This window comes from Camellia sinensis, chromosome 12 (assembly GCF_055761805.1).
Source record: "Camellia sinensis isolate YWXY chromosome 12, ASM5576180v1, whole genome shotgun sequence".
Lineage (NCBI taxonomy): Eukaryota > Viridiplantae > Streptophyta > Magnoliopsida > Ericales > Theaceae > Camellia > Camellia sinensis.
The window spans coordinates 118,328,800-118,400,888 of NC_138972.1; the positions used below are offsets into that span (position 1 = coordinate 118,328,800).

General features: G+C 36.0%; 3 protein-coding genes across 8 annotated transcripts; 1 reads left to right on the forward strand and 2 right to left on the reverse strand.

Annotated features, from left to right (window-relative positions):
* Positions 1-2,907: 2,907 nt before the first annotated feature.
* LOC114257763 (importin subunit alpha) lies at positions 2,908-9,602 on the reverse strand. 2 transcript variants are annotated; one of them, XM_028197554.2, is made up of 12 exons: positions 9,108-9,585; positions 8,303-8,399; positions 8,133-8,224; positions 7,903-8,034; positions 7,531-7,716; positions 7,260-7,423; positions 7,093-7,171; positions 5,188-5,316; positions 4,698-4,825; positions 4,199-4,573; positions 3,340-3,373; positions 2,908-3,260 (listed from the first exon to the last, which is right to left on the reverse strand). In XM_028197554.2, the coding sequence occupies exons 1-10, from the start codon at positions 9,315-9,317 to the stop codon at positions 4,201-4,203; spliced, it is 1,590 nt and encodes a 529-aa protein (XP_028053355.2). In that variant the 5' UTR covers positions 9,318-9,585; the 3' UTR covers positions 2,908-3,260; positions 3,340-3,373; positions 4,199-4,200. The 2 variants fall into 2 exon arrangements, with proteins under 2 accessions (XP_028053355.2, XP_028053354.2); XM_028197553.2 differs by having other exon boundaries at positions 2,908-3,373; positions 9,108-9,602.
* A 17,860-nt stretch (positions 9,603-27,462) lies between these two features.
* On the forward strand, positions 27,463-35,054 carry LOC114257764 (uncharacterized). 5 transcript variants are annotated; one of them, XM_028197557.2, is made up of 9 exons: positions 27,464-27,732; positions 29,113-29,263; positions 29,367-29,452; positions 29,601-29,695; positions 30,638-30,734; positions 32,151-32,265; positions 32,893-33,047; positions 33,167-33,292; positions 34,533-35,054. In XM_028197557.2, the coding sequence occupies exons 1-9, from the start codon at positions 27,502-27,504 to the stop codon at positions 34,782-34,784; spliced, it is 1,308 nt and encodes a 435-aa protein (XP_028053358.2). In that variant the 5' UTR covers positions 27,464-27,501; the 3' UTR covers positions 34,785-35,054. The 5 variants fall into 5 exon arrangements, with proteins under 5 accessions (XP_028053360.2, XP_028053358.2, XP_028053361.2 ...); XM_028197558.2 differs by having other exon boundaries at positions 27,468-27,732; positions 29,133-29,263; XM_028197560.2 differs by lacking the exon at positions 32,893-33,047 and having other exon boundaries at positions 32,209-32,265.
* Positions 35,055-37,653: 2,599 nt separating this feature from the next.
* On the reverse strand, positions 37,654-39,731 carry LOC114267180 (uncharacterized). The gene has a single exon (XM_028208190.2). The coding sequence runs from the start codon at positions 39,336-39,338 to the stop codon at positions 38,112-38,114; it is 1,227 nt and encodes a 408-aa protein (XP_028063991.2). The 5' UTR covers positions 39,339-39,731; the 3' UTR covers positions 37,654-38,111.
* Positions 39,732-72,089: the final 32,358 nt, after the last annotated feature.

Below are 72,089 nucleotides of genomic sequence, written 5' to 3' on the forward strand. Positions count from 1 at the left end.
CGGTTAGTTTCTACAAGGGTCCGACAAGACTCTGTAAACTGTCCCGACATAGATTCCGATTAGTTTCTACAAGGGTCCGACAAGACTCCGTAAACTGTCTTCTACAACGGTCCGACATGACCCCATAAACTGTCTTCTACAACGGTCCGACATGACCCCATAAACTGTCTTCTACAACGGTCCGACATGACCCCATAAACTGTCTTCTACAACGGTCCGACATGACCCCATAAACTGTCTTCTACAACGGTCCGACACCACCATCCAGTGTCCTCTACACCGTTATGACACCACCATCCAGTGTCTTCACCAATGGTCTGACACGACCATACAGTGTCTCCTATCCTTTATTATTTTTATGTATTTTCCTGTTTTGTTCCTCTCTCCAAACTCAAGTTGGTTAGTTTCTATCCTCCTTGAGTTTGCGGGGGGCTGTTAGAATTTCACTATCACCTACTTCACCCACTTAAACCTACTCCACTAAACCTAACCCACTACACCACTACCACCTAACCTACTCCACTAAACCTAACCCACTACACCACTACCACCTCCACTTCACCTACTCCTTACCTACTACACACTCACCCTCTTCTATATATAGGAATCATGAATCATTGTAATAAATAGAACATTATATCAATCAATAATACATAATTCATTCTCTCTATTTCTCTATACATCAAATTTTACAATAAGTTTTCCATAAGGGATCGGGGTCGGAGACGGGGAAAATTTTACCATTTGGAATCAAGGATGAGGGGTGTGATCCCTAGCCCTATCCCAACCTGTTGCCATCCCTACCCTCAATGACCCACCGTGCCCTTCTCTTGCCTTGCCCACTTTAATTACTACCGCTGCTACACACCACCTTAAGAGCATCTCCAACCCAATCCTCTCACCAAGAGGATGAAAATAATTTTTTTTATTCAAAAAGTAAATATAGAGTATGTTACTATTCATTCAAACTCCAACCACAAACCTTCAAAACTCTTCATCCTCCCTTCATCAAAAAGTAATTTTTGTTCATTAACAAATATTTAATTTTAAATTTTTTGTAAAATATATTTAATATTATACTCAGGTTAAAGGTATGATTTCACATTTTTTAATAATGTCAATTTTAAAAAAATTAAATTTACATATTAAAAGTTATTTGTAAAATAATAAAAAATATAGAATGAATAGTGTTTTAGAGGACATCCTCCATTTTTCATCCTCCCTTCATATTTAGAGGATCAACTCATCCTCCTCCCAAATAGAGATGGATTTGGAGGATGGGTTGAAGCAACAAATCCTCTATATCTTCGAATATAGAGGATGCACTGGAGATGTTCTAAATCCATAGATGAGAGAGGGAGAAAAAAAAAGGAAGAAAATGCAAAGTTAAGAATGGAGATGAGAGTTAGGGTAAAATAAAAACAAAAACAATCAGTGTGTTAAGTTTTAATTTTATGGATTTAATTTTTTATTTTTTGTATTTTTTTTATTTTTGGTAAATATTTTTTTAATTTTAAACATTTTTTTTACTTTTTTAGATGCACCTTACTTAGATGCATGTAAATAGTAAAATATTTGTGAAAAAAATATTTAAAAAAATTAATAAATACACAAAAATATAAAAAAAATGTACTGAATTTTCATAATTTTTTTTTTTTATATTTTTTGGTATTTAGTGAATTTTTTAATTTTTTTTTCCACAAATATTATACTTTTTAAGTTTATTTATATTAGGTGTATCTAAAAATTAAAAAAAATCCATTGAAAACATTAAAATACAGAAAATAATAAAAAAAATTGTAAAATTTTTTGAAAATTATTTTCTGAAAACTAAAACTAAACAAGCTAAATATTTTTATTTGTAAGTATAGGGGCAATTTGAAAAGTTAATAAAAAGTTAACTTATTTTGATTTACATCACTTTTCACAATTTTTTTTACACAAAAAGACAAAAAAATCAAAAAAATCTACTTTTAATTAACTTTTCAAATTACCCCAGAATGAGAAAGTGAATGTAATGAGTCCAATGTGTTGCATAAATTAAAGCTCCCCTAGAATAACGACGAGAGGACTTTCACGACACCATAATAATCTTTGAATTGGGTTTAATTAAAAGATTTGATAAGAGAGAAAAAAAAAAAAAGTAAGTGAAATTATATAAAATATAAATATAATTTTATTTATATTTTACCTCCGTTTTCTCTTTTCCTTTCAAAATCATTTTCTAAATGGGCATAACTTCCCTCTATATCCGACTGAAGGGCTGCTATTAGACTTGTGAAGACCCACCACAGGTTCTGTTTCGATATTCTAAACCATTCAATATACAAAACTTCTTCAGTTATAAAAAATTACATTGATCAGATATTGATAACTATTTCATCGAATCAATTTTTGTCAATCGTTTATTTTTTTCTGTTTATTTTATTTTTATAAAAAATTAATTTGATCACGTAACTATTGATATCCAATCAACGTAATTTTTTTATAAATTTATAATATTCGACGAGTTCTACATATTAAACGATTTAAATTATTAAAAGAAGACTCGTAATAAATCTCCACAGATCCAACAACACATTCCAATCTCAAAGCAGACTGGAGGAAACCAGTGCCTTTTTAAATCCCTAATCAAACACAAGTGTTATAGGTTAATGTCAAGACTGGACAGCCTTTCTCACAACACTCGCTCAGGTCGGCTACCAGCCTATACCTCTCACCAAAGAATAGTGTGTGCGTGCGTGTGTACGCACGCGCGTCAGAGAGAGTACAAGGCACACAACCAAAGTTAAGGTAGCAAATGGGATTTGCAAAACAACATACCAATATATACTTCATCCAGCCATGAAATTTTCTAATATCAATAACAAACATGTATTTCCCTTGCATCCTCCACACTGACAAGCCTTTCTAGTCATATATACCTTTCTTTTTATTTACTCTTTTTAACTACAAACCAAACAATATATATGTATATATATATATATAAACCATGATTCCATAGAGGTATGCTCCACCCCTGGCATTCAATTTACCATTTTTTTAACAGCTTGCATTCAAGCTCAGCAGGGATAAAAAAATAAAATAAAATAAAATAATATTAAGGACTCCATTCATGCAGTTCCCCCATGGGAAGGAGATCCCAAACGGTGCTCAACATCTACACTTCATGGTTATCAGGCAACTGTCTTCTTATTCAATCAACCACTGCAAAGGCGCAAACAATATTTGACCAGCATCTCTACAACCCATACCTAAATCTGCACCAGAGAGTACCATAAGACAATGAAACGACTCTCAACCCACAAGACCTCAAACAAATGTTCGACCAGCCCAAACCTGAACTTCTTACATTCCAACACCATCTGAATATCTGCAAAATGCCAATGCAGTGACAAGCACCATTAACAATGATATATGACACTAGACTACCATTAACAAATTAAAAGACGTTCCACAAATCCTATCAAGCCCAACAAAGACGAGAATGAAAATTGGACCAAGTTTGGATGGAATGGCCAAAAACAACCCCAAACAAACAATTGAAGTCTCAATTTCAACCAAATAGGGATGGAGCAAGTTGGCATTTGACTAAACATGTTGATTCACATGTTAATCATGTCCTTCATTACATATGCTACTACATACAATTCTTGATTAGAGGGGATTAAAAATTAGAAAAAAGTGCCCCAGCCCCAAGGCCAGCCTGGGAATGTTGTTAAGCTATAGAAATCACAGGTCTATCCCAGTAGGCAACCTCTTCACCACACCTCAGGTGAAGACCATAAACGAATAAATGGTTGTGCAAGCCATCAAGAACAAAAGAATCACAAGACTACACAATCAAGGTAAATGTTACATGGAATTCTTCAAATTTGAGAAATACCCGTGTCAAAGGCTTGGCACTAAGGTAAGGATATGGGAAATGTGTCTGATATTTTTTTTTTACCAATGGAAATGTGTCTGATATGCCTAGTTGGACATGCACCCAACAAGTATGTATAATCAAGTATACTATATAATTTATGCATAAGACTTCTATTTTGTACATACAATAATAATCTATTTTAATTTGTAAACATCATTTTTATCCTTAAAAAAAATAGCACTTAAAAAATATGAATACATCACATACATACTTGCACCAGCCACCTGTCTTGTGTCATGTAACTGAGATCAAGGTAAAAGAAATGCATACCTTCAACTGAAGTTGAATCCACCAGATGGAACTGGAGGTTCATTCCCACCAAACTGGAATCCGGATTGAGAAGCATCAGCTGGTGGCAACTGCTCATCCTCATCTTCCAACCAATATGTCTCAAGAATCTTCACTGCCTTCTCATATATTTCATTGTTGTCATGACTCTGCAGATTTTCTATCTTTTCTAATCCTTCAGCTTCATCAATGAACTGGGCATATAAATTTACATTGCTTGAATTACCTAAATTCTTTTCAACTTCCCCAACCTTCAGGATATTCTCAAGCCCTTCCAAGCAAACCGTGACTATTCTTGGGTCAGGACAAACTAGGAGATCACACAGTGGCTTTATACACCCCTGGTCCACCAAGAACCTACCAACAAATAAACAAAATCGTATCTCTAAATTCAGAATTTCAACCAAAAAAAACAAACAAACAAACAAAAACAGAAAAAAAACAGAAAGGTAAAGAAAAAATAATTGTTAAAAAATCGTACTTTATTTGCTCATGGGTACCACCAGATGTAGCATTTGAAATCGCCCAAGCAGCCTCCTTCTTTATCTCAAACTCAGCATTTTGAAGCAGTTGGGCAAGTGGTGCAACAATACCAGCCTCAATTACAGCCTAAATGATTTTAAATGTCAGGTATTACCCCTTTTGAATACGCAGACAATGGCGACATGACCATTTCAACAAAACTAAAGGTGAAGACCTTTTTTCATAAGATTTTCCATGTCAAATCTCATTGTCAAGATAGGTAACATAATGATTAAGAATCTAACTCGACCATTTTTTAAGTAAGGGGTTCCTTGCCACAGGAACACAGCTGTATATGTACCCTAACTCTATCTGCGATATTCAAGATATTGATTAAAACAAAGGGATTCAGGATACAGACTATCAAGAGATGCAACATACTGGCAACTGAAGTAAAGGTATCTAATTGGACATTTTAAAGCATGGGTCTTTTTTCACAGATATCCCACCTGTATCTGATCCCTATTTCCAGCTGTGATGTTTGAGATGGTCCAGCAAGCTTCCTTCTTGACGCTCTTCTTGTAATTTTGTGTCAGAAGGTTCAGCAGACAAGGAAGAGCTTGATGATCTAAAATAACCTGAAAGGAGGACGAGAAGAAAGCATCAGATAGCCATCCCAGGAGGAAACTATAGCATGTGGAGCTTTATGAAGATGGAAAACCAACTACAAATACCAATATCACATGAACAGATGAACCACTAAAATTCAACCAAAGGAAGTGTACGATTCCTTTTCCTTGCAAATAAATTAGAACACAGAAGTGGAATAATTGAGAAACAAACAAAAGTTGAATAATTTATACAGGAATAAAGTATTTGTTAATGTTTAAACTTTAGAAGTGGAGACAGTACAATACTCTGAAAAAGTAAAAACAAAGATTACTCTTTTGCTTTCCTGAGATTAAAATTTCTCTTTACTTATTTTATTTTATTTTTCTTCATATTGTAGCACATGTCCATGCATCTAATCTGACATTGTGTTAACACTTCTTTCATGGTGTATGTGACCTTAAGATCACCACATTACAAATTCTCTCCATGATAGGGGATGGTGTCAGGTTTTAATAGTAACTTACAATAAGTAAACTAGGAAAAGTTTTTAGCATTAATCTACTTGGCTAGGGTAGCACCAACAAAGGAAGGCAGGAAAATATAGGGAAAGTTGTCTACTATGGGTATTCCATGAGCAATCCCAAATGTCCACAGTAGTACAGAAGTAAAGTGAGATGAAGTCGCAGGAACAAAAAATAAGGAAATTACAAAAGCCAACACAATAAATGGAGACAGGATATTCAGTTTTTATTCACAAAGACTTGAACTGGATTGCTATATGATTCTGTCCAAAAACCAAAATATCTTGAACACACCTATACACTTGTTCATCCAGCACATTTTGTTATGAAATCACAACTCAAGAATTAATCATGTTTTAGTTTGTGAAACTGTAGCTCAACTATTCTAAATCTTCCATTACATTACTAAACTTAGGAAAACATTACAGCAACTTGTAGAGGATTCCATCTTTTAGATAATTGACCAACAAAAAACCAAACTGAAGTATTCAAGGTGAGTTCATAGAACACCATAGCTAGAAATGACGGGCTCGTTTGGGAACTTAACTATTTTAGTTGGTTTTTTGGCTATTTTAGCCTAGATAAAAAAAAGTTGTGTTTGGGTTGATAAGTGCCTTTTTTTTGTGTGTAGTTGATTTGATGGATGTGAGAGAAAAAGTGAAATAATTATGGTTTGAATATAACATTTTGTCTCATTAGCTAATTTAGCCTATGTTGTCTTCATTAGCTGTTTTAGCCTTGTTGTTTTTATTGGCTATTTTATGGCCTATTCAAGACTTTATTGACAGCTCTGACCCTGATAAAATGTCCCCCCCCCCCCCCCCCCAAAAAAAAAAAAAAGAGCCCTGGTGATGATACCTTCAAGCTATCCCAAGAAAGCGCTGGTAAAATAAATTGTATATATGTTACTTAGTTGTATGTATATACACTATAAAGATATGCATAAATCTTCATAAATACTCTATGCCCTCCTCTTCAACATCAACATTGCTGTTAACAGCGGGCATAAACCCACCATTGCCTTCTCAATGACAACTCATGTGCGTCTATGTTGAAAAATGTAAGTGCTGCAGTAAGTATGCTAAGAATTTCCAATCATTAAAAGTAGAAAAATGAGAAACTGACACTGCAATTCAACTCACATAAACACATGACAAAATGCACCTGAAATATCATCAATTTGCAACCCATTGCCGGCACATCCAAAATTCAAAAACTGGAAAAGTAAATTATGGAAAGCATATTTTATCGTAACATACTAAAAAGTTGCGTGCAAGATACCTGAGTTTGGATATCATCCCCAGTAACAATGTTACCAACTGTCCGCAGGGCAGGAATAAGCACTGATGGCGATGGATGACTAGAAAGGAAAAAAAAAACATATGTCAATAAAAAACAACGAAGAAAGATTTCCACAATCATAGATCAAAATGAAAACCAGTGCTTACAGCAAAAGCTCAACAAGACGGGGGCAGACAACAGCCTCAATAACAGCTTGAATTTTGTCATTTGTACCATCAGAAAGATATGATAACGCCCAGCATGCATCAGTGAGGACTTCTTCATCATTTGAATGTATAAGACGTGCAAGAGCTGGTAGTGCAGGCTTTGTCTACTCAATGGATTTCAAAATCATTAGGATTTGAGAAACAAACACCAGGGAGAAAAATGACAAAAACAAATACACTACACCCCAATAGTATCTTTCAATAGTCTAACCTGCTCAAACTGAGGTTGCGGCTTGCCCCTACAAAAGTTTGACAATGTCCATGTTGCATTTCTCAACATAGAAAGTTTTGCATGCTCATTGAATTGTGCCAGTAACGGCATCAAGGCTCCATGGTTGAGAACAAGATCACGACATTTGGGTGAGTCACCGGCAATATTTCCCAATGCCCAAACAGCCTATACAATTCAAATAACAGGCTTACTTAATACAGCTAAGAATTCTTCATTATCAACTAAACCAAATGACAGGCAACTCACTGTATAAAAGTACAAGGTTCTAAAAGGCTTCTTAGGAGGTAGAAAATAGATCAAGTCGAAAATAAAGCATGAAGCACTTATGGGTTGTGGACTTCTGTAATATACCTGTTCACGAACATCATCGCTTGGAGAACCAAGAAGTCTCACAAAAATTGGAACAGCACCATGATCGATTACAACCTTTGTGTTCTCAGATGTTCCAGATGCAATGTTTGTGAGAGCCCAAGCCGCCTCAAACTATACAGAATTAAAACAATTAACAATGTAAACAGGTGACCATTCAACATTGAGAAAATCAACACAAAAACAATTAACTAAAAAGAACAAGTTCAAACCTGAAGTTGTGGATAGTCATCCCTGGCAAGAAACTCAACAAAGCGAGGAACAACACCAGATTGTATCACCTCCTCGATAGGAGGATTGCGCTCTGTTGAAAGAATCACAATGAGAAAAAATATTTAACTAATTATGCACAAAATAAAATAAGTGAAACAAAAATAAAAACCTATCGAAAGCAGTTTTCGAAATTGGGTGGTTGCTTCAAGCTGTAAGCTGCTATCTTCAGACCAAACCCCAGCAATCATGCCAGGAAGGCTTTCTAACTGCAGTCCAATATATGATAATACAGCCCACCATGAGAATCGATAATTATATCACAAGCTACCAAGAAATTGAGTGTTTGATTATGGGTCTGTTTGGTACAACTTATTGTAAGCAAAAAGTTGACAATCAAAATGCAAAATCAAAAGTACCCCTCCCCATCTTCCATATAGTCAACTTTTTAACTTATTTAAACTATTTTTGCCTAATAAACTCTTAAGCATAAGTATACCAAACAATCTTGTACAAATTCCCACATTTCAAAAATAAATCTATAAGCAGCTGAGATAACCTAAAAATGGGGAGATTTTGTATACTGAGGGATGTGGTGGTGTCCAAATAGAGAAAATCACCTCTTCTTTTTCAGCTCATTCAAGCTAATTTCTGACTAAAAAGATCAACCGGTCTAGCACAGACACCCAAAATAAAATAAGCCATTTGGAGTTTATTTAATCTGCACTACACACCCCCAATCTATAGTTTAATGACAAAATTGAAAAAACAAAATGGGCATAAAAAACTGAAATCAACGCTAATTTAATACGTTGGACAGTTCATTATCAGCAAAATTGGGAAAATACTTTGTTGAGTTGAGTTGAATTCATTCTCAAAAAACTAAATCCCCATCGTTAATTGCAACCCAGCAACACAACAACAACACAGGACTTGAAATCAGTAATCAACTAAAATAGAAAGCAAGGAAGAGAGACCTTCTTGTCGATTTGAGAGACGTTGATGGTAGATGGGAATTGGTGAGCTTGAAGGCCCTCACGACGCTTCTTAAGCAAACTCTCTTCTCTTTTGTTCTTTCGGATCTCAACCATGTTGTCTTCTCTCCTTCGCCGACCTTCCTCTGCATCGACGGCCACCTTGTACTTGCTCCGACGAACTTCGGTTCTAGCACTCGGTCTCAGAGACATGGTTGCTCGATCGATCGAACGAAACCCTAAGGTATTGTAGACAATCGATGTGTGTGAATTATATGAAAGTGTTTGTATTCATAACCACGAAGATATCGATGATGATGAAGATACTTGTAGAGAGAGAGAGAGAGAGAGAGACTGGAACAGGAGTGAGAGCAGGAGACGCAAGAAGGGGATTAGCTAAGCTGAATTGTGTATGGGCGGCGACCATTTATAGCGGTTTTCACTTTCAATCACCGGAGCTTCCCAAATACGAAAACACCCCTTTTTGAGGGATTGTTTAAGTTTTATTTTTTTTTTGATTTTTTTATAAAAATATATGTAAAAAATTAAAAAGATGATATAATATAAAAAAAATAAAAATGTGTGCCTATATATCACACCTTAAACAAACTCTAAATGCGAAGAGTTCTAGCCTCATTTTGGTAACAACATTTCCAACATTTTACTTGTACGGAAAAGAAATAAACATTCTCGTATAATCTCGTTGATCAAGTCTGCGCTCCTCTAAACGTCGTCGTTTTACTCCCTGAAAACACAAACGTGAGCTAGCCGGCGGGTGTGTGCCGGAAACCTCTCCAATGCCTAAGTCAGCAAAATAGACAAGTAGACAAAAACTCTGTGTATTCAGGAATCAAAGTTGTATTATCTCTCCATAGGTGATGTTGTAAGCTTTTATAGGTTCCGCATGGCACAATCCTAGTAGGACTTTTACTCCTCCATGTAGAGTCCTCTTAGGATTCATACTCCTGAAAAATAATGTTTATCCTTCAACACCCCTCACTGCATAAACCAAGCGAGATGGTTCTACCATGGTCAGACTTCAACATGACCGAGGTAAGCATGGCTATGCTAAGCCGCAGACTAGACCGAGATAACATTAGCTCGGCTCTTCCATTCACTGCTCTTACCTTGGCTTTTCTTAATGCTAACCACCGTATGTCTAGACCGGAATAACCAAATACTCCGATCCAAACCGGGATAACTTTGTGAGTGACGACCGAACTTACCGTAAGCTCTTTGAGACCGAAGTAACTTCAGATCTCTCGCAGACCGGAGTAATTTACACCTCTTTTGGGCCGAAGTAACTTCATGGCCTTTTTACTCAGCCCTTCGCACTGTGGCCCATAACGGCCCATTACCCAGCTCGGCCCAATTTTCATATAAATTACCCTCTCAACTGCCCCTTAATTCTATCTGCGTAGCATGATAGGGATTACCTTGTCTACCAGCCGAGCTAAAAAACTCTTTAGCCTTTCCAACCGAGCGAAAAGACTCTCTTAGCCTCTCCAGCCGAACTAAATTCACGCCGGCTCTACCTGTCCGATCAAAACGTCTCTTCAATCACAGCAATTGAATCGTTTCTCATTCCAAGGACACGTGGCCCCCTCTGATTGGCCCAATCCAACTGTCACGCCGTCTTCGTTCTTCGTGTATTTTGAACAGTTCCCGCATCTGGTCCTTGCATCAAAACAAAATTCTTTGTTTTTTTGAATCACTTACCACACTATTCATTTCCTCTTCTCACTCTTTCGTTCCTGAGCTTCTTTAACCCTAAACTTGCTGAGTTCGTGTTCTTCATTGTCGTTGCTTCCATCTCCGATTTCTTCCTCTTTGACCTGGTAAGTTTACTCAAATCTGCCTTGTTTTTGTTCTTTTCGCATTTGCTTTTACAATACATGTATTTTGTGTGTTTTTTCAAAACACATACCTTTCTTTCGTGTAATAGAACCTCTCGCTTTTCACGAATAAACTGAAAAACACTGATTTTGATCCAAAATCATAGTATAACCGAACTAAAAAGTCGTTTGTAGTTGATGTCATTCTAGCCCGACCATTCAACCGAACTAACACTTCACGTTATACCATTAGTTTTAACAAGTCAAACCACCTTTTGTTTTAACTCAGCTGAGCTAGCAATCCGCACTAAGTCTGCGCAATAGCGCGTCTGTTAGTCTTAACCACGGCCGAGCTATAACTTGGGGCTAACCCAGCCTTCGTAATTCAAACCGAACTAAGAGCGCTGCCCCTAGAGGTTCAATTGGGCTAACACTAACCTTTGCACAAAACGAAATAACAAACCCCTTGCACAAACCAAGATACCAAATTCTTTCTTCAAACTGAGCTAGGACTATATCTATCTTGCCCCTTTTTGTTCTTTTAGCACGGTCCCACGAGCTGTGCTTAACACCTCTTTTTTTCACTTTGCAGACTTTAGGTTGCCCAGGCACTCCTTTGAGCGCTTAACCGAACTACTCAGCACCTTTCTCCGACCGAGCTAACACAAGCTTAATTTATTTGTAACTTAAAAGAGAATGGGTAAATATAGGTTCTTAGTAGACACACCTGGGGGTTTGGCCGAATTCCGAAAGGATTATAACATCCCTGATGATGTTCACCTAACTTTAGCCGATCTAGATACCATACCATGGGGAAACCCTGGTTTTGTTCCCTTTACACTTTTGTCCATTATAGAAACTGGACTAAGATTCCCTGTACAGCCTTTACTTTGTGAATTCCTCAAGCAAACTAGGATATGTCCCACACAGCTTTCCAAAAATTCATACCGCATAATAAATGGCATAGCCGAGCTAAACCGCCGAGCTGGTATTAACCTTGGCCTAGCCGAACTCTTTCATCAGTACTCCATAGGCTCAAAAGAAGACGGGTGGGTTTATTATTTAAGAATACGATGCTGGCGTGAGAAAATAATAAAGAACACACCGGACAAAGACTTAAATGATGACGATTTTTTCTGGGTATCTGGCAATTTCGAAGACCACCAAGCCCAGATCCCAGGGCGCAGTATAAACTGGGATAAAGGAACTCCCGGTATAGTTACTTCGATTTCTTTGCATGCTTCTATTTTATTTCGGTATTCTATTCCTTAACCGAACTGACAGATGTCTTCTTTATGCAGATTCGGCCCACCTTAAATCACTATACAATTAACCCAATCTAAACACACTTCGCGCCGCACTACGATACCCTGAAAGAAGTTGGGCCAAGTTACTGAATTTTGAGTCGACGTATAGATATAGCAGCCGATGAAAAGCCAGAGTAACAGATTTTTTGCTAGAGGCCTCTCCTGAACCGGACCCGACCTTGCCACAAATCATCCTAGTCCGTACTACTGCTGAAGAAGAAATGGCGAAGAGGAACAGAGTGAGGGCCCTCATAACCGAAACACATCCAGCCGAAGTACCACCAACCACCCAGACTCAAGAGACCGTGGTGGCTCTTCCATCTCAACAACCCTCCTCATCTCGCCCCAGCAAGCGTGCCCGAACTACCCAAACCGAGCAACGCCTTGTTGATGAAGATGAAACTACTCTTCCACCAAGCCCTCCACCGAGCCCTCAGCCGAAGCGTTTTGACAGGGCTAGCTCCTCCAAGTGGGCTCCAAAAATGTCTTTCCAAAACCGTGCTATCCGTGATACTGACTCAGTAGTGGCTGACAAAGACCATATGCTAGCCTTCAATCTGGCTAAGAGTGTATGTCTGCCCCCTGATATGGAGCATCACAATAATTTGACCGAGATCAAGGCCATCCGGTCTGCAACGAAATCAATGATCCTGGTAAGAAGCCCCTCTGGTCTCTCTAATTTTTCCAATTTTTTGCTCGGTTTTGTCATTAGTTTCTTTGCATTCTTCTTCAGGCCATGCAAAAGAGTCAAATTGCCCCACAAGTGTGTGTTGGAGCTCCGAAAAACAGCAAGGCAAGCCATGGCCGAAGTAACTGAAAAAGCTACCGAGCTAGAAGAGGCTAGGAAGCAGCTAGCCGAGCTAAAATCCGAGAACGGTCGTCTGGCCGGTCTTGTTAGCTCGGTTGAAGCAGAAAAACAAAAAGCTGCAGCCGTGATCAAAGACAAATATTTGCGCGAACTTGCTAAACTTGAGGGCAAGAAAAATGCCGAGATAGAGCAACTGAAGAAAGATGCTGATGATGCCGAGCTCCGGGGTTTCAAGGAGTGGGAGGCTACTTACATTAAACAATGGCCCCGTTTGGTATAGCTGTTAAAACAGCTTATAGATTATAGCTTAACAGATTATAGATTATGACTTTAATCAGAAGTTGTTAATCTGTTTGGTGTAGCTGTTGGATTATAGATTTAAGTTGCTGAGTAGTGTTTGTTAAATAAGCTGTGAAATAGCTTTTTCAATTAATTTTTATTTTTTGTTTGTCTACATTTCTCATAAAAAATAATAATAATTTATAGTCTATTTGAGTCTTTTTCTATTTTTAAAAAAAATAAAAAATAAAAAAATTCAAGAGTATAACCATAAATTAACATGTCCACAGCAGAAGCTGATAATCAGAAACAAGGGGTGAGCAACTTCTCAGAATCATCTTTTTTGAGTTAAAATAAGCTGTTAGAATCAGAAGCTGTTTAAAATAAGTTTAACCAAACAGTCCAAAATAACTTTTTCCAAGCTAAAAGCCATAAGTTGGCTCTGAAAAGCTGAAACAAACACCCCCAATGTGAAGCTGCCAAGGATCTCTTCTTCAAGTGCGGTTGGAGGGCGGCTGTAGAGCAGCTCAGTCACGATCCAGGGACTGAGATCTTCAACACTCCAGCATACTTCATTTCGGGCTCTATGACGGAATATGCTGCTGCTCTTCAGCAACAATTTCTTGAGGACTCAGATAATGGAGAAGAAGCTGCGCCAAAGGATACTTTGGTTGTCAATGACCCTGTCGAACAATTAGTTCGGTTGGAGCCATTGGTGGAAGACCTGACCAGAGAGCTGCCTACTGAAATCGTTCATCAAACTGAGACCGCGCTACCAAATGAAACCAGGCTCCGTGTAAATATTGATGCCGATCTTGATGACCTGTTTGACTGACTTTTGTATTTTTCTTCCTTTTGTTGGAAAAAAAGTTTGTAACCGGGTTGGGGCCCCTCCTTTATATTTGCTTTAAACTTTGCTAATGAAAAAATCTTCTATTTCTCTAACTGTTATCTCGGTTTGCTGCTCTACTTGTTGTTTTTTACTGTAATTTGAATGAAGTAGTGCATTCTTTTGCAGAGATAATTCATCCCGGTTTTAATTTTGTAATCAGACTGGCCATACTAGCCAACCGCTTCAACCTAGATTTATATCTCGGTTGAAGCATAATAAGATTTTGGTTTTTCCAGCCTCTTTGGCTTTGATCCTTATTTCGGTTGATCTTTATGCTTATACCTTTACTTTCTAACTGATGTCTTGCATGAGGTACAGCATTCTTTTGCCGAGATACTTTATCTCGGTCTTTACATTGTAACTATAAGTATACCTGCCAATCATTTTTTAGCCGAGATCCTTACCTCAGCTGAAGAATACGTAAAGTTGGTTTAATCCAGCCAACCACACTTTAGCCGATGTCCTTACTTCGGCTGAAGCGTACCAAGAGTTGGTTTAGTCCAGCCAACCACTCTTTAGCCGATATCCTTACTTCGACTGAAGAGTTCTAAAAGTTGGTTTAATCCAGCCAACCACTCTTTAGCCGATATCCTTACTTCGGCTGAAGAGTACTAAGAGTTGGTTTAATCCAGCCAACCACTCTTTAGTCGATAACCTTACTTCAGCTGAAGCGTACTAAGAGTTTGTTTAGTCCAGCCAACCACTCTTTAGCTGATATCCTTACTTCGGCTGAAGAGTTCTAAAAGTATTTTAATCCAGTCAACCACTCTTTAGCCGATATCCTTACTTCGGCTGAAGAGTACTAAGAGTTGGTTTAATCCAGCCAACCACTCTTTAGCCGATATCCTTACTTCGGCTGAAGAGTTCAAAGTGTTGGTTTAATCTAGCCAACCTCTAAATTGGTTTTTCCAGCCAACCTAAAGTAAAGTGTTTGGTTTATTCCGACCAAACGTCCCGCAGCCTGGATCCTTATCCTGGGCTTAGGAAGGGTGTTAGTTTTTCCAGCCAACCTGTAGATTGGTTTTTCCAACCAATCTAAAGTAAAGTGTTTGGTTTATTCCGACCAAACGTCCTGCAGCTTAGATCCTTATCCTGGGCTTAGGAAGGGTGTTAGTTTTTCAAGCCAACCTATAGATTGGTTTTTCTAGCCAACCTAAAGTAAAGTGTTTGGTTTATTCCAACTAAACGTCCTGCAGCCTGAATCCTTATCCTGAGCTTATGAAGGGTGTTGATTTTTCCAGCCAACCTGTAGATTGGTTTTTCCAGCCAACCTAGGGTATAGTGTTTGGTTATTCTAACCAAACGTCCTGCAGCCTAGATCCTTATCCTGGGCTTAGGAAGAGTGTTGGTTTTTCCAGCCAACCATGTTTTCAATGCCCCTAATTTACTAAAACAATTTTTACAGAATAAAACACTTATACTGAAAAAATTACTTGTTTTATTGGGAAAAAGAAAAAATTACAAGTATTTTAAAGAAAAGCTAAAAATAAAATAGTTTGAGATTGGCAGTGTTCTATGGCCTGGGAATTGCTTTGCCGTCCTCATCTTCTAAGTGGTATGCCCCGTGCCTGCTAATCCAACCACTTTGTAAGGTCCTTCCCAATTGGGCCCTAACTTGCCATCTCCCGGAACCATGGTGTTTCCCAACACTTTGCGCAGTACCCAATCTCCGATCTTGAATTGCCTTGGATACACTGTTTTGTTGTATTTCCTAGATAACTCTTGTTGGTATGAGGCGATGTGAACCAGTGCTCTTTCTCTTCTTTCTTCCGCAAGGTCAAGCTCCAATGTTATGGCTTCGTCATTCAAGTTTGGATCAAAATTCTCGCTTCGAATTGTGGGGAGGCCAACTTCTAGTGGGATTACTGCCTCCATACCATAGGCTAAGGAAAATGGAGTTTCTCTTGTTGACCACCGAGGTGTGGTGCGGTAAGCCCATAAAACATGAGGGAGCTCTTTTGCCCACTTGCCTTTGGCTTTCTCTAGTCTTTTTTTCAAGCCATCCAAGATGACCTTGTTTGATGCTTCTGCTTGGCCATTTGCTTGGGGATATGCTAGTATAGAATTGTAGAACTCTATCTTGTATCCTTCACAAAAGCCTCTAAAGATTCTGCCGTCGAACTGAGTGTCATTGTCTGATATTAGGGCTTTAGGTATGCCGAACCGTGTGATGATATTTTGCTAGACGAACTTCTTCACATCTTTTTTCTTGATTGATGCTAATGCTTCTGCTTTCACCCACTTTGTGAAGTGGTTTGTTGCTGCGAGAAAGAATTTCCTGTTTCCGGGTGCTGTTGGAAGTGGTCCTACTATGTCCAAGCCCCACATTGTGAAGGGCCATGAGCTGGTTAGTGGTAGGAGCTCTCTAGCTGGCTGATATATTTGGTATGCGAACTTTTGACATTTCTCGCACTTCTTTACATACTTCTCCGAGTCTGCTTGCATGTAAGGCCACCAGTATCCTTGCGAAATGGCTCTGTAAGCTAACGATCTTCCTCCTCGGTGGCTTTCGTACACCCCTTCGTATATTTTGAACAAGAATGCTTCCACTTTGCTGGGGTGAACACATTTTAGATAAGGTCCTGAGAATGATTTTTTGTATAATGCCATAGATGAGGAGAGCCAAAATCGTTGCGACTTTGCTCTAATTTTGTTGGCTTATTTCTTTTCTTCCGGTAAGACGCCGTCTTTTAAGAACAGTATGATGAGATCCATCCATGAGGGGCCTAATTCGGCGCAACACACCTCTTCTACTTCGGGGTCCTCAATGCTTGGTCTCGGTAGGTAGTTAATTAGTAGCGGATGAGGGATAGATGTATCTGCCATTGACGCAAAGCCTACTAGTTCGTCTGCTCTGTTGTTTTCCTTCCTGCCAATCTGTTCTATCCTTACTACTTCAAATTTCTTGATCTCTGTTCTGACCAATTCTTGGTACTTGGCCATTCTGTCATCCTTTGCTTCATAGTCGCCAGAAATTTGGTTTACCACTAGCTGTGAGTCGCTGTAGACCATTAGTTCGGTGGCCTTCATGTAGAATGCTGATTTGAGTCTTGCAAGAAGTGCTTCATACTCCGCTTCGTTGTTTGATGCTGGGAAGCCAAGGTTGATTGCTTGCTCTATAACCAGGCCGTCTGGTGAGATGAGGACTATGCCAAGTCCTGTACCATGTCGGTTGGAGGTCCACAAAGAGCTTCCACATCTCTCCAACGAACAATTTCCAACAAGTGGAGGGATCAGATGATGCCGTGGGGTTAAGGATGTTGCTGGTGTTTTCTTCAAGGTCCATATTGGCTGTTTGTCCCTCGCTATCTGATTGAACCAAGTCTTTATTTGTTGGTGAGCCTTGGCATAGTGTAGCATGGTTCGCTTCTGCCTTACTCTCTTTATTCTGGTCTGCCTTGGGGTCTGACTGAATATCCTGCACCAGGGGTTGCGCTATTCCGGCGTCAACTTCTATCCCTGGTTTGGTTGTATCAATCAGGTCGACTGGGCAGATATGATGACTTCCTGGGGTGAATTCTGCGACAAAGTCTGCCAAAGCTTGGGCCTTTATCGTGGTTCTGGGTTGGAACTTGATGTTGAATTGTCCCAACTCTACTGCCCACTTCAAGATTCGCCCAGAAAAGTTCGCCCTCTCAAACAAAGTTTTTAATGGGAAAGCTGTGAGGACGACTATGGTGTGGGCGTGAAAGTAGTGCGATAAATTTCTTGAGGCCATCATCAAGGTCAATGCCAGTTTTTCCAGGGACAAGTACCTTGTTGCGGCACCCAGCAATGTCTTGTTGACATAATAGATGGGCAGATGTTGGATTCCTTCCGCACGGACCAACACTGCACTAATTGCGTGCTGAGAAACTGCCAGGTACAGGAAGAGTTCTTCTCCAGGTATTGGGGTTACCAATAGTGGTGGAGAAGACATGTATTCTTTCAAGCTTTCCAGAGTGCGGTCGCATTCTTCGTCCCACTCGAACTTAGCTTTTAATGCTTGAAAAAATGGTCGTAGTCTGTCTGACGACCGGTTAATGAATCGGTTGAGTGCAACTGCCATGTCGGTGAGATGTTGTACTTCTTTTACTGAGTTAGGCCTCTCCAGATCCTGAATAGCTTTGATCTGGGAGGGGTCTGCCTCTATACCCCGGTTGGTCACCAGGAAGCCCAGGAATTTGCCAAATCCTACACCGAACGCGCACTTAGATGCATTAAGGCGCAACTTGTGCCTCTTTAGAATCTGGAACATCTCTCCTAGGTCCCTTAGATGGTCGTTCTCATCCTTGCTTTTGACCACCATATCATCGATGTAAGCTTCCATTGTTCTGCCTAATAACGGCTTAAACATCTTGGTGACCATTCTCTGAAATGTTGCCCCTACGTTCTTTAGGCCAAAGGGCATGACCTTATAGCAATACAGTCCTCTTGGAGTGGTAAAGGACGTGACCTTCTGGTCTGGTTCGTACATGACAATTTGATGGTAGCCTCTGTACGCATCTAGAAAGCTAAGTCAGTTGTGCCCCGCTGTTAGGTCTACCAATTGATCTATCCGTGGTAGGAGGAAGCCGTCCTTTGGGCATGCTTTGTTGACTGTCTTATAGTCGACGCAGACACGCCATTTGCCATTCTTTTTTGGCACCACGATTGCGTTGGAAATCCATCTGGGGTAGTGCACCTCTCTGATAGCTCCTGCTTCTAGCAGATTTCCCACTTCTTCCGCCACTATCTCGGCGTGGTGGAGTGCCGATCTGCGAATACGCTGAATGATTGGTCTGGCGGATGGGTGGACATTGAGTTGGTGACAGATGAAGTTTGGATTAATGCCTGGCATGTCGTAGGGTGTCTAGGCGAACATTTCGATGTTAGAGGTCAAGAATTCCAAGACCTCTAATCTCTCAGTGCTGGACAACGACGATCCGAGCAAAAAGAATTTATCCGGGTTCTTTTCATTTATTCTTACCTCTACCAAGTCTTCCATCGCTTTTTGATCAGCAGCTTTGCCGACATCTGCGAACAGTTCATTGCTTTCAGGTTCTTCCACCGAATGAACATATCTCTTGGCAGTGCGGCTGCCATTAGCCGTGACAAAGCATTGTTTGGACATAATCTGGTCTCCAAAGACCTCTTCAATTACTCCGGTTCTGTTGGGGAACCGCATTACTTGATGGTAGGATGATGCTACTGATTTCATGGCATGGAGCCATGTTCTTCCCAAGATTATGTTGTAAGTGAAAGGGACCTTCAACACCAAAAATTTCACTTGTTTTGTCACGCTTCCTGCCCTGACTGGCAGGATAATTTTGCCGACTGGCCATTCTGGCATTGAGTTGAATCCGATCAGGGGGGATACAGCCGATGCCAGGTCTTTGTCCTCCAATTTCAGTTGTTTGAAGGTGTCATAGTACATTATCTCACACGAGCTACCTTAGTCTATTAGAATTCGCTTGACGTCGTAGTCCTTGATGCGGAGGGTAACGACCAGTGCATCGTTGTAAGGGCAATATATTCTTTCTAAATCCTTGTCTGAAAAAGACGTGACGTTCGTAGCCTCTATTCTCCCCTTTTTGATGGTAGGTTGGGCACTTAGTACCTCCCTTAAGTGCTCAGCCTTCTTGATCGACCCTCTGAGCTCGCATACACACTCAGGTTCGAATACTCCATGTATCATATTGATCACACCTTGAGGTGGGGCGTCAATTGGCATTCCATTAGGGTTATTGTGGTCCTGGGGGGCTGGTTGCGTCTCTCCTTCAATGTATTTATCTAGGTGACCGGCTGCCACTAACTTCTCCAGATGCTGTCTCAATGGCATGCAATTTTCAGTGCGGTGCCCCTTTTCTTTGTGGAAGGTGCATCGCGATCTTTCATCGTAGTCCTTCTGTGCTTCTCCTAGTTTAGCTAGCCATCTGACGAAAGGCTCATCACGTATTTCGCTCAGAATCCGATAGATCGGTTTCTTGAATACCGTGGTTATGCCAGTGCGGACTCTTAACCATCTTTTATCCTGGTCCTCTCCGTTGTCTCGCTTGCCACGTCTGTTTCTACTTGGACGATCTACCGTGTTGACCTTTGCTGAGGCCTTTTTCTCTAGTATTGCGGTCGTGCCAGATTTTGTTTTGGTACGGGCGTTATCCTCTTCCACCCTGATATGCTGATGCACTCTTTCCATCAAGGCCTCCATGGTGAGAGGCGGTGTCATGGTGATTGAGTCCCTTAGTCTGTTCCCGACTGGAAGGCCTCTTTTGTACTGTGCAATGGCAAGATTGGTGGGGCAGTCCCCAATCTGGTTGAATGTTTCCCAGTAGCGACTATTGTAGGATCTTAGTGTCTCCTTTTCGCCCATGTCGATGGAGAGTAACTGGTCAATCTCCACCGGGGTTTTGGTGTTCGTTATGAACCTTGTGACGAACGCCTCCGCCAATTGCGCCCAGGAGGCTATGCTGCCTTCTGGAAGTTTTTCGAACCAAGTCAAGCCTAGGTCACCAAGGCTTGATGGGAAGAGGATGCACATCAAAGTCTCGTTTCGCCGATATACCGCCATAACTTGGCGGAAGTGGCTTAGGTGTATGTAGGGGTCCGTCTTCCCCTCGTACGTGGTGAATTTGGGCTGAAGGAAGCCTGAAGGTAGGAGCGCGTTTTCAATTGCCGGAACGAACGGCGAGGTCTGCAGCCTTGTTAATGCTTTGTCCATTGGTTCGTAGGTAGGGCGTGGTAACGGCATTCCAACCTCGACGCTTCCGTGCGTCCGAGGAGCCAACCGCTGAAGGGCAGATACCCTGCGAGGGTTGCGCGCCCTAGTATCCTCCTTCCATCGTGCCTTTTCTTCCAGCATGATCCGCAAATCGGATGATCTTGGCAACTCCGTCTGCCTGGATAATGTCTGGTGCGAGCGCGAGGGTCGATAGGTACTTCCCTCAGTGTAAGACCTCAATGATCTCATTTTCTCAGACCTGGAGTAACGAGTTCTGGAGGTTCTGGATTGAGTATCGCCTGTCCTGAGGCTTCTACTCTTTGCTTGTGATGGTGTGGAATGCCTTCCATGGTCTTCTGAGCGGTGAGGGGGCGTCTTGCTTTTGCGCCCCTCTCCTGTCCCCACTCCGTTTCCCTTCATCTGGCGTTTCATAATCTCCATATCCGCCGCCATCCGTCGTATTAATTCGTCCTGCTCCTTTACACTATCCTCCAAAACTTGAGGATCAATCCTCCGCCTTTGTCTGTCAGGACTTTGTGAACGAGAGTGACGGAGGCTGTTAGTCCGCCTCCTCCCCCTTGCATTCCTCTTGGGATTTTGTCGTTGATGCTCCAAGTCCGCCATGGGAGGGATAGAAGGTGGGCCTTCGCGCCTTGCACCCCCCTCTGGTGTTTGTCCGTCATTGGCGGACTGCGGCAAATTTTCGTTGTGCGCCATTGTTTCTAAAGAGGAAAAGCTTGATCAAGAGGTTTGTTCTAGTCTGATATTCCCACAGACGGCACCAATTGTACGGGAAAGAAATAAACCTTCTCGTATAATCCTGTTGATCAAGTCTGCGCTCCTCCAAACGTCGTCGCTTTACTCCCTGAAAACACAAACGTGAGCTAGCCAGCGGGTATGTGCCGGAAACCGCTCCGATGCCTAAGTCAGCAAAATAGACAAGTAGACAAAAGCTCTGTGTATTCAGGAATCAAAGTTGTGTTACCTCTCCATAGGTGATGTTGTAAGCTTTTATAGGTTCCGCGTGGCACAATCCTAGTATGACTTTTACTCCTCCATGTAGAGTCCTCCTAGGATTCATACTCCTGAAAGATAATGCTTATCCTTCAACACCCCCCTCACTGCATAAACCAAGTGAGATGGTTCTACCATGGTCAGACTTCAACATGATCGAGGTAAGCATGGCTATGCTAAGGCGCAGACTAGACCGAGATAACATTAGCTCGGCTCTTCCATTCACTGCTCTTACCTCGGCTCTTCTTAATGCTAACCACCGTATGTCTAGACCGGAATAACCAATACTCCGGTCCAAATCGGGATAACTTTGTGAGTGACGACCGAACTTACCGTAAGCTCTTTGGGACCGGAGTAACTTCAGATCTCTCGCGGATCGGAGTAACTTTACACCTCTTTTGGGCCGGAGTAACTTCATGGCCTTTTTACTCAGCCCTTCGTACTGTGGCCCATAACGGCCTATTACCCAGCTCAGCCCAATTTTCATATAAATTACCCTCTCAATTGCCCCTTAATTCCATCTGCGCAGCATGATAGGGATTACCTTATCTACCCACCGAGCTAAAAAACTCTTTAGCCTTTCCGACCGAGCTAAAAGACTCTCTTAGCCTCTCCAACCGAACTAAATTCACGCCGGCTCTACCTGTCCGGTCAAAACGTCTCTTCAATCACAGCAACTGAATCGTTGATATGAAATATTTTAGTCTTTTAAATTATTTTATCTCAAATTTCATTTGGAAACAAATTTTATCTACTCCTTCATCTTTTTTAATGAGTTATTAATTTAATTTAAAAAATTGCCTCTTTTTTATTTGATTAATGTTTTTATAATATAATTACATATGATTTTTTAGTATTTTTATCAAATTTAAATTTAATAACATAAAATATAAAGGATTAGAGATGCTTTTACAATAAAGAAATAACAATTATATAAAGGGTAAATTACATTTACCTCCCCTGAGGTTTCTGACAAATACAAGGACCTCCACTGTGTTTTGAATAATTACAGTAATCTCCCCTACTTTGCCTGACAATGTCAAGATTTCCCCATTCTATCTATTTTTCACAAACGGCATTAGTATCATATAGAAAATTACCACATTACCCTTGCTTTTGCCTGCAAAAAGACAAAAAACCCTTTGTTCTACCATAACCATAAAACCCTTTGTTCACTGCCACTGCCCATGATTTACCAACACAATCATAAAATAAAATAATTTAAAAATATTTATAATAAAAATTATACATTTAAAATAAAAAATATATTTTTTAAAATTTTTAATATTTAAAATATTAAAAAATACAACACATAAATGTATGAAATATAATGCACATTAAAATAAATATAAAATATTTACCCTAATAAAATAAATTAGAAAAATTTCAAAATTTATAACCAAACAAATTTTCTCTATTCAAAACTCATAACTCAAAATACGACTCCATACTCAAATCATGATTGTAAAAATAATTTTAAAAAATAAAATAATTTTTTTTAAAATTTTTTCTTTTAAAATAAAGTTTTGGAAAAAAGTTTGGTTTTGGATTTTGAAAGAGTTTTGAATTGAGTTTTAAAATATGTGTTTGGTTATGAGTTTTTGAAAATAATTTTTGAATTGAATTTTGAGTAAAAACATGTTCCGAAAAAATATTTTTTTTAGAAACATGTTTGGTTTTCTTTTAGAATCACAATTACAATTAGAAATTTTCAAAAAACTTTTCAAAACTCATAGAGTCTTAACCAAATATATAACTCAAAACTCATAACCAAACTTATGTTAAATATATAATTTTTATTTTAAATATATAGTTTTTATTTTAAATATTTTATTTTATTTTATAAATATATTTTTAAATATTTTATTTTTTTTGTTATGTGTTTTGTTATGATTTGAGTGTAGAGTTTTGAAAATAGTGTGGCGTTTCGACTTATGTATTTGGTTTGAAAATAATTTTTGAATTGAGTTTTATGGTTGTGTTGGTCAATTTAAAAATTATTTTCAAAACTCATAACCAAACACAAACTTAAAAAAAATACAAAATTATGTTAAATATATTTTTTAAATATTAAAAAATTCTAAAAATTTTATATTTTTAAAAAATATATAATTTTTATTTTAAATATATAGTTTTTATTTTAAATATTTTATTTTATTTTATAAATATATTTTTAAATATTTTAATTTTTTTGTTATGTATTTTGTTATGATTTGAGTGTAGAGTTTTAAAAATAGTGTGAAGTTTCGAGTTATGTGTTTAGTTTGAAAATAATTTTTGAATTGAGTACTATGATTGTGTTGGTTAATTTAAAAATTATTTTCAAAACTCATAATCAAACACAAACTTAAAAAAAATACAAACTTATGTTAAATATATTTTTAAATATTATAAAATTTTAAAAATTTTATTTTTTTAAAAAATATATAAATTTTATTTTAAATATAGAGTTCTTATTTTAAATATTATATTTAATTTTATTTTATAAATATATTTTTAAATATTTTAATTTTTTTGTTATGTGTTTTGTTATGATTTGAGTGCAGAGTTTTGAAAATAGTGTGGAGTTTCGAGTTATGTGTTTGGTTATGAGGTTTGAAAATAATTTTTGAATTGAGTTTTAAGTTATGTGTTTGGTTACAATTTGAGTGCGAAATTATGTTTTGAGTTTAAAATATTAAAATATTAAAATATTTATAAAATAAAATCAAATATTTAAATAAAAATTATATATTTGAAATAAAAAATAAAATTTTTTAAAAACATTTTCAGTTCTTGAATTGGGCACTTGAGGACATTATAGGCATTTTAGTGCTTACATTTGATGACATCAGCAGGGTCGGTTAGGTGTATAGACGACAGTCAAATTTTGGGAGAATCTTGACATTGTCAGGTAAAGTGGGGGGTTACTGTAATTATTCAAACTATATGGGAGGTCCCTGTATTTGTCAGAAATTTCAAAGGACGTAAATGTAATTTACCCTTATATAAATGTGAGATCTAACACTCTTGTTTTTCTGTCTTTTAAAACCAAGCTAGTTATAGTTGATTGAATTTAAATTTAATACAATTTTTTTTTCATCTGTTTAAAGTTTAGCCCATAGCTTATTATTATTCTATCAGTTGAAAATAATAACATAACCCCTTTATTGTTTATAAATTGAAGTGCACCACCCAAATGTTTATAGCTTAATATCAGATATTAAAATACTATTGTTTATAAGTAAACTCACCATTGAAAACATTTTTTTTTTCATTTTTTAAGGGAAAATTCACTTTAACTCTTTATGGCTCCGTTTGGGAAGAGAGGTTTGGAGCTTTTTTGGCTAAAATAACCACAAAAAGCAAAATAAGTTTTTTAATCTAATAAGACAAAATATCACATCTAATCCATAATCATTATATTATTTCTCTCACAAAAAGTCAAAAACCTTTCCAAAACTAGATTTTTTAGCCCCATGCTAAAATAACCAATAAAGCTAAAAAGCCAAAAATTCAAAAAACCAACTAACTTCCCAAACGAATCCTATATTTTCTCCCATGTGTGATTTATTTATAAAATTTATAAATGAACACGTAGTTGTTATGTCTAATGCATGTTTCATACTTACTGTTAAATTTAATAATAAATCATTTTAGTTTATAAATCACAAATAATTATGTAATTGTTTAAAATAACGGCTTCGTTTGGGAAGTTGCTGTTTTAGTAGGCTATTTTAGTTTTTAGTAGGGGTGCAACTCGGGCGGGCTCAACCCGAGCAACCCGAGCCCAGCCCGAGTTTTTTTAGGGCTTGGGCAACTATATCTTGTAATCTGGACGGGCTTGGGCAGATTTTTGATGCCCGAATTACAATTCAGGCCGGGCTTGGGCAGAACCAATGGCCAACCCGAGCAACCCGAACCCGAATTCAATTTAATATATTATATAAATTATATAATATATAATATATAATATATATATAATTTAATAAATTATGTAATATATATAAATTAAGTAAAAGAGTTAGTCTTAATTTTTATTTTTATTTTTTGGTTAGTCTTCTATTAAGTAAAAGAGTTAGTCTTAATTTTTAATTTATATTTTTTTTGGGTTAGTTTTCTACCATTAGATTAGCATCTTTTATGTCTACCCTTAGATCTACCTACAGGTTTCTGAACTCGGGCAATTCGGGCAACCCGAGTTTAAAATACAAAGCTTGGGCCGGGCTTGGGTAACAATGTTCGAGTTCATGGTCGGGCTTGGGCGGGCTTGGGCAGTGCCAAATACAATTCGGGTCGGGCTTGGGTAGACCCCCAACCCGACCGAACCCGCCCGAGTTGCACCCCTAGTTTTTAGCTATTTTAGTAGGCTAAAATTTTTGTGTTTGGGAAGATGATTGGATTTTTTTATGGTTGGATGTGATGTTTGTGAGAGAAAAAGTGAAATGATTATGTGTTTGATGTGATATTTTGTCTTATTAGCTATTTTAGTCTATTTTATCTTTTTGTGAATTTTAACCTAAATTGAGCTATTTTTTTTCTTCCCAAACATCCCCAACAAGAGGTTATCACGCATGAGCCAAATCATAAAAGAGGTGGAGTAAAATTTGTCTTTAATTTTTTGTCATTAATTTAATTTTCCTATGGTTTGGTGTTTGGGTGGCATTTAGCTTTAGTGGGGTTTTTTTATTTATTTATTTTTTTTATTATTTAAAAAAAGATTATAATTTAAGCAAAAATTAAAAACTTTAGAAAAGATTCAAATAATATTTGTTTGGACTTTATTTTTTTTTTAATCTTTTAAAAGTTACTTTATAAATTTGGGCAAACTTTACTTTACTATCCTGTGATTTGGGTTATGTATTGTTTATCACCATAATCACATGAGGTTGTGATTTGTGGATTGAAATGTACTATTAAGGTCTCGTTTGGGAAGTGACTATTTTAGTAGGCTATTTTAGTTTTTGACTATTTTAAGTAGGCTAAAATTTTTGTATTTGGAAAGATGATTGAATTTTTTTGTGGTTGGATGTGATGTTTGTGAGAGAAAAAGTGAAATGATTATGGGTTTGATGTGATATTTTGTCTTATTAGCTATTTTAGCCTATTTTGTCTTTTTGTGATTTTTAGCCTAAATTTGACTATTTTTTTTCTTTCCAAACACTCCCTAAATATCGTTAAACATTTTGTCTAACTTCATAATAAATATGAAACATGTGGTAGATATAAGAAGGTTATATGTTCATTTTTAAATTTTAATGAGGTAAATCACACAAAAAATAAAGTAAATAGGTTACAGTGCATATCACTTTATAAACAAATGATCAAAATATAAAAATATTTTAATTTTTTCATTAAAATGTTAACGGACATAATTGTATACTTTAATCACAAACCACAAAAAAAAATTATATGATTATTTTTAAATATTAAGAAATAAACAACCTATAACTCAAACCACGCCCTATAAATTCGTTTACACATATAAGAAAAGTAAAAAAATTATTTTGAAAAACAATTTATTTAAAAAAAAAAAAGAGTAAAAAATAGGTGGCTTATTTGAGGTTATCCAAACAGCCCCAGTTATGAATTGAAGGGAGTCATATGTTATTCCCTGCTCCTCCTCCTCCTCCTCCTCCTCCTTCGAACAGGCATGGCGGAGAAACTGTCGGCAGTGGCGAAGATTCTAACTCCGTCTCCAATTCAACAACTGTCGCTACTTGCCCAGAGATGCAATGCCGTCAACCTCGCCGAAGGCTTCCCCGATTTCCCTGCTCCTCCCCACATCAAGAACGCCGCCATCTCCGCCATTGTTTCCGACTTCAATCAATACAGGTTTCTCTCCCTCCCAAACTCCCCTTCAACTTAACTTTAGCCATGAATCACATCCTTGGAACTTCATATTATAATATTAACTTACTGTGAAATCATTGTTCGGCTTTTATTTTCATGTTCCCTTTGGTAGGTTGAGAAATATGTCTGAAAAAAGTAAAGGAAGTAAAGGGGGATTTAGTCAAAAGCCACTCTTAATAAAATTTTCAGAAATATGTCTAAGGGGATTTGATCAGAGTCCCTTGTAATAAAATTTTCAGAAATATGTCTAAGGGGATTTGATCAGAGCCCCTTGTAATAAAATTTTAATGGATTAAGGGTGAGTACAAAATGTTTGTTTTGAAAAATTAACACATACTACGAGCACTAAAATAATATAATTTTTATTTAGATGTCAATTTTTAATAAAATTAATATTTTTAAAATTATTTGATCTATTAAATAAGATTTATGTTATTTATTAAAATTTTAAATAAAAAATAATAATAATTTGTTACCATCAAAATTGATATATATAATAACATATTATTCTATTTGACAGTAACATACAAATATTGTTAAAAAAAAAAAATATTTTATTTTGTTTTTACTCAGAGGTTTATGAAGTAAAATAAACTGAGCTATCATTTTCACCAAACAAGGGTCCAATAGAAAGGTTTTGGCTAAATTTCCCGTAAGTAAATTAGTTTTACTCAAATTTTTACATTGCTAGTGGAGTAGAATTATCGTTACATGAAAGTGTCTATTCTCATGATTGGTTGACTAAAATAAAATAAAATAAATATATTATAAATAGAATCACCATTTATCATTCCATAGAAAAGCCTACGGAATTTCATTACCATCTCATTCCAGTGAACCAAATGGAGCATTTGAGCTTGTCTAATGGTGAGCTATAAGAGTTGCTATTGGTAAATTTAGGAGCTTCTTTACGCTGTGTTTGGTTTAAGCATTTAGGTAGGGATTTGGAAAGAAAAAAGAAAAAAGTAAGTGAAATATAAATAAAATATAATTACATTTCATACACCTTTTCCCTTTCATTTTCCAAATTGTTTCCCAAATCCAGGAACCAAACACAGCCTCAAGGAGGATGTTGGAGATGAATTTTGGAGTTTTCACTTCCTAAAGTAGCTAAAATTTGAGAATAAAGTTTTTACAATACCCACTCTACCATGGTATTTTGATTATAGAATGTTTGGTGTTCCTATTTTTAGATGCCACTTTCAATACTGTTTAGGGTTGGCATGCTCGTACATTCATCTCATGTGTTGTATTAAGCAAGTCATTGAAACAGCCTAGCTCAGTAACAATATTACCCAATGATAGTTATACATTCCTTGGAAATTTTCCCTTTTTCTTTTCTTTTTGGTTGAAAAATTGAAGGCTTTTTTTGGTTACTCAAGGCATGTTCAAGGAATTTGTGACCATGTGGCTAAGATTATGAAACATATGCATGGCTTAGATTTCAACCCTCTAACGGATATAGCTATTTGCTGTGGTCAATCTGAGGCATTCGCAGCAACAATGTTTGCAAGTATGTTTTCTTATCTTAGATGGTTTATTATGTGAGATTCTTACGTACTGTGTGGTGTCTTTGCTGGACTTGTGTATAATTGTTTAATTGTTCTGTTGGACAGCAATAGACAAAGGTGATGAAGTCATTTTGTTTGATCCTTCGTTTGAGACATATGAAGCATGTATCAGTATGGCTGGAGGCATTCCAGTAAGCTTCTTTACTTCACCCAGGGTTATCTCCCTGCATTATCCTTTTAACATAGATCTGGTCAATTTTTAATGCTAAAATTTGTCACTTCTGTATCAATATTTCAGAGATCCATACTTTTTGTTGGTACTAATAAAAAAATGAACAGGTATATGTGCCCCTTGATCCACCTTTTTGGACTTTGGATGCTGACAAACTCATGAAATCCTTTACTACTAGAACAAAAGCTATAGTATTGAACAGGTGCAGAAATTTCTTGTGTATTATCTTTGAAACCAAGGATTCAAATATAATGACTCGCAATATACATAAAGGTCAAAAAGTCACAATATGCACATATATGAACATAATAGGGTTTCCAAAAGAACAATTCCAATTACATTAGATGTTTGGAAGTTGTGATCTTCAGTTGGCACTGTTGTCTTGACTCTAATGCCTTCATGATTAACTGGTATCAGTGGTATGATATTATTTTCCTTGTGAGGTTTATACTAGGACCTACAAAATATTGAGTTTGTGAACTAGGTGCTGATTTTGAGTGGATAGAAAAATGACAATTTAGCACCGTAGTGCATAAAGTTCCAGATCAATGCGAAGTATTGTCTATAAACTTAATTTTCTCTATGCATCGATTCCAAACTCAATGAAATTGATATTGAATCTAGAACACCACTATTGCAAAAGCAATATACGAAAGGCTTGGAGGACAGAAATTACAATAAAAGATTTGTAGCAAATAAGTAGCCATCTTTTGTCCACCATTAGTAATTTTCTGTTATTGTTGCCATTTTCTCATAAAGTGTAGCACAACATTTAGTTTGGTCATATGGTTGGTGTATGTTGTGATTTGTGATGATAAATTTACTATCTCTTTTCTTTGTGTAATTGTATATTCAGTTCAGAGGGCATTAAGCTTCTAGGTTAAGTGGCTGAAATTTGTTTGGAATTCAATGGAAGTTTGCATTATCAAAATTATTGTGCACACTGCGCAGACAGCTCCAATGATGCTTGAACCATTACTTGAAGTTTTTCTGAATAATGTTTAGAAATGTTCAATTTTTTGTAATTATGCTTTTCTCTCCCAAACACACATTAATGTGTCTTAATTGGGCATTGTTTTTTTTTTATTTATTTTTATGATATCTTTATATCGAGTTAAAAATGTACTGATATATAATTGCACAGCCCTCATAATCCAACTGGAAAAGTATTCACCAAGAATGAGCTTGAGACAATTGCTGGAGCTTGCCACACCAGAGATTGTCTAGCTATAACTGACGAAGTATGAATATCAACATCATCTCTCTTATACTCTGTCGAGTATTATAGTTATTCCACATGAAGTGATAGTTATTTTCATTCTCCTTGTGGCTTTGTTGTATAACAGACTTAAATGATTTAGCTGTCTCATAACTTGTAAATGGAAAAAATATGTCAAATTCATTGGGTTTCTTAGATGTGCACAAACCATAACTATGAAATGAGGACACAAGACTTGCTTTGAGTTTATATTCTCGGTTTTGAATTGTGTAACATGAGTCCTATATTGGGTCATCTGTATTAGTGTGAGTTCCAATCGCATCAAATGAGTGTGAATTTGGCTGAAGAATGAAAAAGAACTGCTGCTGAACATGGTTGGATCATTGATTTCTATTGTTAAAGTTGGAGACATTTATTGTTTATGACTAGACAGAGTGCATACAAACTGCGTTAGAACATAGTTCATGTCAAGGGGAAAGATGGACACAGAGATGGTGGATGATACTTATTAATAAATTAATAAGAATGAGACCTAGTTGAATACCATAAGGTATTCTCAGTTGCATAGTTTCAACTTTCAAGTACAAGAAGTAGAAACATGCATGGTTTGTCAGACCCCATGTGGCCGACTGAAATGGGTTTCGAAAATAGCAAAAACAGGATCAAGATGACCATATGAAAGGTTTTGTTTAGCAGATCAAATGTCCCAACAGTCCTTTTTGTATGACAGTGGTTACCATCTAGTCACAATTGCATACACTGTTGAAGATTGAAATGGCAAGTTGAAGTGGTTTGAGAAGCACAACCTAACCTGATTAGAATAGATGACAAGAGCTACTAAAACAGCTGGACTATCTATATATTTAACACAAAAAGGGAGAGGGTTTCAATAGGAGGGAAAGAATTTCCTTAAACAATTCATAAAAAGAGGAAAAGAAGTTCATCAAATTAGGGAAAGTGAAAGATCTTTGAGGACCAGGTTGTGACTGCAGGAGACTGAACCTTCATGAAAACTATTACGGTCAATATTGTGGTTTCTTTTAGTCAATTTGTCACTTTCGTTCACAAATATGCATGAGAAGATGTTATGAGTTATATCCTAATGAAATATGAAAAGACAGCAAATAAGTGAAAAAACAGTCATAGTGCTAACCAGTCAATTCATCTTCTTAGAACATCATGCATCTTCAGTGTGCTAATTCCATGATTAGAGACCTAAACATCACTATTAACAGTGAAGATTTCTTTACCGGTATTGGATTTTTCTCTAATGAGCGAAATCTACCATCCCCTAAACAACTTTCCACATGCAATGGCCTATTTTTAATGCTAATTACCAAGAAAAGTGAATTTGAAGTTGCTGATTTTTCTTTCATTTGTTAACCAAAATCTACTGTTTGTTTCAATTGATCTTTTATGTTTTCTCAATGTTCTGCTGGTATATGAACATATAACTTATGACAATGAGAAACATATATCCTTGGCCTCACTTCCAGGAATGCAAAGGCGAACTATCATCACATCTTCCCTGTCCAAGACTTACAGTGTTACAGGCATGCTTCAATATCTTACCTACCAGAACTGTGCTTTAAATGTGCTAATCTTGGAATGTTCTTTCGAAATTCTGTTGAAGTTCCTCTACCATGTGTGCATTATGTTCTATTAAGAAGCACGGATCCAAACACAGGACATGTTGATTCTTAAAAAATAAAACACGGGCATGGCGTGGATTCAACAATTTTTTTTATTTACTGTGTATAAAAATATAAATTTAGGATTCATAGATATGAGAGGCGTCGTTGTATATTTGGGTGTATTTTAATTTTTTTGTACTTATTTTTGCTTTATTTCCATATATTTTACTTTGATTCCAAATCAGCTTTGTGAAACTACAGAAAAAAACTGCAAAAGTGTCCTGAGGTGTGTCCAAACACAGGATGCTTGTCCATGAAGTGTTCCCATTGTGTCCTACAAACAAATAATAATTAAAAATTTTGACACGCCACGTGGCGTGTTGGACACATGGACACACGCTCCCCATAGTGTCAGACAGACATGGCACCCATCTTGGAGTGTCGGTGCTTCTAAGGTTCTATCACTACTTAAATGACTGGTAAACGGTTTCCGTGTGTGCTCATGTTTTGATCTGCACTATGTTAACATGGGTGTGTCTTTATCAGGTTGGAGAATTGGATGGGCAGTTGCTCCTGCATGTATTGCATCTGCAATTAGAAATATCCATACTAAATTAACGGACTCTGCTCCAGCACCTTTCCAGGAAGCTGCCTTGACTGCTTTGAGAAGCCCTTTAGAATACTTTGAATCGTTGAGAAGAGTAGGATTTAGAAAGCACTAATTTGTCAATTTGATTGCATGCAATAGCTTACTCTGATAAAATTTGTATTCATGATAATGCAAATTGTTTTTGTAATGCGTATTTGCATTGGTGCTTAGGATTATGAATCAAGAAGAAATTACACTATCAAATTGCTTGCTGGGGTTGGCTTCCAGGTTCAATTTAAGCCTCAAGGTTCATTTTTTCTATTTGCGGAGCTTCCTGAGAATTGTGCGCTATCTGATGTACGTGTCTTCTTTACCTAGTCTATTCATATCAAGAATCCAATACATGTATATACTATTGTATTTGCTTTTTTGAAATTGGATGAATGACAACCTATTGTGATTATTTCTGGAGTTGGTTATGTTTTAGAAGTATTGCCTCTAGGGCATGACAATAGGAACTATCAATCAAGATAACTTATTTGTTCAATATTCTCATCATCATACATTAGTTTATACAATATTATAAATTATAATGCATCATATTTATAGAACTTGCCTTTTCATTTCTTGGTTCAGTTATAGGGCACAATTGTTAAAATTTGATTTTACTTTAAAATAGCCGCATTTAGTTCAAGATAATAAAACACTAAAATTTTTTCCTTCGTGGTTGGATCCATTCTATGGATTTTCAACTTGGTGGTATTTTTTATTTTTTGGGCCTGAACCTGGTTTGATTCAAATTCATTATTATAGTTCTTGTAATTTGGTCATTTTTTCCTAGATCTTAACTGAGGTTCTGAAGTGTGTGTTTGTATTCCAGTAGGAAAACTTTTGAATGCAACTGGCACTTGAATAATGAACCGTAAATTAAGATCGACCCAACACAAGTTTGTTATCTGTTATATAATGGCTGCTTGTTATATAGCAAAATCCTTTTTGGCTTGCTAGACCAAAACACTATTGCAATTTGCAATCAACCAAGTTTAGGAAAGAAGTTGACCCTGTTTTCTTTTTCTTAGTTATTCATATAAGCTATTTAATCTGTTTATAGCTGATGCATACTCCAAGGAAAAACTTGATGAACTTGGAGAAACTCATTGTAGTTTGACTACTCATGTGAAACTTAAGCAGGTGTTTGTGACATTGGATGATCCATGAAGCTTCTTACTTTGGTTCAGCTTACGAAACTGCTTATAGTTTTGTTTATTTTAGGAAATTGTGTCAGATTGTTTGGTCAGTTTCTGTTTACATATTGTGAGGCAAAAATTGTTTAAATAACCTGAACAAAATTTATTATTTGAAAGTTGGGGGAGAGATGCTTTTAGCTTTTTCTTTTTGATTTTCTATTTTCCACATGCAAAAAATTGCACCAAATAGTCTCATGTATGTCCACAGCGAACTGGATTGATCAGATTTTATGTGATGGAGTATAGGGTTTTTTTAAGAGTTTAGTCTAGTTTTGAGATCATCTAAATATCTTATTATTGTTATGTTGTGTTATGTTTTAATGGATTAACACCGAATTTGATGCTTTCAGATGGAATTTGTCGAGGAACTAATTAAACAAGCGGGAGTGGTGGCCGTGCCAGGGTTTGGTTTTTTCCATAGAAACTTGTATTTGGAGAAATTTCCTCCAGTTGATTATAGTTATCAGGAGAGATATATCAGGTTTGCTTTCTGCAAAAGCGATGCAACTTTGGCTGCTGCTGCACAAAAAATTGGCGAGCTTGTGGATTCTTCGGGGCTTCTCAAACTATTTAAATTTGAGAGAATGGCTATTAAAATCTGATTTTTGTATGAAAGACGCACTGAGAAGGCAAATGAGAATTATTGAGATGTTATGTACCTCATTGAATTTGTATGCATAAACATTGTTATTGTTGAGAAACATATTAAAGTCTGTCAAAAATTGAGGAAACAATGGGGGCTTACAAAAGAATGTTTTTAGGTCCAACATATTTGAAGCCAGAGGCAGCTTAACCTTTTATGGGGTGTGAACCCAAAACTCTAAATGAGACCTTTTCATATATTTTTACATCATTAAAAAAAAATTTAAACATTTGTTTTTCATGCTTTTTATGATGCAATGGTACTAATTAATTTTTTTGTATTTTAGTTTTTTAACGTATTATTCTCATTTGGTATTATAGCGACTAACTTGAGTGTAACCGTATTTTCTTTTGTAGATCTTGAATACATGGTGGCTTGGATGAAAATGCATTGTGTTATCTTTGTCAACAAGGTATGCTTTATTCTATAAGATAAAATGAACTTCATGTGTAATATTCAAATTAAATTGGTAATAATGTTGTTTTGCTACTGGAAATTTCAAGAATTTGTGCCATTACTTTTTGTAGGAGAACCATGTCCTTAACATCATAGCCTCATTATCATTACTATGGTCTATAGCTTCATACATTGTTTTTTCCATCTTTTGTCATGCATGCAGAGTGATTTTGGTGGTATTTGAATCTTGAATTTACGGAGGAAAAATAAAAATTAGCTTATATTTTATTTCTCTTTTGCTTTACTTTTATGTTCTTTCTATCAATCTAAAATCTTAACACGACCTTAGCAAATATTATTTGAAAGGCCTTTGTCTCGACAATAATGTTCATGACACTAACAAATCCAAATGCCTATTAAGTCCCAATCAACCTTCAATTTAGATTAGTTTGAGACTCAATAGTATAACTTCTCCCAGATTAGTTTTTGACTCAATAGTAGTACACTTTATTTCAATTTTACATTTTAAAATTTGTACAAATTCTAGTAAAGAAAAGTATAAACGATTGAATATAAAGAATCATTCATCTTCGTAATAGAACATAAATCATTTATTATTAATACTAACTGACAATATGTTAGGGGAAAAAAAATTATAGTCATAATTAATTGAACACCAAAACAAATTAATACTTGGGCAAATTACACTAACAGTCCCTATTGTTTGGGTTGTGTAACTTTGGTCCTTAACTTTTTAATTGTGACACATTTGATCTTAAATTTTGAATTTTGTTCCAAATAAAGATAATTGAAAATACCATTACTCAATTTCAAGGGCAAAGTCGTCAATTTTATAAATATAAATTAATTTGACAAAAAATATATGTTAAAAAAATATTTTTGAATTTTTAAAAACTATTTCTACTCACCAAAGATAAAATTATGTAAAATTGATAATTTTTTTAAACATTTATTTTTTTTACCAAATTAATATTTATTATGTATTTGGATAATGATCATGTAATGGATGACTATTTTTATTTTCATTAAATTAGATTCTATTTTTTCAAAACTCAAATATGGTGACAATTTTGATATCATTATTAAATCAATCAATTAAATCAAAAAATTTAAGACTAAAAACATTTCATATATTAAATATATTAATTACACATTAAAAGCTTAACAACCACACATTGTATGATCATTAACTAAACACATAATAAAAATTAATTTGGTAAAATAAATAAATAAAAGCGTAAAAGATTTATCAATTTTACATAATTTTATTTTTGGTGGGTAGAAATAATTTTTAAAAATTCAAAAATATTTTTTTGACATTTTTTTAAATTAGTTTATATTTTATTAAATAGATGACTTTGTTCTTAAAATTGAGCAATAGTATTTTCTCAATTGTCCTTCTTTGGAACAAGATTGAAAATTTATGATCAAATATGTCACAATTAAAAAGTCAGATATTAAAGTGATACGACTTTTAAACTATAGGCAATGCTAGTGTAATTCGTCCTTAATACTTTGTCACAAAAGTCTTTCAAAATGAATACAACAATTTGTTCCCATCTTGAAGGGTATGATTGGATTAAAGTATGTTATTGTGGAGTCTTGAACTTATTTGAGAGAAATTAAAAAAATATAGGACTTAGTTATCTAAAAATTGAAAGTTGAAAAAATTGAATGACATTTTGAAGGAAAGAGTGATACTTATTTGTAATTTTTTCTAATATTTTGTTGCCATATTTTGTCCCAAAAACTGTAAAAATTATTAGATACCTCATAGTATCATATGGTATTGTTTACGTTGTACTCCAAACAAATGAAAAAATGCAACACATACTAATGGGTTGGTCATATTTTGTTTCCAACTACTTAACAAAGTAAGTCAATATATCTCACTCATAAAAATTTTCTTTGCGTAATTGGTTTGAATTATTATATGAAAAATGCTTGAGACTCCCATTTTTTGGGACTCTCACAACTTCTTTTGGATTTTAACCATTGATATATGTGTGAGATTCACTCGTGTATGTGTAGGGCCCACACCATCAATGGTGGAGATCAAAGGGAATTGTGGGGGTCTCCAAAAAAAAAGGGTCTCAATCATTGTTGTTATTATATAACTAATATCACATAGTGATTCAAGGCTACCCCATTCCGTCCTGATGCAATTGCAACACAAAATTTGGCTAATTAAGTATAAAACATTGGAGAAATCACCACTTTCATATATAATAATAGCAACTCAACAAAGTTATACAGAAGATATAGAAACAAAATTATTTTTTTTGTTTTCACTAAGAAGAATCCCATGAGGTTTCCACCAACCAAAAATCTCTCCCCAAATAAAAAAAGAAACATACAAACTTAAAGAATCAAGGAAGACACTGGCCTATTCTAGAATTTTTCCTGTCTCATTCTAAATATTTTTCTCGCTCAGTGATTTTCTTCAATTAAAAAAAAAGTACAGACTACAATACAAAAGAAAAAAGAAAGATAAATTTAAATAAAACTTAAAATTTATTATTGAAATTACACCAACCCATGAACCCCTTTTTACTTCTCTCTTGTCCTTCCTCCCTCCTTCCAACTTCCTCACTTCTTTATTCGAAATCATATTGAAAATAGAAAGAGATTGAAAGGTTAAATAGAAAGAAGTGCAAAGATATATAGTACGTACGTGCATGCATGCATGTGACATGCACGCCTAATATTATGTAATTACCCCTCGGCATTAGATTCTGTGTCTCCAAAATCTTCTTATTATTCTATTCAAACATTCACGTTCATTGAAATAGGTCTTGAGATTATAGCTGACTGTGAGTGTTTCGAAGTAGAAAACGGGAAGACTTAGAAAAAAGAAAGAATACTTGGCCTATGCGCTCAATGTCTTGGCCTTTCCCTTTGTCTTATGGTAACGTTCGACCGCTTGAACCCTTATTTGGTGGTAAAACTGTGCTATGAACTCCTCGGCTTTTGCATCTATCATCTCATCTCCGCCATTATCGTTGATTCTAGCATCACTCTCATCATCATCAAGTTCTTGGAGATTCAATGCCGAAGCATATCGGCTTTCCGATCCCTTGGCAAGTGCCTGGAGATTTGGCATAGAAGCATATCGACTCTCTGATCCCTTGGCAAATGCCTGGAGATTTGGCGAAGAAACATATTGACTCTCTAATCCCTTGGCAAGTGCCTGGAGATTTGGCGAAGAAGCATATCGGCTCTCTGATCCCTTGGCAAGTGCCTGGAGATTCAGCGAAGAAGCATATTGGCTCTCTGCTACCTTATCAAGTGCATGGAGATTTGGCAAAGAAGCATATTGACTCTCTGACCCCTTGGCAAGTGCTTGGAGATTTGGCGAAGAAGCATATTGGCTCTCCGATCCTATATCAAGTGCCTGGAGATTTGACGAAGAGGCATATCCATTCTCCGATCCCTTGGCAAGTGCCTGGAGATTCGGCGAAGAAGCATATCGACTCTCCAATACGTTGTCGAGTGCATGGAGATTTGGTGAAGAAGCATATTGGCTCTCCGATCCCTTGGCAAGTGACTGGAGATTTGGCGAAGAAGCATATCGACTCTTCGATCTATCGTCACGTGCCTGGAGATTTGTGGATGAACCATATTGGCTCTCTAATCCACTGTTCTCAAGTTCTTGGAGATTTGCTGATGAAGAATATCGGCTCTGATCTCCTCCCCTGTCAAGTGCCTGGAGATTGGTGGCCGAAGCATATTGGCTGATGCTATCCATAGAACTGGTGGAGGACCGTTGTGGTGATGCTGGCGCTTCTTTGAGCGGTGATGAAGGCAAGGCCTGATGAATGGAGGAAGGCGGTGATTGATTGTCTTGGAGGTGCAAAGGACGCATTGATCCAAGTCTCATCAGCACGACATTTGAAGCCACCTCTATTTGAAGAGGCTTCGTTTTCTGATCTGATCGGCGGCGCATCATGAACAATGCCGCCTTGATGATGGTGAATGTGCCTCTCTTCTTCTTGTTCTTGTCTTCATTGCGAGTGAGAGAGGACTGCTTGCCATTTTTTATGACGGTGATCGTGGTGACTGTGTCGGTGGTGGTTGCGGTTGATTCAGCTTCCATTAGGTTGAGAAAGATGTGAGATAATTGGTGGGTCTTGTAATCCTTTCGATTGCCCTGCAAATATGCAGGGCCAGACTGGGAGGGTGATTCTGGGGGAGAGAGTTTGATGTCATTGCACTATTTATAGGGGGAGATGTGAGGTTGGACCAATGACAATTAGGAATATTTTGAGGTTCACAATCATGGTCTAATAACTAACCCTTCTTAAAATAGGCACATAAGTGGAAATGAATCGTATGGCCTAAGTTCAACTTTTTTAGAAGTAAAGTTGAAAGTTCCCACATTAGAAGGGAAGTCCTAAAGTTCAATGGACCAAAATTTTGTAAGTTGGCTGAAGTCCCAAATTTCAGCCCCATCCCTTTCTTTTTGAATGGAATAAAATATAGAATGATTATTTCTTAATATATAGAATATAGAATGGAATAAAATATATATTTCTTAATCTTTTTATTATAGAATGATTATTTACTTATAATGATGAATGATAATTTTATCAAAATGTATTTTCTTAATTATTTTTAGTGAATCAAATGTGAGAATGAATATTCTAATGAAATAATCATTCAATTCCACCTCTATTCAAATAAATTAACAATTATCTTAAAATCAGGTAGATTAAATGTTATAAATGGCAATTTATATTCTTCAAAAATGAAAGAATAGAGGGTCCATTTGTTTTCAGAGTTAGGTTAGGTGAGATTGTTAGTGTAAGAATTGTTGGTGAGGGAGGGGGACTAAGAAAAATTATGTTTGTTTGTGATGTATTTTAGTGAGGGGATTAATTATATGAAATACCATAAATTCCGTTTGGTGTTTTTGATATATTTTAATATTTAAAATTATATTTTGGTAGTATATTATTTTATGTTGATAATTTTGGTATAAATATATTATTATACTATTTTATTTTAATATTAAAAATTATTTTTATATTAAATTAATTTTATAAAATGAGGGACAAAATAGTATTTTTATTTCCAATCCTATTGGATTAGATATCAATACCAGGATTCTATTTGAATCCAAAATATGTCCCAATAAACCCAATTTAAATTCATAAATTTAAATTCTTATTATATCCTAATATGAATTTACTAATAAAGACAGCACATATTAAATCCTAAAATATATATATTTTTTCTCATTGTGTACCATAATCAGTTATTCTTATTCAAATCTTTGTATCTTCTTTCTCAAGAGATCAAAGTTATTTCTTCTTTTTCTTCTTCATACTTCTTCCAAAACTCCAATCTACCCTATCAAAACTCACGATCATTATTAACATCATTATTTTTTATTATTTTGAGATAATAAACCCTAGAAGAAAGTTTGAACAAAATCAAATAATGGATGAAAGTAATAATCAAAATAGTTTTTGAAGCAACCCATAAAAAATGAGGTAAGTATTCATATAAAGGGATTTTACAATTTTTGTAGAACACCATCAATTATTTTATATATATTTTTTTGACAAAAATTAAAGGATTTAGTAGTTAGATAAACAATACATATTATTGGAGTTGTTCTTATTTTGTCATTTAAATATTACATTATTTGAGAACTACTTTTTCTTATTAGTGCTTGATGCTTATGTGTTCATAAGTTTGGTTTTTTACATTTCCACGAGTATTTTTGTGGATAATTTATAATGTAAAAGTTTTTATTTTTTATTTTTTTATTTTTTTCCTGTGTTGAAAAGTTTTATAATACTTATGTAAAAGTTTAGTTTTTTCTGTATTTATAATGCTTATGTGCTTATAAGTTTAATTTGTTTGTTTGTTTGTTTGTTTGTTTTTGTTTTTGTTTTTGTTTTTGTTTGTATTGAAAAGTTTTTGAAATAATTTATTTTTTTTAATTTGTTTATTATTTATTATTTGGGTTTACCTTGAGGGTAATTTGAAAAAAATAATAGGATGTAATGAGAGTAAAATAAAATTTTAAATAATTAAATAGGGTGTATTTAGAAATTGAAGTACTTAATAATTTTTTTGGTGTAAATATAATTCCCCCCACCTCTCTCATGGGATTGTTAGTTCCCCTTTTTGGAGGCCTTTCATAGTCTCATAGGACTTTTAATTCCATGATCACTTTTTAAAACAGACACATATTAACTTTCACATTATTCAAAAAAAATCCCATCTTACTATTAATATCAAGAGTGCTGCTGTTAACACATACCTTTCTTCTTTGGACCCTCCATTTCTTTTATTTTTTATAATTCCAATTTTATCCAAATATTAAGTTACATTTTTACTCTCATCCCTAACATTCTAACCCTAATTTTTCAAGCCCTAACCCTAACCCTAACCCTAATTTTCCAAACCCTACCCCAATACCTAACATAACAACGCCTCTCTCTCTCTCTCTCTCTTTATTTTCCTGTCGACGCAACTGATGGCCCCTGTCGTCGTCACCTTGCCACTGCCTCTGTTGATCGCCACTGCCTCTGATGTCATCGCTAGCTTTAGCGTCGGCGGCGTCCTCGCAGCCCTCCTCTTCAACACTCGCGGTAGCGGAGGTCCGATTTGCACCGCCGAAGAGGCGTTGGAGTTCGTGACAATCTGAATCGGCTTGATCAGATATGGAGCTACTCACAAGTTCTACAAGTTCTATATCAAATCTGAAGCTACGCGATCTGTACATCAGATTTGGACTCCTCCTCAACTCCGTCGCCGCTAGAGTTTACAAGGTGGTTTGTAAAACAGAGTGAATCGATGACTCATAAAAACAAATATGAGAGATTTATTGAGCAATGTATTGTTGGTGCAGTAGATTTCTTCTATGATGCTCCTAGTGTGTGTGTTTGCTGCAATTTATGAAGTTCTTTGTTGTCTAAGAGATAAATGGGCTAATGATTTCACCTCAAATCTTAATTTCAATATAATCGTGTTGAAATCCACAATACTTATCCTGTTTGCAGATTTGAGCTGAGAGGTTGCTTTGAAGATAATGATAATGAGGAGTCAAAAAGATGAGGGATATAGTTGGTATTAAGGTAAGGGTTTAAAGAAAAAAGGAAGGGGGTTCATTTTGTTAATTGGGGGTTCAAAGAAATAGGGGGGCCAAAGTAAAGAGATAGGTGCTAATAACAGCCCGCTAATCTCAATCCCATCTTTCAACTCTAGAAATAAATAGGGTGGAGGCAATTAGTTTGTTTGGACTAGGTAGTCACATCTAAGTCCATTTGGGATGTTGATCTACTCATTTGGGATGTTTATATAAATTTCATTTTAAGGTTATAATTGATGGGTCATTGAACACACCAAAAATAAATCACTAAACTATACCAAATTCTTTTAGAATAATGGCAAGTTCAGGTATCGATTCACTGGGACAAATGTGAAATTAGATTAATTCAATCGCAAAATTCATAAATTAATTTTGATTAAAAAGATAAGATTGATTTTATAACTAAACAGTAATTAAATAAAATTGAAGAATTATATTGACAATTAAAATTAGGGTTGGAGATGTTAATTTTCGGGAAAAATCCTAGGGTAGAGAATTCACCACTAACCACATCAATGAGACTTAACATCAGCCATCAATCACAATCCGGTTTGAACCACCCAATATTTCATAACTACAAGTTTGAAATATTAATCCAGAGAGTTGTCGCATTCAATGTACAAGCACAAATCATCTCGAGAAGTACGAGTCGTTTGCTCTAAACTATGTTAGCAAAATGACCTGTCTCTCATAGCATGACTTATCGCGTACTTTGAATACAAACACAAAGAATATTAATATATGGAAAGCATTAAACAATCACAGAGAGTAAAATACTTGAAGAGATGAAAGAAACAATTATTAAAAACTTCTAAATCATCCACACATTTATTCAAACCAATTTACAATTAAAGCTCATGAAAAATTCTATTACATGGCTAGGGTTTCATCAAAACCCTAGAAAAGACGACTAGCCACGCATGGAGGAGTGGAAAGAGGAAGAAGATGATGAAGAAACCCCCATGGAAGTGTCCTTCAAGCTTTAGGAGAATAATCACCTATTTAGAACCCTAGCCTCCCTTTTCTCTGAAATAATTTTTGAACCCTCATTTTGGCTATTTTTCTGTCTTTTATTCGGAGCAAAACAAACCAAAAATTCAGTGCACGCGTCCCTAGGTGGGCCGCTCGAGCGCCCATGTGAGCCGCACGACATGGGTGGTGGTGGGCCACACGTGCGGTGGTCTGGCTGGCTCGGATTCTTCACTTCTTGCTCGGAGGATTTGCTTTTGCCCCTTTTTTGATTGAATTTTCATATTTCCTGCCAAATCTGTACAAGTGCACGAAACACATTATCTCCACCAAATAAATAAAATTAAAAGACTAAAAATGTAACTTAAGCGGCCTCAATGTGGTACCTTTCGGCCTATATCACACCCCCAACTTATATTTTGCTAGTCCTCAAGCAAAACAAAAGAAATAACAAAAGTAAAATACTCTCAGCCACTTTCGTAAGGATCACGATTGCATTTAGCATATGCAACAAGCTTTTAAACCACAAGGTTACCCCAAGTGGACGAGTATAGTCTCGTGAGGGTTTTCAGATATGATACCCACAAATATCAACATATTCATATCCGCTCAACAACAATTAACCACATTACTCCACACAACAATCAACTTATGTGCCACTACAATATGATATTAAGACATGATGTGTCATTGGAGACATAGTGGACAAGTATGAAGGAATCTATTGAGCCAAACCCGCACTTCAGTTTATACAAAAGTAAAGTCCCCTGTACTTGTGAATGCTAGTAGACACATCATTAGTACCCTCGATGTAAAGTGCAATCTCCATATCAGTTAACTGTCCACTATAATAGCCCAGTGTAACTCATAATAACACTCAACATATACAGAAAAACTAAACTGTTGCAACTAAGATTCTCAATTTTTTTTTTTTTTGAAAGGTTGTGCAATGTCCTAATCCATTAAGCTTTATAGTCAACCCTTGTAACAAGCATTGGGCCAATGACTCCCAAACCAGACGGTTTTAGGGCACTAAGTGTAGAGACACCCTTACGGGCTTAATAACTCGAGCTGAAAAGGCTATGAATCCGGACAAGTCATTCTTATTTTTCCGTAAGTGTGCAATGTCTAGGTCCCTTAAGCTTTCTAATTAACCCATGTAGCAAGTATTGGGCCAATGACTCCCAAACTAGACGGTTTTAAGGCACTAGGTGTAGAGACACCCATACGGGCTTAGTAACTCGAGTTAAAGAGGCTACGAACCCAAACAAGTCAAGTTTTTTTTTTTTAACAAGAATCTTGGCTACTCATTTATTCTTTTCTGCAACCTCAACCATTATCGATGATGTACACCAGGGATTATAATAAAGAAATCACTGCTATGATAGTGTGTTCATGTGAATTAAGGCATACTCATGACAAGTGTACTAATACCACAAACACAAACAACTATCCTAGTGCAAACATCACATGTGAGTATTTGTGACAACCCTCACTTCTGATTAGTGCTAATGTATGATTAAGCATGATACGTAATTAAACAGATTGAAATTCTCAACTGAACGCACGAGTATGTTGCTTGATTGCATTTTCTATCTGTTTGTCATAAATTGATCTGTTCACGTTTTTAGTTTCGAAGTGCGAATTGAAGGCCTTATCGATAGCCGATTCAGAAATTGATTGGTGTTATGTGTTAATTAGAATTTATGTGATTTTATGATAGATTTAATTAAAAATTGATTTGGAATGATTTAATAAAGTTCAATTACATTAGTTTGCATTTATTACCATTTTGCCATTGGGTGGGCTAATGCAAGGCCACCACTTCTCACACTTCACACATGTTTGATACATCACACTTCAGCCCTCTTCTTGTAAACGTGAGAGTGAGGGAGAGAATTGGGAGAAGTTGAATTCAACAAGGAGTTTTGCTTGGAACTTAGGAATTTGAAGGACATTTGAGAAGTTAGGCTCCTACATCTAGAATTCAAGATTTAAGATAGGGAGTTCTTCCTCTTAATTATGGATTTGAGTTATATCTTGCATGGTTCATGGAAATTTAGAGTTTAAAGTCAAGAATTGGTTTAAAGAGTTGAATTTGAGAGTGAATTCATGCATGCATGTACACATTCTTGAGTTTTGAGGTCTTTTCATGAAATTTACTACATGCATGTTCATATTTTGATTATAGTTCATGAATTCATCATGTTTTTAGAAGGATTGAGTTATTTGACCATGTATTTGGAGCTTTGATTTCAATTGAACACTTGCATGTTATATATCCATTATGTTTATGAAGTTTTGTTTGGATTTGTATTTAATTGAACTACCTTTGGGCTTTGATTTTGCAAATTGATCTTTGAAACATGTCATATTAGGAGTTTTAAAGTGTTTTCCAGAAAATTGGCCCAAAAGAATCGAATTTGATGCTTTAAATGTTGAATTTGAGCTTAGAGGTTCAATCTAGAAATTCCAGATTTTAGACCCACGCTCGAGCGTAAGACATCACGCTCGGGCGTACAATCTGAGTACATGCATCTCGCTTGCGCGGGGAAAGTAACGCTCAAGCGTGAAATGCGTGTATCCAGTACCTTTCATGTGTTTACAGTCCGCTCGAGCGAGGGAATACACGCTCGAGCGAGGACTTGTGTCTCACGTTCGAGTGGAGGTCGAGCGCCCATCGAGCGTAAATTGCATGCATCCAGTACTTTTACCTGAGTTTGCAGTCTGCTCGAGCGGGGAAAGTCACGCTCAAGCGGAGCTCCTTTGTCTGCATGTCCGCTCGAGCGTAGAAAGCCACGCTCGAGTGTGGACCCTTGTTTCAGCAAATTTTGAAAAGTGTTTTAAAGTACATCTTTGCATCCTCATTTCATCCTAGGCATTCCTAAGTCTAGTTTAAGGCATCTTAATGAGGTTATTGATGTAGAACCACACCGAGTCAAGTTAGGGACTAAGTTGTTGATTCCCAAGTGTGTAGCTTAGTGTGTGTTCGTTCTCTAACTGTGTAGGGTTGGCATCCGAGGACGCTCATTAGCTGCCTATAGCCCAGTGCTCTGTGAGTAACAATGTTGTAAAGATATGTTCAATCATGAATATTTTTTGAATGATCTACTGTACTGCTTTCTGAAATGATATTTCTTACTGAATGAATATTTGTCCTATTTGTAAACTGAATTCGTGGCATCCATAGTAATCTACTGTTGCTGTACTGTTACTGCTACTGTTACAGAGATCTCTGTCGGTTCCCATGTTTGGAACCACTACTGTTTACTATTATGATGGCCATCAATTGACTGTTCGGTTTGTTAAGACCTACTATACTGTTTTGCTATTGGATGTACCACATATAATTGCTATGGTTACTAAATGACTGATGTGACTGTTTAATGACTGAAAGGACATTCATTCTAACCTCTTTACACAGTTGTTATTCATTGGACTTTAGCTCACTGTTTATATATATACGTAGGTGTCCAGGCACCGGACCGGCGCTAGGGGCGTCGAATTAGCTCTCGTTTTGTCAAGCCAACCGTTGTGCCTCACTGCGAGGTTCCAAGTCGTTTCAAGCCAAGGCTGATTTAGGGTGTCTCAGTTTCACCCTTCCGTCTCTGTTTTATAATACTGTTTAAGACTTATACTGTACTGTGCTAATTAGGGATTTGGTCCCTAACCTGGATATTGTATATATGGTGTATATATGTTTTGCTTATGAATGTGAATATGTTTGAAAAAGTCTTTTTGCATACAGACTGTCACAGCTCATTGGACATCTTTTATTACTGTTTTGGCTTCCGTCAGCCCCTGTACTCTGTATTATTGTCTTTACTGTTAAGCAGGCTTTCGGTAATCACGGATTACTGGCCAGTTATGGTGCTAAACCCATAGGGGCGGGTTTGGGTCGTGACAGTATTTACCCAATAAACCCTTTTCATACAAGCCCACTATGTTCCCCAATTAACATATGCTCATATCATTACCATATTGGCACAAAGTAAACATTAAGTGAAGTGGTGCAATCAAGTGCAGCAAGTACAAACATGAATAGTTATTACAAATGCCCTCACCCCCCAACTGGAATATAACATTGTCCTCAATGTAAGCAAGTAGACATTAGATAGTAAAATGAGAGAGAGGATCTTACCAGACAGCATGGGCGCACAGCTAGCGAGGTAAGGACACCCAAACACACTTTTGGAATATATATATATATATATATATATTTTCGGTACAGTATAAAAGAGAGAGGAAAAGAAAATAAAACAAAACAAAATGAATAAGGAAAGAAAATAAAGGAAATATACAGAACTCACTGATGTGGATCTGGCGGTGGTGGTGGGAAATGCTACTCAAATAGGGCATGCATCAGTGTCCGAGTCTCGAACGCCTCATCATGAACCCTAGTGCCATGCTGATCAAACTGCCGATCAAACTGATCAAATCACTGATCAAACTGATCAAATCGCTGCCCACTCGAATTCTGGTGTGCATAGAAGTCAGTTTGCAGAGAGGCAACTTACTGCTGATACCCATCAAATGCCGGCTGTGAATAATCCCGGTAAGCCTGGTAGTCGGTCCGGAGATCAATCATAGATTGCTGAAGGGCAACTTGATTATCCAAAAGAGCCTGATATTGCGCCCTCGTCATACGGAATGGTAGTGGTGCTGGCGCTGGTGCGGCAGCGGGCTCGATTGAGGCATCATTAGGATTGGCCGGGGGCCTCGGGAAGAAGTAGTGGAGGGGGTAGGCGAGCAGTGGTTTGACGCCAGTGGGTTTTACCATAAAATATGGGTGGCGAAAGTTGAACCTCATTGGCCCAAAGTGGGTATGTCTCTTGGGCTTTTATGAGCGCTGTAATGAGGTTGGCAAAAGGGAGGGCCCATGTAGAACTGCCCAGGGTATTGCGTATTTTGACTTCATTAAAGACTCGGTGCATCTGGTTGTAGATCAAAGTAGGGATGTCAATCCGAAGTCAAAACGATGTAAGGTACGGAGGAAGTCCCCTTGCCGCTCTTCCTTGTGGCCAAGAGGAATAACATTCTTTTTCAATACCACATCGAGGAAGAGAAGGCGGCGTGGTAGATTAGCCCGCCGGATGCTAGTACGGTTGTCATCATCCTGACGTCCCTCATAAAACTCAGTGACCAGTGCCGGGATGGTGAGTTCCCGAGTGAATACCGGGAATTGTTCTGCAGTGATAGGGTCCATGGAACAATGGAGGACCTCGGCAATTGAAGCTGGAGTGACCACTAACTCCACTCCGTCAACAAGGGAGCAAAGAGCTCCCGGAGCCTCGTCGCTGATGTACATATGCTGATAGAAGAGTCGCACAATGCGCGGGTATGCCAGTTCAGTGACAGTGCAGATGTCCAAGAGGCCCGGTCTTCAAGTTGTTGAATACTCCACGCAGTGGTTTGATGGTGACGAAAGAAGTCTACATCAAAGGATGTATCACATGCAATTGGTTTGGTGGCCCAAGCATCGGTTGGCACATCCCTAAATGCAATGTTGGCATTGCGAGGCCGTTTGGGTGCTCGGCGGGATGATGAAGACATATCTGCATAACATAATTCAACCAACACAACCAAAAATGTAGAACCATTATATCAACACTCATAAAAAATAGCATGTATGCATATATCACTCAAAACCGCATCATCCTCACACCACCGAATTGATTGGTATTTATTTATTTACAAACTCACAGTGGAACTACAAATATGAAATAAATAAGAAAATAAAATTAAATTAAACAATCTACGTTAGTAGAAGAGAAGAAAATAAAATAAAATAAACTAAAGTAAAAATTTAGAAAATAAAATAAAATAAAATAAAAACTAAACTACTTAACAATTAAAATAAAAATAAAAATAAAATCACTAACTAAACATGCAAAATAAAAATAAAAATAAAAATAGAAACAATTTACTAACTAATTAAACTAGCCAGAATCATTAATGAAACAATTTAAACTAAGCAAATATAGGAAATAAAAATAAACTAAATTATTATTAGTATTAGTGGCTTTATTTCTGAAGTTTTTTTTTTTTTTGGCTTGGACAACACGTGCGTCGGAGAGGGCCGCACGTGTAGCGATCGTCTTCTTGCCTAGATTTTTTTTTTTTTTTTTAAAAGATGAACATTGGATCTATGGTACACTAACCCTATTATCTACTATAATGCAAGATTGACAGAATAAATGAAAAGTTTGAAATAAAAAGGGAAGATTTACCTTGAAGTAGTGAAGAAAGAGGAAGGAAAAAAAAGAAAAAAAAAAAATGATTCGCCGAAAAAAATGGTGGTCGTCGGAGATTCGATGGACGGAGAGGAAATAGGGCACCGGCAGTGAGATGGTGGTGAGGAAGAATGAGGGTGAAGGTTGGTGATGGTGGGGTTGGTGGAGTTTGTGTGTGTGTGTGGGGTTTAGAGAGAGAGAGAGAGAGAGAGAAAGAGAGGGAAGAAGAAGAAGGATGAAGATGATAGGAAGATAGAGAGAGTTGGGAAAGTGAGGGTCAACAAAGTAGGTTAGGGTTTTATTAATTTTTTATTTATTTTATTATTATTATTATTATTATTATTATTATTATTATTATTTTACAAAATAAAGAAGAATATATAAATATATATATATACACGATTTTTTATTTTATTTTATTTTATTTTATTTTAATGAAATATAAAATAAATAAATAAACAAACTGCAATTTATTTATTTATTATTATTATTAATTTTTTTTTACAAGAAGAAGAAAAAGAAGAAATAGAAATAAAAAAAAATGAAATCAGATTAAAATAAATCTGCAGTTTTGTTTTTTTTTTTTTGTAGACCGCTCGTGCGCCTATTTGGGCCGCACGAGTGCCTATTTATGGCCACTCTTGCGGTGTGAAGCAGTATGCCTTTTGGGTTGGGCCGCTCGTGCGCCCAGCCCAACCGCTAGTGCGCTAAGTGGGGCTGTACGAGCGTTGATTTTGGGCCGCTCCCAGCCCAACCGCTCGTGCGGTCTGGGTTTTTTTTTTTTTTTTTTTTTTTTAACTTGACCAAGAACAACATATATATATATATATTTATTTTAAAATTAACTAAGTACAACACACAATTTATTATTTATTTATTTATTTTTTTGTAAAAATGTGTATATATATATATATATGTTTTAAAAGATTAAAGAAAAGAAATTAAAAAAAACCAAGTACAACCCAAATCATGCTAAACCATTTCTACCTTCCTTTGACATCCAGAATAAATATATCACTTAAGAAAATATCGGAATGCCGAATAAAGGTATAATCTTCACGCGAAAAACACGGGTACTACTTTTCTCCCTAACAGTGTTTGTAACTTTCCCTATTCTCCAACAGAGTGACAGACTAGGTTGATTCGGTATCTAGAATCAAGGCGCATAAAGCTACCTCAACCTATGGGACTGCCATACAGAGTTCAAGCCGGGGTAGTTTTGAAGCAATCTCCACACCCTTGGGTATTTAAACCAGACTCTAGTCTCGGAAATTCTAAACCTTTGTGTTCTAGGCTTTGCCATTCGAACTCTAGTTTCCACCGTCTTAGTTGGTCTCCTAGGAACTCACTACAAACACGGTTAGGTGGCTATACCAGACCATCAGATGCCGTTCGGGCACGGCTAACACCAAAGTAATTACACCTTTAGAAGATTTAAAGTCTCCTAGACTCAAAGTAATCACTATGGAAGATATATTGGGTCCGTTAGATGGACAACCTCAATCATCTCCTCTTTCTCAATACCATCCACATACTGTTTCAATCTTTGGCCATTAACCTTGAAGGTCGTACCATCTTATGGGTTTTTAATTTCAACCGTTCCATGCGAAAAGGCTTCTATAACCTCATATGGGTCATCCCATCGAGACCGGAGTTTACCCAGGAACAACCACAATTTGGCATTGAATAGCCACACTTTTTGGTGAGGCTCGAAGGACTTACGAGAAATATGTTTATCATGAAATGCCTTAGTTCTAGCCTTGTAAATTTTAGAACTCTCATATGCATCATTGCGGAGCTCTTCTAACTCATTGAGTTGGAGTTTTCGATGGTCACCGGCTTTGGCCATATCAAAATTGAATTTCCTAATGGCCCACAAAGCCCGGTGTTCTAACTCAATAGGGAGATGACACGGTTTTCCAAACACAATCCTATATGGAGACATCCCGATGGGTGTCTTATATGCAGTACGATAGGCCCATCAACTAACCTAGTGGACCAATCTCTCTTATCGGGCCTCACAGTTTTCTCGAGGATGTGTTTAACCTCCCTATTAGAAACCTCTACCTGACCACTAGTCTGGGGATGGTAGGGAGTGCCAACTTTGTGAGTGATCATATATTTGCGCACCAATGCCTCAAAGAATCGGTTGCAAAAATGTTTGCCACCATCACTAATTATGGCACGTGGGAACCCAAAACGACAAAAAATGGTCTCATGGAGAAATTTAACCACAACCTTATGATCATTCGTTCTGGTTGCCACTGTCTCCACCCACTTGGAAACATAGTCCACAGCCACCAAAATGTATTCAAAGCCAAAAGATGGTGGAAAAGGACCCATAAAGTCAATGCCCCAAACATAAAAAATGTCAACAATTAAAATAGGAGTCATTGGCATCATATCACGTCGTGACATAGCACCCATGCATTGACAACGCTCGCAAGCTCTACAAAAGTTATGGGCATCTTTGAAGATAGAAGGCCAGTAGAACCCACATTGTAAAACCTTGGCAGCCGTTTTTTGCCCACTGAAATGGCCGCCACATGCATGAGATTAACAAAAGGTAAGAATGCTATGTGTTTCACTCTGAGGCACACAACGTCGAATCACTTAATCCGGACAATACTTAAACAATTCTGGGTCTTCCCAAAAATAATGCTTGGCTTGTGAGAAAAATCGGTCTTTGTCTTGCTTAGACCAAGTTTTCAGAATTTGACCAACTGCCAAGTAATTTACTATGGGAGCAAACCATGGGAGGGTCGCATGTGAAACCGCAAGAAGTTGCTCGTTCAGAAACGAGTCGTGCAAGGCTAAGGGATCACTCGTGTGCTCAATAAAGATGCGGGATAGATGATCTGCAACTACATTCTCGGATCCCTTATTGTCCCGGATTTCTAGGTCAAACTCCTGAAGGAGTATAATCCACCTAATCAATCTAGGTTTGGTCTCTTTCTTTGATAGTAAGTACCGCAAAGCGGCATGGTCAGTGAACACAATGACTTTAGACCCAAGGAGGTAAGACCAGAATTTATCTAGGGCAAAGACCACAGCTAGAAACTCTTTCTCAGTGGTAGTGTAATTCAATTGAGCATCAGAAAGAATACGACTAGCATATGATATGACATGGGGTATTTTATTCACCCTTTGGCCCAAGACGGCGCCAAGGGCATAATCAGATGCATCGCACATGATTTCGAAAGGAAGAGACCACTCAGGAGATTGCATGATAGGGGCAGTGGAAAGGGCCGCTCACAATGTTTCAAAGGATTTAAGGCAAGCCTCATCAAAGACAAAAGGTGTGTCCTTAGCAAGTAAACTACACAAAGGACGGGATATTTTACTAAAATCTTTGATGAATCGACGGTAAAAACCTGTGTGCCCTAGGAAAGACCTAACTTGACGCACAGAGTTGGGTGGAGGAAGACCTACAATGAGGTCAACCTTAGCTTTGTCAACCTCTATACCTCGAGGGGACACAATATGTCCCAACACTATCCCCTCGCGAACCATAAAATGACTCTTCTCCCAACTCAAAATCAGATTTGTCTCCACATAACGAATAAGGACTTTAGTTAAGTTTTGGAGACATTCCTCAAAAGACGGCCCAAATACGGAGAAGTCATCCATAAGGACCTCTAAAAATTTCTCTACCATGTCAGAAAAAATAGCCATCATACACAGTTGAAAAGTCGCTGGTGCATTACATAGCCCAAATGACATGCGCCTATAAGTAAAAGTGCCAAAAGGGCAAGTAAATGTGGTCTTTTCTTGGTCAGCAGGGTACACCGGGACTTGATTATACCCCGAGTAGCCATCAAGAAAACAATAGAACCCCTGACCCGCTAACCTCTCAAGAATTTGATCAATAAATGGCAGACGAAAATGGTCCTTCCTAGTCATAGAATTCAATCTTCTATAGTCAATGCACACTCGCCACCCAGTAGTGGTTCGTGTGGGGACCAACTCTCCTAGCTCATTCTCAACAACAGTGATACCCGATTTCTTGGGCACAACATGTGTGGGACTCACCCACTTGCTATCCGAGATGGGGTATATAATACCCGCATCTAACAGTTTCAATACTTCTTTTTTCACCACCTCTTTCATATTCGGATTAAGCCTCCGTTGCATTTCACGAGAAGGTTTGGTGTCCTTCTCAAGATGTATATAATGCATGCACACAGAGGGATCTATCCCTCTCAAATTAGCCACTGACCACCCTATAGCACTCCGATGTGCCACAAGAACACTCATTAACCGGCTCTCCTGCTTAGCAGTCAAGTCAGATGCAATGATGACTGGTAAAGTGTCCTGGGGTCCTAAAAATGCATACTTGAGTGTGGCCGGGAGTGGCTTCAACTCAAGTGTAGGTGGTGTGACTGAAGATGGTATGGCGGGCTTTCTTGACAAAGGAGGAAATGACTCAAACTGGGTTTTCCACAGAGGAAAATCCAATGTAGAGGAAGCATTAAGTAAAGCCTTTACCTCCTCAACTGACCCGTCAATATCTATGGTCTCAAACCCAAAATGAGCTAGACAAGCCTCTAGAGGGTCCTCTACAAGTATAGAAGGTAACTCTTCCTCTACAATCTCATCCACAACATCCACAAATAAGCACTCCTCTCTCTCATGGGGTTGTTGGGATGTTTGGAAAACATTAAGTTTCACTTGCATGTTACCAAATGAAACTTCCATAACCCCGATCCGACAATTAATGCATGCATTGGCCGTAGCCAAAAAAGGTCGACCTAAGATCACCGGGATTTGTTTCCTATAACTGGTTACCGATTCCATAACTAAAACCAAAAAAGTCAACAGGAAAGTAAAACCTATCGACCTTCGCTAGCACATCCTCAATCATGCCGCCTGGCACCTTGAGGGACTAGTCAGCCAACTGAAGAGTCACAGTAGTGGGCTTCAACTCACCAAGCCCAAATTCCTCGTACACAGAGTACGGCAACAAATTAACACTAGCCCTTAAATCTAATAAGGCCCTATCAATGAAATGGTCCCCTATAATGCATGCAATGGTTGGGGCACCCGGGTCCTTAAGCTTGGGAGGTGTGTCATTCAACAAGATGGAGCTTACTTGCTTCGTGAGTAGGACCTTTTAGGACACATGTGTCCTAGATTTACGCTTTTACGTACAAAGGTCCTTCAGAAATTTGGCACAGGAGGGTACTTGCTTAATCGCCTCCAACAGGGGAAGATTGATTTTTACCTGTTTAAAGACCTCCATCATTGCTTCCATAGATGTTGCATTCTTATTAAAAGGGGACGGTGTATCAAGACATTGGGGAAATGGTGCCTTAGGCACATATGGTGCCTTGGGCTCAAGTGAAGTGCTAGGGACTAAGTCATCCCTCTTAAGTGTTTTCCCCTCACCCTTGCTCTCATTGGGTGTACCACCGTGGTCACCCTTCTTAACTCTAGTTGCATCAGAAACAACTGACTGAGGCTCTAGCTCCCTCCCACTTCTCAAACTAATCACTGCTTGCACCTGCTCATGGTGCTTTCTATTCCCACCCGAACTCTCTACCCCGTATTGTCCTTTAGGGTTGACCACAGTTTGACTTGGTAATTTTCCCTCCTCTCTCCGATTCATGTTGTTAGCCATTTGACCTAATTGGGCCTCTAGCTTGGCAATAAAGTGAGTGTGGGAGTGAACTACCGGTGCTAACCCCTTAAGTTCTGAGAGAACTTCCAACACCTGAGTCTCAAAGGCAGAGTTGCCCTGAGGAACAGGCGGGGGTTTTGGTTGCCGGTACGATTGTGGGGGTCTATAAGGTTGCGGTGGTTGGTAGGATGATTGGTTGGCAAAATTATTAAAATTCTACCTTGGTGGTGGAGGATTGTAAGAAGTGCCTTGTGAAGGGGGTCTCCATGAAAAATTAGGGTGATTTCTTCATCCCGGATTGTATGTGTTGGAGTATGGATCATTACCCGGGTTGGAAAATCCTTGAGCCGCATTCACATGCTCTTGGACTAACTCCGGAAATTGTGATGCCGAAGGGCATTCACTCAAGTCATGAGCAGGGCTCGCACATATAACACATGCCTCGTGAAATTGAGGCTGATCTTGCTGGGTAGGGATATGTCCCGTAGCTAATAATTGGTCCATATTGCGGGACAATGCCTCTACTTGTTGGGCTAACTCTAGGTTTTACCCGACCTAAAAAATGTCCCCTCTTTTCGAGGCTCCAACTACTGGTTGCCGGACTTGCCTGGCTATGGAGGAATGGTGAAGGGAATTATCACTTAGGTTCTCAAACAATTGTCATGTCTCGACATTATTTTTGGACATGAATGTCCCACCATAGGATGAATCCACCATTTGGTGGTGCGGCTCAGTTAAGCCATAATAAAATGTTTGAACAAGTTGCCAATCAGGCACTTGGTGGTGGGGACACTGTTGGAGAAGGTCTTGAAGTCTTTCTTACGTCTCATGGAATTGCTCGTCATCCATTTGAGCAAAGTTTGTGATGGCTCGCCTAAGTTGTTTGGTTTTACCTATGGGAAAGTACTTCTCCAAGAACCGTTGCTGTAATTGGTCCCAAGTTGTGATTGAATTAGCAGGTAAGGAATTCAGCCAGTGTTTGGCTTTATCCTTTAATGAGAATGGAAACAATCGCAACATTAAGGCCTCATTTGAGAAATTCTGGATCCTCATTATCGAGCAAATTTCCAGAAATTCATTCAAATGTTTGTAAGGATCATCATGAGTTAGTCCACGGAATGATAGAAGCATTTGTATGGTGCTGGACTTAATCTCATAATGAGCAGCAGTGGCGTTGGGTAATTGGATGCATGATGGTGATGTATATGTAGTGGGTGTGAAATAATCCTTAAGAGTCTGGTTAAGTACATTTGGGACATCTGGATCTGCCATCTCTAATGGCTTAATGTATAAATATGAATACTCAAGCCTAGGAACACGGGCAGAGGCCGTAAGTCTCCTAAGAGTCCTTTCTAGTTCAAGGTCCAAACTCCACAATTCAGGGCGACAAGAACGGCGCCCTTGCATACACTACCCACTCATACACAAAAAGTTCCGACTCTGTGCACTAAGTTATGAAAGCAAAATACCAAAGGGAGAGATACTCACAGCGGTTTAACAAAAACGCTTTACTCGTCTTGCGGGTGCTTGACGTGTAGACGTTGTCTCTAACCTCTAATTGAGCTTCATCTTTTTTTTTTTAGCACTTTTGTGCTTTGCTTGCGAGTTTTTGCTTCTGTTTACGCACTTTAGTGCTGTGGTTTTTTTTTTTTAATTTTTAAAGCTCGGTTGCGCTCCGCTTGCACTTTGGTAATGGCTCCAATTTTAAACGCTTTTCACACTTAGCAACACGAAAGCATAAAATCCTAAACTAAAAATTAAAATAAGAATATAACTTTAAATTAATTAATTTCGCCAGAAGTCCCCGGTAACGGCGCCAAAATTTGATGGGTCATTGAACACACCAAAAATAAATCACTAAACTATACTAAATTCTTTTAGAATAATGGCAAGTCTAGGTATCGATCCATAGGGACAAATGTAAAATTAGATTAATTCAATTGCAAAATTCCTAATTTAATTTTGATTAAAAAGATAAGATTGATTTTATAACTAAACAGCAATTAAATAAAATTGAAGAATTATATTGACAATTAAAATTAGGGTTGGAAATATTAATTTTCAGGAAAAATCCTAGGGTAGAGAATTTACCACTAACCACATGAATGAGACTTAACATCAGTCATCAATCGCAATCCGGTTTGAACTATCCAATATTTCACAACTACAAGTTTGAAATATTAATCAAGAGAGTTGTCGCATTCAACGTACAAGCACGTATCATCTCGAGTAGTACAAATCGTTTGCTCTAAACTATGTTAGCAAAACGACCCGTCTCTCATAGCATGACTCGTCTCGTACTTTGAATACAAACACAAAGAATACTAATGTATGAAAAGTATTAAACAATCACAAAGAGTAAAATGCTTGAAGAGATAAAAGAAATAATTATTAAAAACTTCTAAATCATCCATACATTCATTCAAACCAATTTACAATTAAAGCTCATGAAAAATTCCATTACATGGCTAGGGTTTCATTAAAACCCTAGAAAAGACGACTAGCCACTTATGGAGGAGTGGAAAGAGGAAGAAGATAATGAAGAAACCCCCATGGAAGTGTCCTTTAAGCTTTAGGAGAATAATCACTTATTTAGAACCCTAGCCTCCATTTTCTTTGAAATAATTTTTGAACCCTCATTTTGGCTATTTTTCTGTCTTTTATTCGGAGCAAAACAAACCAAACATTCTGCGCATGCGTCCCTAGGTGGGCCGCTCGAGCCCCGTGTGGGCCACATGAGCGGTGGTGTGCTGCACGTGCGGTTAAGCTTGGCCGCACGTGCGGTGGTCTAGCTGGCTCGGATTCTTTACTTCTCGCTCGGAGGATCTGCTTTTGTGCCCTTTTTGATTGAATTTTCATATTTTCTGTCAAATCTGTACAAGTGCACGAAACACATAATTTCCACCAAATAAATAAAATTAAAAGACTAAAAATGTAACTTAAGTGGCCTCAATGTGGTACATTATTAAAATTTAAAATCTCACTTATAATTATTATGTTAGTATATGTATATTTTAACCATTTTTTTAAATGATAATCTTTATGAGGTTAAATATAAATTCTTGAATCTACTTTTGAAATCCATTTTGCATTTAGGTGAAGAGCAAAGCTACAAACAAAATTTCTATACAGTAAAATAATGTGCCACATTTTGATCCCATCATTGGTATCTCAAAAGACTAATTTCCTAGGATTATAATTTCAACAATAGATCTATCACGTCAGTTTTTATGAAATTTTTATATAAACAATTTATTTGTTTGTCATTTTATTTATATATATATTTTTTTATCTACAAATAGGAGAATGAGGTTCACATTGTTAGGGGACTAAATATTTTAGTTAAAAAATCAAAAAAATCATTATAAATTATTACATCACTTTTTTTATTTACTTACACATCTTTTATAAAAAAAATTAAAAAATTACTAAAATAATTTATTCTGAAATAGCTTATTTATTTGTGTCCAGTGAATAATACATATTGACCACATTGGTCATAGGATTGGATTGGCATTTCTGTAAGCCTTACAGAAAATATGTTTGGTTGGAAAAAATTCAGCTCGGGCAACATTTTTAGAGCCCAAAGTAGAGTCTTGATGGGGGCCTTTCATATATTTAAATAAAAAAAGCAAAAAAAAAGAGTGATAAAATGATTACGTATTTATATTTATTTATTTATTTTTTGATGGTACTTACAAAAACGTTACTTAGTCTTTAAACTACATCAAATTGTTTATTTAACCTCAGAATTATCGATTATGCCTATTAGGTCTCTACAGTATATAAATCAAACTCTATTTAGTCTTTAAACTGTTGATTGAATCCATTAAGTCCTTAAAATATTTAATTCAAACTTATTTAATCTTTAAAAGGATTATAAAAATAAAATATAAGTTCATAAATATTATAAAGTAATAAAAGAATCTATTTATTTAAAATTTTATTTCCAACAAATTTTGAAATTTTATTTTGTTTTTGAAAAGTGGACGTCAATCTATATATTGAATTTCTTTATAAGAATAAAGGTAATTATCTATAATATTTTATTACTTATCTTTTACAATGAATATGTACTTTCTTTTTATCTAGTATTATATGTTAGATTTTGTTTATAATTTCTAATTGATTGTTTTTAAATTTTTTGCTAATTTTTTTATTCTATTACTATTTGTAGAGAAGTATTATTATTTAAATTATCTAATTCTACTTTTTCAGTATATCTAATATTCATATAATTTATTAGCAAGACTGAAAAATCAGACTCTAATATTAAGTTAAACACACAACGAAATAAAATACCTTTTGAAGATAAAATAAAAACTTAAAAGATTTTCCTGTAGTAAAATCTTAATTGGGGATAGTCTTTTACTAATTTATAATAAGTATGAGTATATATTTTATTTTTGTAATTGTATTAGAGACTAAATAGATTTTAACGCCCTCAATTTAAGACATAAATCATTCATTCACAAGTTTCATGAATACAAAGAAAAGAATACAATACATTTCATTCATCAGAGTCTTCTTTACAAAAATATTACATGTTATCAACAAAGTAAAATGCTCTATGGGCTTACAGCTTTCTAAGTGATCACTTGGTTACAACAAAAGCCCTCGGCTTGGATTTACATTTAACACAACATATAAATAGCAAAACGGAGTCTTCAACTCTTAAACCTCCCAAGCTAAGACCTTGGAGGCGGCATATCACCTGTACCTGAAAAATGGTGTCCCAAGTAGGGTGAGCCAATGCCCAGTAGAGATATGCTAAACAGTATATAAGAATTAACTAAAATATTAGCATTCGATAAATGTTTAATACATGTAAACTACGTACATCCTTTCCATAACCAATCAACATTGATACCCACATTTTAATTCACTTCTAGTTATTACCCAAGTCAATTCATTGACATAGTTCATTATCATATAAACAATTCAAAATGAGACTACAACTCATTTATTAACATATCAATCATAAACATCATTCATACACTTCCATATTTTGGCATTTTACGGAACTACGTCCGAGGGAACCGGCACCCAACTATAAATAAGATCTCGGGACTTTCACCCTGAACACTCCGGCCAACTTAATTATCTATGGAATCCATCCCCTATCTCCTCCCAAACAATGGAGTACATCCCCTATCTCCTCCCAAACAAGATATATATACAATGTATTTAACACGTCGTTATATACAATGACCACTATTTATGTTAAAGCTCATAAAAATGAGTAGATTATCCTTACCTCAAGAAGAGAAGACGAACCAAGCAAGAGATGAACTCCAAGAATGACGAAACCAACTTCTATTTTGATGAAAATGGAGATCTTGAAGAGCTCAAACTTTTTATCAAAGGAAGGAGGGTGAAAAGACCACTAGATCTAGGTCAAAATGTAGAGAGAGAGGGTATTTTAGAGAGAGAAGCTCTCAACTTAGAGTTTTGAAAAGTTTGAGAGAGAGAAAGGACAGAAAAAGTGATTTAAAATGTCACTTTCGCAATCTGATATATGTACAGTCCGTTCGAGCGGAGAGTTTGACAATGGAGCGTCAGACACAAAAATTATACCTGCTCGAGCGCAATAAAGGCCGCTCAAGCGCCAAGACACAACAACAAGGCACTACCCGCTCAGGCGCAAAAATACCCGCTCGAGCATAGAATACACTCGTCTAGTATTTTACAGACTTCAGACAGTTGCTCGAGCTCAAGAAAGGCCGCTCGAGCTTAGACTCGCTCGAGTGTAAGAAACTCCGCTCGAGCGTGAAAAACACTTCTGCAGTATTTTTGCAGACGCACCAAGTACTGAAGGATTGCAAACCCCACTTGAGCGCAAAAGGACCCACTCGAGCAGAAGACCAAATTTCTGGGCAACAAGGTTCTAGACCAACGACCAACCAACTTGTTCTGAACACGCTTAAGACATCCCAAAACTCAAATTCAAAGAGTATGAGGAGGAAGAGACATAACAACAACATTAAACCATAATACCCGAGTCCGAAACATCATAAAGGTCGAGTTAGAAACCTGGATCGCTATATAGACTTTGATTTATATACTTTAGGGATCTAATAGACACAATTGATAGTTCAGGAACCAAATAGATTTTGATTTATATATTTTAGGGACAGATTCAATTGATAGTTTAGGATTTAAATAAACAATTTGATGATAGATTAAGGATAAAAAGTGTAATAAACCCTAGATATAATTACTGAAATTTACTTAAATATATAACAAAATTTACAATAAGAAAAAGAACTAAAATAATCCAAGCTCAAACACCAAATAAAAAATTAACAAATTATAACACAATATCATTTAAATATTACATTTTTTGCATTTTTAGTTACAAAATGGCTAATCAAGCTTGTATAATATAACTTATCAACTATTCTTTTCAATTGACAAAAATACTGATCCATAATATTTCTTATGACATTAGTTCGCCAAAGGTAAGATATCAACTTTAAACTTAAAAATATTTATTTTTTGTTAGAAATAACTGTAACTAGTATAATTAATTATATTTTACACATAATTTATATATTTAGGAAACAACCATCTATTAATTTTAAATAATTCATCATAGCAATTGGCTTTATAGTTTTTCTTATAAATAAAATAATTATTTATTAATTTTAAATAATTCACCACATTAATTATTTATTAGTTTCAAATTTTCACCAAAATAACTTTTTAATTCAGGTGATTTTTTTTTATTCGTTGGTATAATAACTAAAACAAATGGGGCATTTCTTAAAATCATTTTTCGGAGGTCTAAAGCAATAACTTTGCCTAGTTTAGGCCAAAGCCGGCCTTCAAAAAACAATGTCATGGGACTATAAATACCGTTCAAGGATGTGATTAACATTTTCATGAAGAAAGCGAGATGTCAATCCCATGAAATTGGGAGTAAAAATATTATTTGATCGCATAGTCATTTCTATTGAGAATTTTTATATAATTTTATAAATTTAACCTCAATTAACTAATACTACTGCAATAATGCATAAACAAATATAATTTATTTTACATCTCCAAATTAATATCATCAGACCAACAAAGTCATTTGGCTCCGTTTGTTTTCAGAGATAGAATGGAGGGAATTGATAGTGATGAGATTAAGTAAAATTGTGTTTGTTTTGATGATAGTTGTTAGTGTAGGGATTGTTAAATTATTTTATATAAAATAATAAAAATACAAAAACATTAAACATTAATATTTAAAAAAAATGTCCAACATATAAAAAATTTTAAAAAAATAAAAATAAAATAAAAAATTTTCAGAAAAAATAAAATAAATAAAATAATGATTTTTACTTAACAAAAAATACAAAAAATTAAACATTAATGTTAAAAAAAAATGCCCGACATGTAAAAAATAAAATAAAATAAAATATTTTTTAGTCCGCTGGACTATTTTTCTAATACTAAGTCCTAGAGGCCCATCCGAATCCCATCTGTAAGGCCTATCCTAAGCCCTTCGGCTTAGCAGTCTCTTCCTCGACTCTGTAAACAAATAGCACATTAAATGGGACCCACAGCTATCCTAATCTCAATCTCTCTCTCATACCCCAAAACAAACGGGGCCTTTATATATATTGAGAGTTTTTACATAATTTAATATATTTAATCTCAATCAATTAATGTCATTATAAGAGTGTAGAAACAAACATAATTTATTTTACATCTCCAAATTAATATCATTAAATTAATAATCCTATCACTCGAGTCCGGATCGTCGGTCGCCCTTTCCTGCGGTGCGTCCTGCAGCACCCCCAAAACGACGTCGTTTTGGGGGAAATTTCAATTAAAAAAAAGAAAGAAAAAAGAGATTGAACAGAGGCAAACTAGAGACGGAGGAGAAGGAGGGAGAAGGAGGAAGCTTAGTCCGAACAAGGCATCATTGAGTTCCAAACCGAGATTCAGATGCTATCGAAGGTCAGACATCGCCATTTGGTGTCGTTGATTGGTTATTGTGATGAGAACTCAGAAATGATCTTGGTTTATGAATGGATATATATATATATATATATTTATAAATCAGCGAAGAAGAAGAAGAAGAAGAAGAAGAAGAAGAAGAAGAAGAAGAAGAAGAAGAAGAAGAGGAGGAGGAGGAGAGAGAAACTGGGGGAGAGTGAATGAACAATAATTGAGAGTTCTACGATACGAATAAATTGTCTATCATTTGATTATCATAATGTTTACAATACATCCAAAACCTATTTATAAAATTGAAGTTGTGAAAAGCCCCAAAACAATGAAATCCAAACAAAAGTAAACACAGAAATCCTAATATTAAAGAAAAAGTTGAAGCCAACCCAATTTGTGTAACCTAATCAACAATCATGAAGCAGATTAAACGGAATTGAAAAACCAAAAACACAAAAAGAGGGGAAAAAATCACTTGCGAAAAATCATTATTATTATTGTTGGATCATGGAAATCGTATCACAGAACTCTTAATTATTGTTGCTCTTCCTCTTTTTTTTTTTTTGGTGAATAAATTAAAGAAAGAAAGAATATTCCAGTAATTAAAGGGCCTGAAAAATCAGCAGAATCGGATCAGATTTAGGCGAGTATAACTAGATAGATTTTGGTGTCGCAAGTTTTTTGTATGTATAATCTGTTTCATCAGATTAACATAGAAAGGATATATATATATATATATATATATATAAATCAAAACAAACAAAGTTTTTGATCAGATTAACATAACAAACAAAGGATATATATATATATATATATATATATATATATATTTATATATCTGTTTCATCAGATTAACATAGCAGGCAAAGTCTTTGATCTCTTCCTTTCTTCCTTCTCATCCGTCTCTGGTTTGCCTCCGTTCAATCTCTCTCTTTTCTTTTCTATTTTTAATTGAAATTTTCCCCAAAACGATGTCGTTTTGGGGGTGCCGCAGGACGCGCCGCAGGACAGGGCGACCGACGATCCGGACTCCTTATCACTCAATGGTATTTTGAGAAGTTGGTAAAAAATTAACTTTTTAACTTTTTTAGTCTATTTTGTCTTTTAGTGGATAAAAAATATGAGAGGTGATGTGACCCAAAATGGGTAAAAACCTCTTTGCCAAAGCACCCAATCTCACGTTACTCATAATTCTAATCTATCTAATATGACAACCAAACATGCTCATTTACGCCTCGTTTTGGAAATATACTATTTTAGTAATTTTTTAACTTTTTACAAAAATATAGGTAAAAAAATAGAGAGACTGATGTGATAATTTATAGTGACTTTTTGACTTTTTAATTAAAATATATAATTGATAAATAAGATTTTAATAAAGACGGATGGTCTTAAAATAATAATAATAATAATAATAATAATAAAGACGGGTATACAGTGGAGCTGATTTAAACATCAAATTAGTTACTATAACATTATTTTATTGTTAATATTATTATTTTGAAAGGAGGAGTCACTATAACATTATTGATTTCTCTGTTCATTTTCAAATATTTGTATCAAAAATATTTTATTTATTTATTTTTTATTTGGTTGAACAAAAAGTAAGTAAAATATTTTTTTAAAAAAATATTTTTACATCACTTTCTAAAAAATGACTTATCGTTAAAAATTTTGTAAATCAATTTTTACACAATTAACTCTGACTCACACACATTTTCAAATAAGTTTTTTAGCACACTAAAAAGTCATAAATTACATTTTATTGAATCAAAAATTTGCTTTTTAAGCAATAAAATATTTTTGTTTCAAGTATCAATCAAACGCTAAAAAGCAAAAACTTTTTTTTTTTTTTTTTTTGTAAATCAATTTATAAGAAAAAAATTTATGTAAAATGTTTTACGTCTAAACAAACGGAACGTAAAAGAAAAATGAGAAAAACGAAATAATGTTGGAAACCTCTTAAGCCTCCGTTTGGGAAGTGGGTTGGCTTTTTGGCTTTTTGACTTTTTTGGCTATTTTAGCCTGGGCTAAAAAGTTTGGTTTGGGAAGGGCTTTTTGGCTTTTTGGCTTTTTTGATTTTTTTTGTGAGAGAAGAGTGTAATGATTATGGGTTGGATGTGATGTTTTGTTTGTTGTGGCTAAAATAGTCTGTTTTGTCTTTTGTGACTATTTTAGCCCCAACCCAACTTGTTCTTAAATAAATGACATGTAACTATCTATCTTATTAGGAGTCAATTAAAATACTTAAAGAAAAAAAAGCACAGTTATTTCAAAAGGATATTTATTTATAAATATTTCTTCACCTACTTATATTTTACGTAATTCAAATTATTTTCTTATATTCGAATAAGTCATATGGTTGGTTATGTTTGGCATGGGCTTTTTTGGGCTGTTAACAACAAAAAGACAAAATAAGTAAAAAAAATCCATTCCAAACGAGATTTTTTAATCTCAGGCTAAACTAGTCAAAAAGTTGAAAAGCTAAAAAATCAACCCACATCCCAAACAAAGACATAGTTATAAAAACACCCCTAATAATAATAAGATAAAACTCATATTAATGTTCATATTGATAGTGTGAATGTTTCATAATGTAAATATTTATAATGTCAAATTTATTTAATGTGAATGTTCACATCACTAAGTTATTGAAGGTTCAAAAAGTATTTGTAAGAGCAAAATAAGACTTACTGAAATATGAAAATATCTTATAAACTAATTGGGATATAAGTATTTGATAAGAATTTTTTAATAGATTTCCCTATTTTAAATTTGTCCGACATAAATCATTTAAAAATGTTAAAATAATTTAAGCATTTTCCACGGAGAAAATGGGCTACTAGAACTAGGGGTGGGTGCGGGTCGGTTGCGGCAACAAAACCTTCAATCTGCCATCCGTCCGCTAGATTGGCGGATTGGAGAAAATCAATCCGCATCCGTCGGCCAATCCGGCGGATGTAGATTGAGCGGATTGACGATTTGGCGGATGGATGTGAATCGGTTTGGCGGTTTGAAATTTTATAAATTTTCAACATAATTCAACTTGCGCACTTCCTCAAAAAAAAAGAAAAAAAGAAAGTATTACAGTTTAATGACTTAAAAAAGTATTACAATTACTGTATGTCTCATCCAAAGAAAGAAAGTTTGAAACTTTAGAATATCACAATCACTGCATGCCTCATCCAGATATTACAATCACAACATGCCTCATTCACATAAAATATTACAATCTGTGATTCTTAAAATATAAAAACAATGCATACCACCAAAACCAAAAATAAAGCAATAGTAGAGATTGTATGTCTCTGTATTGTTACATTTATATATGTTTTTGAAAACAAAAACCAACCAGCATATATTATATTTTCTATTTATTACTTTTAGAGTTAGATTTAAAAACCAAAAAATATAAATAAATAACATATTTATTTTTTTCAATTCAAAAAATATATTCAAGTTAAAAACTTTTTTTCAGCAGAATATTTGAACTCTTTTCAATTGAAAACACAAACAAAATATTCAAACAAATTGAAAACACGAAATCTTATAAATTACAAAGGGTACTCGCGATTTGACGGTTCGGTTGCGGCCAAAGGAACCTCAAATCCGCCATCCGTCTGCCAAATTGGCGAATTAGAGAAAATCAATTCGCAACCGTCCACTTGACATCATGCATCCATCCAAAATGCGACGGATCGATTTGATTCGATCGATTTTGATGGATCGATATATCCGTTGCCCACCCCTAACTAGAACTGTGGTGGTAATAAAATGCGAAGATGTGGTTGTTTCGAGCAAACGTGTAGACCGCAGCTTTAGGCGGAGGAAGCGGTCCTTTGTAAGGAACATAAACATATCATCAATCAAACGGTTCTTATTGATTTTGATGTCGTGTCTTCCCGAAGTCATTAAAATCTAAATTTTAAGTGAGATTATTGAGAGGTATTTATAAATGGAATCGCAAAATTGGATTGAAAATTATAAGATCATATTTTTAATGTAAAATAAAATGAAAATTTATTAATAATGATAATGCTATATAATTTTAAAAGGATTAAAGGAAATTTATGAATTTGATGTAATGTATTAACTATGTTAATATAAATTAGAGTAGATATTTGAAAAATGAGTTTATAGTCAAATTTTTATATAGATATAACACACACATATATAAGAAATAAATAAATAGTGATAGGATTAAGATCTTATAGTAGGATTCTATACGATTTTATGATTAAGATTGGAGTCACCTTAAGATTTATATGGATCATTTAACTCAATTAAAATCATGAAATTATGAGATCTTACTATTGTGATCGAAATTTTAATAATCACTTGATTTACATTTTAAACGAGTAATATTATACACGTATAATTTTTATATAAAATAATGTAGATTTAAAAAAAAAATTTATTTTAAATCAAAATAATAATATCTTTACCACATTATTCTAGTTATGTTTTTTTTGAATTTTTTGAAATTTCTTCCTTGGGAATTAAAGCACTTCTGGCGTGAGCTATCACAAAGTTGTAATGTGGGCCCACTCTGAGAAACAGTATGGCACCGCACTTTTCTGGCAAGGGACCCTTCTGGTTGGTGTAAATATAGTATGTGTTTCTTTTTTTTAGTAAGTAAATATTTTATTGAACAAAAATAAGCAATGTAAAGCCAGTTGGTGTATGTCTGTTGGTTGGAAAACAATGGGGACAAGCAGATTGAGTCTTAATTTAAGCGGAGCTTATCTTGAGAGATCGGGACAAACTTTTAAGTTATAGTCTCTTACTTGGAACGGACGACAGGACACCCTGGTGATTTCCTTACGGGGCGCTGCCTTGGACCTGCGGAAGAGTGAGAGGATTTTCCTGTAACAAAAAAAGAAAAAGAAAAAAAAGGGGTATGATTAGAGCATCTTTAATGGTGAATTATTATTTTTATCAAATTTGAGAAAGAAAAATGTAATTTTTCAATTTGATACGAGGTACTCCAACAGTATCGGATGTTAGCTTGCATCAAAAGACAAGGACGTCTGCCTGGACGACCAGCCGATCAACCAGAAAGTCACTAAATATTTTTTTTCTTCCATTTCTATTGCCCATTTCTTTTTCATTCCATTAAGAATTAAAAGCACCCTTATACACACACACACTCTGGTAAAGTTAGAAGCATAACCCACATAAACCATCATTCTCTCTCTCTCTCTCTCTTTCTCTATATCTTTTTCTTTTTTAACTTTGGTCATGCAATTCTTTTCTTTCTTTGCAAACCATACATATGGACACTAATCATTTCCACAATGTAAAAGAAATGGAGGTTTCATTGAACTCTTGGACTACTTGGACTACGCAGTTGTTTGTTTGGTGTGTCTTTGTAGTCTTGGGGGTTTCAAGAAATTTTCAGAATTGGGGTTTTTAAGAAAAACCATTTTGAGCTTGTAATTTGTGAAGTCATTTCTTTGATGGGTTTTGTCTAGGGCTAGTATTTGTAGTTAGATATAGAGGGGGAAAGTAATGAGTCTATCGTTTACCATGTATTTTTCTCTTTAATTCTCTGTCTGTGCGAAAAAAATTCAAAAATTTCTCTTTGAGCCTGTATAGTAATAGTTCCCAGGTGAAACAGAAGCAACTGTGCATTAATAAATCGGTCGACTGGTGGGACAACTTTCAACGTAAACACATAATGTTTTGGGAAAACTTGACCCAGCTCCTCGATTTGGTGAAAATTTTGCTCTATTCTCAATTGGATATCACTTTGGTGAAACCATTGGAAAGATAAAAGTGACATTTTTTCATCAAATTCAAATCTGGTGTTAAATTTGATTTAACGTTGGAGATGGTCTAAAACAGTACATCTAAGAGCTTGTTTGGCATAAAAAAATTCAAAGGTTTTATTGGCTAAAATAGTTACAAAAGAGAAAATAGATTTTTTAACTCAATAAGACAAAATATCACATCTAACCCATAATTATTTATTTTTTCTCTCACAAAAGTCAAAAAAGTCTAAAAAACTATCACGAACGAGACTTTTTAGCCACAGGCTAAAATAGTCAAAAAGTTAAAAAGCTAACGCACATCCCAAACGAACCCAAGTAGTGTTTGTTTGGGAGATGCAGCCTTGAGATTAAATTAATCATCTAATTAATATACATATATAGTTTTACGTTTGATAAGAAAATTGGCATTGAGATTGTGGAATACAAAATAAAAGATTAAAAAAAGGTTTATTAATTAGTTAAATAAGAACATCGATTGGATTTTGTCAATCCTTTCTCGTAATTCTGAACTAATCCAAACAAAAGATAAAATATACAATTAACAATCTTAAATTTATTAATCTCAGTTAATCTAGTATGTCAAACAAACATGGTGCTAGTTGACTCAGACTGTTTGATTGCAAAATTGATGAGTATGCGATTGATAAATCTTGGGGTGCTTTGGTTTTTTGATTGGAAACAACTGAACTTTCACAAGGCATCAATGAACAAACTGTTGGAACAATTTTATGTGAAAATAAAATAAATAGAAACTAATTCAAACAAAATAAAATAAAACTTATAGAATTTATTTTGTCGAACCAAATAAAAATCAAAAGACCAAGTCGAGTGTGTGACACTCTATCCTTAAGACAGATTCAACCTGCTACGGTGCATACGGATATATGGCGTCTATCTCCCAGGATACAATGATCTTTACAAATTTGTAGTATCACTCCAAGCAAATTTGTACGGCGAACCAAACATGTGCTCTATACTCTCTTTGATTTTTTCTAAAACTAGAATGAAGAATAATGCACTAAATAAAATCTGGACAGTAAAGGCATGTATTGCAGACTGATTTTTTCAGATCATTTGGACTGCAGGAAATGAATCTATATATAGGCACAAAAGGTGACCAAAAATCTGTCTGAACAGGTGCATAATCTGCCGAACAGATGTGACACTATTTTGAACAGATTTAGTTCAAATTTTGAACAGATCTGCAACCTGATTGAATCTGTAACTGCTGGCAGTTTTCCAGCAGTTAAAAACCTGTTAAACAGTTTGGGAAAGAATGGAACTTAGAGATACAATTATTGGACAATAAAATTTGAATTCAAATTCAAATTACAAAATTTAAACTAATTTTTCTCACAAGAAATTTAGGAAAAATTCAAATAAATATTGTCTAAAAAATTAATCTTTAGAACCGACCCACCATGGCTCAGCCAGACGGATGGCGGTGGTGGCGTGCGCGCGCGTGTGGTGGTTTGGGCTATGGTTCACTTTGTCCATAACTCCTCCCTTTTACAATCTAGGGGTGCCCCTTGGGGCCCAACCCAAGTGTTGTAGTTTAGAGCTTATATACATACACAAGCTCTCTTAAAGTTTCAACGTGGGACAAGCCTAAAAAAGGAAACCCACATTTAAAGCTTAAATGTTCAATTCCATGAACCCGAAAACGACGTCAAGTTCCCATTCACTCATAAATGATTTTGACGAACCGTCTTCACCGTGGACTTACCACGCGGCAAGGAACGCATTACCTCTTCGGACCCGCCCCAAAAGACGTTTGGGGCCCACTCAATTTTGGGCTCAAAGATGGCCCAAAATAAGCCTTTATAAACCTATTTTTCCAACAATCCCCCACATGAATGGAATTTGACGGAGAGAAAATGCAACAACATGATCTAATTACAGAGAGTACAGAAATTGGAAATATTCTGCAAAGGATAGGTAGCTTTTGGCTTTGAACCTTTCCTTGTGAGACACTATCGGATTTACTAGCTAACCAGTGAACATGATGTCTTGAACTGTTTAGCCGTTTCTGTAAACCAAGACAATGGAACTCACACAGTATATCCCCAGACACAGTTTAGTTCTCACTATTGTTTTCATTTTGGCTCTGAACAACCTGGTCTTTCATGAGTGCTCTAGAAAATTGTAGCCTTTCACAATTCTCATAGAACCAGCCCAGTTCACACTCATATAGGTGATTCTTATGAAAAGTATCCTGCCATACTCCACTAGCTTTACCTAGATATAAAAATCATTAAAATTTTACTTAACCTAAAACGCTGTAGACATCACTTATTTCATCATAGAAATGGGTAGGAGTTGGACTCTCCAGTGATCCTTCTGAGTCATTCACAACTCGGTTGTCCCTTTGAACCTAGATCTTGGAATCTCCAGTCAACTAGGTTAGGTTGCCGTTGTGGTATTTAATAGGCTTTAGTCCCATTCCCCTCGATGAATTCTCAACTAACTCTCTTGCTAACCCATTGGTTAGTGGATCCGCTATGTTGTCTTTAGACTTCACATATTCAATGAAAATAATTCCATTGGAGAGTAGTTGTCGCACGGTGTTATGTCGACGACGAATGTGTAGTGACTTACCGTTATACATATGACTCTGTGCTCTACCAATTGCTGATTGACTATCACAATGTATGCATATAGCAAGCACTGGTTTATGCCACATTGGAATATCTTCAAGGAAGTGATGAAGCCATTCTGCTTCTTCCCCAGCTTTGTCTAATACTATGAATTCTGATTCCATAGTAGATCTAGCAATGCACGTCTGTTTGGAAGATTTCTAAGATACAACCGCTCCACCAAGAGTAAGACATACCCACTGGTGGACTTTGAGTCTCTAGTATCCGATATCCAATTTGCATCACAGTATCCTTCAAGTACTGCTGGATATCTAGTATAATTAAGCCCAATGTTACGAATAAATCGTAGATATCTTAGAACCCTTATAATTGCTTTCCAGTGTTCTACTCCTGGGTTACTCGTATATCTACTTAATTTACTTACTGCATAAGCTATATCCGGGGGAGTGCAGTTCATCAAGCACATTAAGCTTCCAATAATTTGGGCATACTCTAATTGAGAAATACTTTCCTGTACATTCTTGGAAAGATACAAATTAACATCTACAGGTGTTCTAGCAAGATGATCATCATCTTTGCTAAATTTGTCCAGTATTTTCTCAATGTAA

Excerpts from the sequence above, each read along its gene's own strand:
- LOC114257763 (XM_028197553.2), bottom strand. The coding sequence starts at position 9,317 with ATGTCTCTGAGACCGAGTGCTAGAACCGAAGTTCGTCGGAGCAAGTAC. Across the intron at positions 8,225-8,302 it reads TCGAAAACTGCTTTCGATAG|AGCGCAATCCTCCTATCGAG; the intron begins GTTTTTATTTTT and ends TTCTTTCAACAG. Across the intron at positions 5,317-7,092 it reads GGGATGATATCCAAACTCAG|GTTATTTTAGATCATCAAGC; the intron begins GTATCTTGCACG and ends TCCTCCTTTCAG.
- LOC114257764 (XM_028197557.2), top strand. The coding sequence starts at position 27,502 with ATGTTATTCCCTGCTCCTCCTCCTCCTCCTCCTCCTCCTTCGAACAGG. Across the intron at positions 27,733-29,112 it reads TCCGACTTCAATCAATACAG|GCTTTTTTTGGTTACTCAAG; the intron begins GTTTCTCTCCCT and ends GAAAAATTGAAG. Across the intron at positions 33,293-34,532 it reads AGAATTGTGCGCTATCTGAT|ATGGAATTTGTCGAGGAACT; the intron begins GTACGTGTCTTC and ends TGATGCTTTCAG.
- LOC114267180 (XM_028208190.2), bottom strand. The coding sequence starts at position 39,338 with ATGGAAGCTGAATCAACCGCAACCACCACCGACACAGTCACCACGATC.